This window comes from Pyrus communis, chromosome 11 (assembly GCF_963583255.1).
Source record: "Pyrus communis chromosome 11, drPyrComm1.1, whole genome shotgun sequence".
NCBI lineage: Eukaryota > Viridiplantae > Streptophyta > Magnoliopsida > Rosales > Rosaceae > Pyrus > Pyrus communis.
The window spans coordinates 10,056,284-10,117,231 of NC_084813.1; the positions used below are offsets into that span (position 1 = coordinate 10,056,284).

The 60,948-nt window shown below is 36.1% G+C and overlaps 3 protein-coding genes across 3 annotated transcripts; 1 reads left to right on the forward strand and 2 right to left on the reverse strand.

The window, feature by feature from the left end:
- The first annotated feature begins 24,316 nt into the window (after nucleotides 1-24,316).
- Nucleotides 24,317-31,226, forward strand: LOC137708199 (ATP-dependent 6-phosphofructokinase 6-like). Its single transcript, XM_068447219.1, has 13 exons — nucleotides 24,317-24,657; nucleotides 25,712-25,758; nucleotides 25,858-25,897; nucleotides 26,038-26,100; nucleotides 26,187-26,324; nucleotides 28,398-28,556; nucleotides 28,667-28,720; nucleotides 28,884-28,952; nucleotides 29,055-29,184; nucleotides 29,494-29,750; nucleotides 30,225-30,273; nucleotides 30,406-30,560; nucleotides 30,842-31,226. Exons 1-13 carry the CDS (start codon nucleotides 24,556-24,558, stop codon nucleotides 31,043-31,045), a joined length of 1,467 nt encoding a protein of 488 aa, XP_068303320.1. The 5' UTR covers nucleotides 24,317-24,555; the 3' UTR covers nucleotides 31,046-31,226.
- Nucleotides 31,227-36,835: 5,609 nt separating this feature from the next.
- LOC137708095 (uncharacterized) lies at nucleotides 36,836-45,337 on the reverse strand. The gene is made up of 15 exons (XM_068447086.1): nucleotides 44,338-45,337; nucleotides 44,179-44,234; nucleotides 43,699-43,757; nucleotides 43,464-43,535; nucleotides 42,939-43,022; nucleotides 41,885-41,992; nucleotides 41,505-41,567; nucleotides 41,112-41,192; nucleotides 40,918-40,983; nucleotides 39,952-40,107; nucleotides 39,076-39,153; nucleotides 38,578-38,616; nucleotides 38,067-38,149; nucleotides 37,724-37,796; nucleotides 36,836-37,366 (listed from the first exon to the last, which is right to left on the reverse strand). Exons 1-15 carry the CDS (start codon nucleotides 45,216-45,218, stop codon nucleotides 37,202-37,204), a joined length of 2,064 nt encoding a protein of 687 aa, XP_068303187.1. The 5' UTR covers nucleotides 45,219-45,337; the 3' UTR covers nucleotides 36,836-37,201.
- Nucleotides 45,338-49,868: 4,531 nt separating this feature from the next.
- On the reverse strand, nucleotides 49,869-60,623 carry LOC137708990 (uncharacterized). Its single transcript, XM_068448140.1, has 6 exons — nucleotides 59,411-60,623; nucleotides 58,937-59,179; nucleotides 58,620-58,711; nucleotides 55,450-55,509; nucleotides 53,603-55,300; nucleotides 49,869-49,922 (listed from the first exon to the last, which is right to left on the reverse strand). The coding sequence occupies exons 1-6, from the start codon at nucleotides 60,621-60,623 to the stop codon at nucleotides 49,869-49,871; spliced, it is 3,360 nt and encodes a 1,119-aa protein (XP_068304241.1).
- Nucleotides 60,624-60,948: the final 325 nt, after the last annotated feature.

A 60,948-nucleotide genomic window follows, 5' to 3' on the forward strand; every position in this document is an offset into this window, starting at 1 on the left:
CAATGGAATGACGGGTATCCAGATCACCTGCATAATCTGCGTCGGAGAATGCGTTTAACTGCATTCCTCCATGTTTGTATACAAAACCATAATTGTAAGTTGCTTTCAAGTAACGCAAGATGCGTTTCACTACCATCCAATGAGTATCCTTAGGTGAATGCATAAATTGGCACACTTGATTCACAGCATAGGAGAGATCAAGTCTAGTAATTGTTAAATACTGTAGGGCTCCAACGACACTTCTGCACTGTTCTGGATTTTTGTATGGATCAACAACATAAGCACTCAATTTGTGACCTGCAGGGATTGGAGTAGAAATCGGTTTGGCATCTGTAAACTTTGTGCGTGCTAACAAGTCTAGGGCAGATATTGGTCTGCGTTAGGTGCAAGTGATCACCAACATATGTGGCTTCAACTCCCAAGAAATAACTCAAAGGTGTTGATGTGTGAGTCATAAATCAAGCAGCATTGGAATGTAATTTGGTTTCCTAGATTGAAGGGATTCCTTCCAAGTTTAGGATAAACTCTTTTATTATTATTCCTTGTACCGCAAGGTGTGGATGTATATACATTGCCTCCATATTGGAGAGAAAAAAAATAAGAATCAATCAAAGTTATCTTGGCATCAGAGCCAGGTTTTCAGCCTCGTATCTTTCTCCAATCCTAAGCCTATTATCTGTGTGTGCTGCTGTGCCCTGAGACAAAGGACTCACTTGCAGAACACCCCAAATCAAAAACATAAAAAAGACACTTTGCTGTTGTGATGGCTGCAACCTATGGGGGCTTCGGCTCTTAGTACAAACGAATCTCCAAGTCTGAGTGCCGTACCGTTTGGATTCAAACTCAACGATTCGAACTATAAAATTTGGTTGAAGATGATGGAAGTTCACGCGGAAAGATTAAAAAAGATGGGTTATCTCGTGGCATACTGCGGATGCAATCGTCAGAGGATGGTTGCTAAAAACTATGGAACCACATTTGTTAGGGCTATTCATTGAGTTACCAACGACACATGATATTTGGGAGAGTGTTAGTCAGATGTTCTATGACGGGGCAGACAAGTCCCAATATTATGAGCTACGATGCAAGGCAACAAGAACAAAGCAGAATGGACATCCAGTGAACATCTATTTTGCAGAACTGAAAAGTGTGTGGCAGGAGATGGACAAACGACGTCCCAACAAGATGGTGTCTGCAGCCGACTTGAAAAGCAGGAAGGAAGATCTTCAAAAAGATAGGGTGTACGACTTTCTTGGGGGACTCGATGACTCATTGGATACGGTACGGAGCATGCTTCTTCGATTAAAATCTATCCTTGGAATATAAAAGTGCTTTAACACCATTCAACTTGATGGTACCACCACCAAGGAATAGTATTATCAGGGCAAACGGGTGTATTACGCCGGTTACAGGGGCGGGTTACAAAATTGTTTGCTTGTACCCGCACTCCCCAATAATTTATTATCTGTGAGCCAAGTCATTAAGCAATTAAACTGTGTTGTGCTAATGTTTCCCACTTTCTGTCTACTTCAGGATATTCAGACTCAGACGATCATTGGACATGGTACTAAGAGGAATGGGTTGTCCTATGTGGATGATGTTGCGTCAAGATGTGTTCATCAAGTTCAAAGTTATAGCAGTGGAAGGATGAAAACTGTTCAGTTGTGGCATCGTCGACTAGGTCATGCTTCATTTGGATATTTGAGAAAATTACTTCCGTCGTTATTTAATAATATTTCATACTCTTCCATAAAGTGTAATACTTTCACCTTAGCCAAAAGTCATCATGCTTCTTTTTCTCCAAGTTTTAATAAAACCACAATACCTTTTGAGTTGATTCATTCTGATGTGTGGAGGCCATCTCCAGTTACTACTCAACATGGTATACGTTGGTTTGTGACATTCGTTGATGATTGTACCGGATGACATGGTTGTATCTTATGAAAAATAAAAGTGATGTGAGTGAAATCTTCAAGATGTTCTATTCCATGGTTTGCAACCAATACTCACTTCCTGTGAAGGTTTGGCAAATCTGACAATGGCGATGAATATGTTAATCAAGATCTTTCTCCATTCTTTAAAGAACACGGTATCCTTCATGAAACTACTTGTCCTCAGACTCCACAACAAAAAAGAGTTGCAGAAAGAAAGAATTGTCATATCCTCGAGACTACCCGAGCACTCTTAATCGGTGCATGTGTACCCAAGACATATTAGATAAATGCAGTAACTTATGCCGTTTATCTTATGAATCGCATGCCATCTCGAGTTCTCTATTTTCGAACTCCCTTGAACGTGCTTACAAACCATGTTATGCTTCCCTCCACTCTTCAACTGGAACCACAAGTTTTTGGGTGTGTCGCTTATGTCTATCTCCACAAGAACCAATGAAGCAAGCTTGATCCGTGTGCAGTTCGGTGTGTTTTTGTTTTGCCTTAGTCCACAACAAAATGGCTACCGGTGTTATCATCTGCCTACTCGGCATATGTACATCATTATAGATGTAACTTTCTCCGAGGATGAATTGTTTTTTACTCCCAACCATACTCCTCAAGGGGAGATAGTAACAAGTGAGGACTATGGTTGGTTTGATGTGCCTATCGTAGCAGCACATGAAGAACGCCCAAGTAGGCTGGTTGATGAACAAATAGAAAGCCCAGAAGACCAAGTGGCTGAGAGGTAAGAAAAAGAAAAAAGAGAAAAAAGACTAATGGTCGAGAGCCCAGATGAGCTAGTTATTGGACATAGGGCCGAGATGAACTAATTAATGAGAGCACCAAGGACAACCTAAGTGGGCTAGCGACAACTACTGCATTAGAAAGTGGGCCAACCACTGCCGTATCCTTGAACAACCCTAGTGAGCGTAGGCCAACTGCTGGATCGGTGAAATGTGTATACAATATCCCCTCTCCACTTATTTCTCAAGTACCCATCCAAGATCAACCAAATATTCCTAAGGTAAGTACTAACTCAGAAATAATTAAACCTGTTTATGTGTTGCCTTCTAGAGAAAATCGAGGAAAACGCCCTGACAGGTACTCTCTGGAGGGAAATGAGTGATATTCAATTACACACTATGTTTCTACTCATAGGCTCTCGCTGAGTTACTGTGCATTCGTCCAACAAATGGAAGATATAAAAATACCCACAAGAGTTGAATACGCCTTGAAGGATCCAAAATGGACAAAGGCAGTGCTGGTGGAAATTGAGGCTTTACAGAAGAATAAAATATGGACATTGGTGCCGCTCCCCAAGGGTAAAAAATCGGTAGGGTGTAAATGGGTATTTGCCATTAAACACAAGGCAGATGGAACTATTGATAGATACAAGGCAAGATTGGTGGCACAAGGATATAAATAGACTTTTGGTGTTAATTACCAGGAAACCTTTGCGTCGGTCGCGAAGATGAAAACCATTAGAGTTTTGTTGTCTCTGGCCGCTAACTTTGATTGGCCTCTGAGATAGTCTGACGTAAAAAATGCTTTCTTACATGGAGACTTAGAGGAAGAGGTATACATGGACTTTCCACCAGGGTACAGCATTGCAAACTCTAATGGGAAGGTATGCAGACTTCGGAATGCGCTATACGGTCTTAAGCAGTCACCTAAAGCATTGTTTGGAAAATTCACTCAGGCGATGAAAAAGTATGGATACCGACAGGGAAATTCTAATCACACTTTATTCATCAAGCATAAAGATGGAGGACATAAGAGGACTCATCATATATGTGAATGATATGATTGTCACAAGTAATGATACAAGGGAGATTGAAAGACTACAAAGGTAATTGTCTGCTGAATTCGAGATGAATGACTTAGGAGGACTCAAGTATTTCCTAAGAATTGAAGTGGCTCGGCCTCGTGCAGGGATTTACTTGTCACAATGCAAGTACGTATTAGATTTGTTATCTAAGACAGGTATGTTGGCTTGAAAACCGGCAGATACTCTGATTATGCAAAATCATCACCTCATGCAGGGATTTACTTGTCACAATGCAAGTACGTATTGGATTTGTTATCTAAGACAGGTATGTTGGCTTGTAAACCGGCAGATACTCTGATTATGCAAAATCATCACCTAGCGATCTATCAGGATCAAATTTCGACTAATAAGGAAAGGTATCAAAGGTTAGTAGGAATATTAATTTATATGTCCCTTACCCAGTTGGATATTGCTTATGCAGTGAGTGTAGTCAGTCAGTTCATGCATGCTCCAAGTAAAGACCAAATGGCAACAGTAATGTGAATCTTGAGTTACTTAAAGTGAGCTTCAGGGAAAGGATTGATGTATAAAAAACATGGACACATGGAAGTGAAAGGATACACTGATGCAAAATGTGGTGGCAAGATCTTCAATAGAGGTCGAGTACAGAGGAATAGCTTATGGAATTTGTGAGCTTCTATGGCTGCAAATCCTTCTCACTGAGATAGGGATAAAGCCAGAGGGGTCTATGATGTTGTATTGTGATAATCTAGCAGGGAGAGAAATAGCTAACAACCTAGTGCAACATGATAGAACCAAGCATGTTAAAGTAGACAAACATCTCATCAAAGAAAAGCTAGATGTGAAGTTGATTGATATTCCATACGTGAAGACAAAAGAACAGTCGACAGATATCTTAACACATGTTGTCTCTGCTAGAAGATTTTGTGACTCACTTGACAAGTTGGGCCTAAGAGATATTTACGCACCAACTTGAAGGGAAGTGTTGACGTGGGAGTCATAAATCAATCAGTATTATAATGTAATATGGTTTCCTAGATTAAAAGGATTCCTTCCTAGTTTAGGATAAACTCTTTTATTATTATTCCTTGTACCGCAAGGTGTGGATGTGGATGTGTGTGTGTGTGTGTGTGTGTGTGTGTGTGTGTGTATTGCCTCCATATTGGAGAGATGAGAAAAAGAATCAATCAAAGTTATCTAAAGGACCCAAATCCTACATTGAAAACAAAATGCCCAACTTTTTGATTAACCAAGCCATCTAAGTATTATTGTTCCCTGGTATCAAAATGTCATCCACATAGATTAACAAAATTAAATAAAATCCTGGTTGATTAAAAATGAACAAGGAATAATTACACATGGACTCTTCAAATCCCAACTAAATTAAGAATTCAGAGTGATAGGAGCATATTTATGCTACTTAGTTATGTTGTTTCCTTGCATTTAGTTAGCTAATTACTACTTATTATAGTGTTTTAAGCTATTTTCGTGTGTTTGTAGGTCCCAATGACAAAGTTGGCAAGAAAAGGCAATTTTGAGCCTTTTAGAGCAGTTTTGGGCTTATTATGGATAGCTTGCATATGGAGCAAGGTGGATGGATGAAATTGAAGTCAAGAGAGGCTAGGAATATGCTACAAATCTGGAGAAACAAGTTCAAATACAAAGAAGATAAGGAAAGAGCAAGAAATAAGGAACATTATCCAACCTTATCTTATCCTATCCTAACCAAACTTATCCTTTCCTAAACCTAGCATTATCCTATCTTATCTTATCCAAATCAGTTCGTGCATTAATTCTAGCTATTTGGAAGGGATTAGTTATACATTTAAATACATAACTCAGATTCTAGAGACCTTATCCCTTGTGTGCCGCATATATGCCATTCCTTGGTGGATTGGGAGTTGTAATCCCTCTCCTACATCCTTGCCGCATGTGTGGTGATTTAGAGTCAAAAATATGTTCTAAAACATCCTTTCTAGAAGCCCTATACCTGATCCTAATTGAACGCCGCAGGTTCTTAACCTTTTCCCTTTTGGTTTTTGCCAAACCCTAGTCTTTTTCCCATTGGATTGTGCAATCTTTTTCCTTCAGATATTGTGCAAGACCTAGCCTATAAATACAAGCCTTTGCCGCAGGTTTTAATCATTCATTCACTCGTTCATTCATTCATACATTCAGCCATAATTCACACCACATCACCCTAGTGCCGCAAGCAAGGAAGGAGAAGAGGACTTATGCAATCTGCCATCCAAGGGAGTGTCGTGCATGCCATTGGAGTGGGACGTTCTTGGTTCTTTCTATCCTTAGTTTTAGTTCAATGTTTATGTTAATTTGGTTTTCAATTATGATGAACATGTGGAACTAATTTCTTTTTAGTTAGAGGTGAATTCGAAGCCATGATTATATGTTTTATATGAATTGATTACATCCAGTTATTGTTTCTTGAGTCTTGAATGTGATTTGCTTATTTAAGTTATCAAAACTTGTTTATGTGTGTTAGTTGAGGGTCAACACTTAATTTGCATGCATGAATTTGATGCTAGAGTATAAGGGAGTTTCACGTAATAGTTATTCACTTATATTCACAAGTAGTGGAGGTTGCTAGTCACAATCGTGTTAAGTGAATCCTTGGTATGAGTCTCATGCGTTTCATAGTGATGAATGTCTTGTCAATGCTTATGATTTTCACAAAACTTAATGACTTTTGATATGTATCTTTATTATGCGTTTCATATAGAGAACTTGAGAAAGATAATTTGATTGTAATGCGTATTCATTCAATTCAATAAAATAAGGAAAATCTGATAGTTAGTTGTGTGATGCAACTAACTTGGGGCGTTGTCATTCATAGTTTAAAGGAATAATAACAGGAAATTGGTTTGTATGCATATATCATGTGTGGAGAAGGACCCTCTAACTAGCCTTTCACCCATTTAATTCACCTTAATTTGAAGTCTTTAAAGTTGTTTTGCAATCTGTTAAGTTTAGGTTTAAATTCGTCCAAATAAACCCCCCTTGACATTGAGTTGTGTCCTTTAGTTAGAACTAGATTAAATCTATCTCCATTGTTTATTTTGAGTCTAAGTTAGTTAAATTTTGTCTAAGTATCCCCATAGTGTTAGTTTTGTGTCTATTTGATAGTATTGAGTTGTTTAGAGTCAGTTTAGCTTTTTTTGAGTCAAGTTTTATTTTCGTCAAAATCACTTGTTAGGCCTAGAATTGAGTCTTTTTTTATTGTTTGTTGCTATTTTGAGTGTTTTGAGTTAGTTTTAAGTCTATAGAGTCTAAATTAGTGTTTTTAAGTCTTATTTGTGTTGATTAGCATCCCTAGTTAATCCCCGGTCTAGAACGATCCCTACTTGCATATATACTACAATTGTCATCAATAGGGTTTAATTTGTGTGTCAAGTTAATTTTCACATCAAATTTTGGCGCCGTTGCCGGAGATTAGCAAACTTGCTAATCCCTTTTGTTTGTGTCGTGTTTAAGTGTGTCGTGTGTTTATTTATGTCTTTCTATTTGTGTTTGCCGTGCCCTTTAAGAGTGGTTGCTGATTTGTTTTGTTTCCTTGTTTCAGGTACTAGTTTATGACTCATAGTTCTCAACCTATTCTTCCAAACATCTTGGAGTTTGACAACGATTTTGAACGAACTTTGAGAAGAAAGAGGAAACAACCAGAACCTAATCCACCTAGTTCAAGTTCAGAATCCAAATCTGAATTTGAAGAAGTAGAAAGCATGGATGCGGACAATCAAACAATCAAAGAACTTCTAGCCTCGGGGTTGGACAATGTCGTGCCTTTATGCATTCAATATCCTATGGCAGCTCAAGGCAAGACCGATGAGTTCGAATTGAAGTCTAGCTTGTTGCATCACATTCCGAAATACCATGGGCTATCCATGGAAGATCCAAACAAGCATCTTAAGGAGTTTGAAGTGGTATGTTTAAGCATGACACGCATCAATGTCGATGGGAATATTTTGAAGATGAAGGCCTTTCCATTTTCTCTTTTGGAAAAGGCTAAAGATTGGCTATACGAATTGGCATCCGGAACCGTCACTTCTTGGGAAAGCATGAAGCGAACATTCTTAGAGAAGTTTTTCCCAACTTCGAGAGTCATTCTCTTGAGGAAGAGAATTAATGGCATTCAACAAAGCCAATGAGAGTCCTTTCCAGCGTACTATGAGCATTTCAAGACTCTAGTTGCATCATGCCCTTAACATCAAATGAAGGAAGAACTTTTAATTCAATATTTCTACGAGGGACTCCTTCCAATTGAGAGACAAATACTAGATGCCTCGACAGGGGGTGCTTTAGTTAACAAAACACCAGTGGTTGCCAAGGTCTTAATTGCAAATCGAGCCTTGAATGCACAACAATATGAAGGTGTTGGACAAAGAGACACCCCATGGTAGCAAGTCCATGAGGTAAGTTCAATAGCCAAAATTCAATCTCAATTAGCTAACTTCACTATGCTTGTATCTCAGTTTGCCGAATGATGCAAAGTGCAAGGAATTACACCAAGTGTGTGTGGCGTGTGCTCTATGCAAGGGCACCTCAATGATCAATGTCCTCAATTGATAGAGAATGGAGGATGGGGAAGCACCAATGACATAGGTTTTCAAGGCCAAAATCAGCAAAGGAATGATCCATACTCAAATACATATAATCCGGGATAGAGAGATCACCCAAATTTCAAGCGCAGGGAGCCTCAACAACCTCAACAACAAGGAGGAATTCGACAGCCACCCCCTGGGATATATCAAAGGCCATTCACACAATCTCAACCTCAATCACAAACTGCCCAACAAAACTCAGGTTCGCTAATTGATAATGATCAAACTATTCAATTACTAACTTCTATATCGCAGGGATTACAAAATCAAAATAATAGAATAGCGAACCATGAAAAGGAGATGAGTGACAAAAAAAAGCAAATAGGGCAGATTTCTGAGTTCCTTGGGCAGTTTAGAGAATAAGGCAAACTTCCTAGTTCAACCGTTGTGAATCCAAATGGAGGTTTTGAAACCGCTAAAGCTATTACGTTGAGAAGTGGCAAGGAAGTTGGAATCAACCCCAAACCATCCAAAGCAAGTCAAAAAGAAGATGAAAAGTTGCTACTCGAAGAGGAAGAAGTGGACAAGGCCACATCAAGGGTAGAACAACCCTTGCCACAGCCCCTTAAAGCCCCAAAACCATCCCAAACCACCAAGGTAAGTCCAAATTCAAAATTTTCTAGTTCTAGTCCACTAAATGTGCCATTTCCTAGCAGGTTTATGCAATTTGAGGAGGATGAAAAAGACATTCTGGAGACATATAGGAAGGTGCACGTCAATATCCCGCTCCTTGATGCAATAAAGCAAATATGCTAAGTTTTTGAAGAAGCTTTGTACAACAAGGAAACAGATTTGGGAGAAAGAGGTGGTCCATGTAAGTGAGAATGTCCCTGCAATGTTGCAAAGAAAGTTGCCACCTAAATGCAAAGATCCAGGTAGTTTCACTATCCCTTGTGTAATTGGTAATACAAGGTTTGAACATGCTATGCTAGATTTAGGTGCATCAATTAATGTCATGCCATATTCTGTTTATGCATCTATGAATCTAGGAGAGCTTAAAAATGATGGTGTTATTATTCAATTAGCCGATCGATCTAATGCATACCCGAGAGGAGTTTTGGAAGATGTTTTGGTGCAGGTAGACCACTTGATTTTTCCTGCAGATTTCTATGTGCTTGACATGGAGGATTCAGCTCACTCTCCACCATTGCCAATCTTACTTGGATGACCTTTCATGAAAACAGCCCACACCAAGATTGACGTGGCCAAGGGAGCTTTAACTATGGAGTTTGGTGGTGATATGATTAACTTTAAAGTTTATGAATCTATTGAGAATCCTAATGATGTTCGTTCTTGTTTTACCATTGGTGTAATTAAAAATATAGGGCAGGAACGTTCAACACCAATAAAGAAGGATGCATCTAAAACCACCATCGAGGAAGGAATTGGAGTAGAGCACAAGGAGCACGTCAATACCCTAAAAACACCCAATCTAGGCGTGCCTAATGATAAAATTGGCGAGATGGTGGCTGCCCTAGGGGCATTGCCGCAACATCCTAGTAAGTCTCCAATCCCAATTCCAATTCCCATTTCAACTAATAGGTTGTTACCTTCTTTGGTGCAGGTTCCCAATCAAATCCAAGGTGGTAAGAGAGTTTACATGGACTTTAGGAACCAAAACACCACAATCAGGGAGGATCATTATCCCCTCCCATTCATTGAGCCATACTATGAGCACTTTGAGGAGCATGTAGTGGAGGATATACCCCTCCATGCTGTGGGCTCCAATGAAGCTTAAGTGGAAGTGTCGTCCGGCTAGAAGACGTTAAAGCAAGCGCTTCTTGGGAGGCAACCCATGCATGCAAATAAAGAAGACCTAGGAATCTCCAACACTCCACAACCAAATTTGTGTTCCTAAACCCTACTCTTTATTGCTTTTACTTTGCCATGATTGTCATGTTTGTTAGTTGTGTTATTTGTTTGTTTGTTTGTGAGTCTATGCTTAAAACATTGAGGACAATGTTTGATTTAAGTGTGGGGGGGTAAACAAGCTGTTTTTGCATGATTTTCGTGGGATTTTATCACCTATCACTTCTAATGTTGTTATTCACTATTTTTAAGTGTTTTTAGTGTGTTTTGAAGTGTTTTTATGTGTCTTAAACAGAAAATCCGAAAATTTGAAATAAAAAATCGAAAAAGAGTGTTTTAAAACCCAAAAAGAGTTGTTTTTAGAGTCGTTTTTGTTTTTATGTTCGTTTGTATCTTAGGATACCTTCCAACACAATGATGAGGATTTGGTTTTTAATTGCATGACTGTTAAAGAAAGTTACAAACATGGGTGGAAGTTTGATATGCTCTTTTTTTTATGCTTAGTTGTAGTTGACATTTATGAATTCACATGTAATCACAAAGGAAAAAAATCAGTTTTTGTAACATGCTTGAAGGAAGAAACTCAAACTAACGCTACAACCCTGAAAGACTTAAGCCTAAACTTTGTTTGGAGAGTTATTAATCTTGGTGTTTTTGTTTTCTAAAGTCGTTGCATGATCTCATTATTCTTTGCTTGGTTGCTACTTAGAATGCATTTCATCACTATAGTTCCAAATACTAGAACTCAAGCTCATTTCATTCAAAGCATAAAATTGAGTGCATAACATAAAACAAGATGAAGTTGTTTAGTTAAAACCAGAGCCAAAAAGCCTTACCCTTTGCATATGTATTGTAGGTTTAACCCCGTTGAGCCTTAGTTAACCTATTTTCTTTGTTAGCCACACTATCCTTACTTAGCCTAGAATAAGACTATCCATACCCTTGTTCTAAGTATAGTGAAGCATGACTTAGAGGGAATTCCTTTTGATCTACAATTTGCAGAAAAAACAAGTGTGGGGGAAGGATTTTCGATGGAATCTAGGAGGATGTATGATTTGTGTGCCAAAGAAAGAATTGGGCACGGAAAAAAAAAACGTGAAAAAGAAAGAAAAAAAGAAAGAAAAGAAAGAAAAGGAGTTGAAAATAAGTGAGAATGAAATCACAAGTGTTGATTGTTGAAGAAAGGGTCTAAAAGTTTGAATTTGGCCCTAAGTGTTGTGTGAAGTTTCCCTTGGTGTTTAAAGTTGATTTCTGCATTCAAAAGTGAATTCTAAGTGTTTATTTCATTACTTTGCTTACTATTGCTTTAAGAACTTTTGTTCATCCTTACCTTTCTTTGTTAGCCAATATCTTAGCCCCGTTACAACCCTTAAACTTCGATCTTGATTGTTATGTGTTTCAATATGTCGAGTTTAAAATTGGTTTGATCATATGGTATCCCTGGTTCTCGCGTCTAAGTAGTGGCATCCCGTTCATGAGATCATATACATGTTAATAATTCCAGAAATTGCCTTCTTTGATTATAACTTATGTGAGTGCCAGTCTACATATTTACATCAATCTTCTCACTTATACCTAGTGTAGGGAATGTAGCCAGAAAATCTGTGTGAAAGTAGAGTGTATCCGGTGAGGAATTGAGGGAATTTTCTAAGGCATGTTACTACATTCAAAATCATGTTTTAATTGATTAAATGGGAGCTGGTGAGTGGTGACTATGGTTAAGTATATGCTCGAGGGTAGGGGTAACTAAAATCTATGGGAGTAGTAATCTTTAATATGTCATGTTGCATTGGAAATCCCTGAGGCAATTGTTGGAAGGTCTAGATTGTGTTTTGTTTATTTTGTTTGTTTTGTTTTGCTCGAGGACTAGCAAAAGCTAAGTGTGGGGGAATTTGATAGGAGCATATTTATGCTACTTAGTTATGTTGTTTCCTTGCATTTAGTTAGCTAATTACTACTTATTATAGTGTTTTAAGCTATTTTCGTGTGTTTGTAGGTCCTAATGACAAAGTTGGCAAGATGCAATTTTGAGCCTTTTAGAGCAGTTTTGGGCTTATTATGGATAGCTTGCATATGGAGCAAGGTGGATGGATGAAATTGAAGTCAAGAGAGGCTAGGAATATGCTACAAATCTGGAGAAACAAGTTCAAATACAAAGAAGATAAGGAAAGAGTAAGAAATAAGGAACATTATCTAACCTTATCTTATCCTATCCTAACCAAACTTATCCTTTCCTAAACCTAGCATTATCCTATCTTATCCAAATCAGTTCGTGCCTTAATTCTAGCTATTTAGAAGGGATTAGTTATACATTTAAATACATAACTCAGATTCTAGAGACCTTATCCCTTGTGTGCTGTATATATGTCATTCCTTGGTGGATTGGGAGTTGTAATCCCTCTCCTACATCCTTACCGCGTGTGTGGTGATTTAGAGTCAGAAATATGTTCTAAAACATCCTTTCTAGAAGCCTTATACTTGATCCTAATTGAATGCCGCAGGTTCTTAACCTTTTTCCTCTTGGTTTCTACCAAACCCTAGTTTTTTTCCATTGGATTGTGGCTTTTGTATCCCAGCCTTGGACCTCGTTGTCATTGGATGAACTGGTGGTGGATTGGGAGATGAGGAGTGATCGATGGATGGTGGTGGTAAGGACTGATTCATAGGTTGTTCATGCACCAAAGCTTGCTCATTTAAAATTGGCAGTGGTTCCCTAGGGCTCGGGTTAGGTATTTTGTTTTGGGTGTTAGAGGGTTATGATGTGGATGCCAGGGTGGTTTCAATACTAGAGTTTTCAAAAGTCCTAATTAGATATGTAAGTTGTGTAGTGATAAACTCTAAGGCTGAAGAGATTTTTGGAACACTAGGTAACTCAGGAAAGTGGAAAAAAATATCACGGTTAGGATAATTACCTGTGGTATAGACGGCTTCCTTGGGAGATGTAAGCTCCAACAAATCTATAAAGCAAGAACTATAAAATTTCGTATTTATCTATTTTTGTGAAGTACTGCGTCACTAGTTCAGAATTTTTATTTTATGTTTTGATTTCTTTTTCTTTGCTTACGTTAATTTTCGATTGTTTTTTTTTTTTTTTTTCATTCCATGGTGTTCTGAGTGATGTTGTTGTAGCTTTGAAAACACAAATTTATGGTTTATATTTAGTGACATAAAAGAAATTTTGTTTGGTTAAAAGAGGGGGAAGAATAGAGTTGTTCATCACCAATCGACTCTCCACCAACTTTAGATCAACATTCAAAATCTAATGTAAAAAATTGGTTATGCTTCTTTACAATTCTCTATTTTTATGTTTTTGCAATCGCGATCTCATTTTCAAAGTTTATTCATTAAACATGGATTCTCATATGCATGATTAATTAAAAGGAAAACTAACGAAAAGTCCAAAAAAAAAAAAATTAGTTTTAATGAAAAATGACAAATAAAGGTGTAGTGAATAGTACCAGGGAAAGGTAAAAATGTGGTTTTTCATTAAAAGTGAATGGTACTGGGAGTGTTTTGTTAAAACTCCCTTATTACATGAACAATGATTGCTCACACTTTGACCGCATTTAGTTATGTTGAAATTTTTCTTGCCACTCACAACCATTACATTTTGTCTCTTGGCTAGATAAATTTTTATGTTGCCAGTGAAAAGCACTTGCACCCTTGCAACAGATGCAGACTGCACTCAAGTAAAACTTTTTACTATCAACTCTTTCTTGGTTAGTATTTCTGGTATAACTGATTGTTGTGGTTTGTATTGCTCAGTTTTTGCCTAGTGCAGTGTACTCTAGGGCATCCCTTCATATATATTATTATTCATAGTAAGATATGTGACAACTATTTTTGTTATGTCGAAATTGAGATTTTTTTTTTTTAGGGTTGTAAATAGATTTCCACATATGTACAAATAGTATATATACACATTATAACTTTCTACATATTTGATACAGTTTTAAAACCCACAGCATTGCATAGGCATTTTTGTTAGTGCTTTCTAATCATGAGATTTTAGTTTTTGTCTTTATTATATTATATTTTTGTTATAAATAGGCAAATGTTAGAGAGATAACCTTTGCTAAGGACAGGAATGAAGCAGGTGCAGAATATCACACTGTTTTGTTTCATAGCTCTAACAGAAAAGGATTGCAGATAAAAGAGAAGGGGAGAGATACTGATATTATTGCTCTCGGTAGTTTTCTCTTTCAGTTGTTGTATCTTGATCACTTGCGAAGTGGTCTATTTATAGAGCCACATCCGTAGGTTTATAGTGAATGAAAATTACACCCGTGACTAATCCAACAACATCCGTGATTACTTTACAGAAAGTGGATGATTGCTATACAACAAAGAAAAGGCATGTGGGCATACATTCCCACTATTTACAACACTCTACCTTGGATGCCTACATATCAACATTAGCTGCCTCATTAAAACCTTGCTTGGAAAAACTCAGTGGGAAAAAACCATAACAAAGGAAAAAGAGTACAACTTTACCCGGATTGTTGATATAGTGTTAAGCATGCTTATGTTGCCTCGTTAAAACCTTGATAGGAAAAACCTAGTGAGAAAAATCCTAGTCGAAGGAAAAATAGTACAACAAGCATGTATCATGGATGCTCCCCTTGAATTATATCTCCCTCTGATTCCGCATTCTTCAAATTTAGCTGATTGGTAAGCCGACATAATCCGATTCCCTACACTAGCTTCTGAAACGTGCACTTTGGTAGAGACTTGGTGAACATGTATGCCAGATTTTCATTGGAACGGATTTGTCTGACTTCAATAACTTTAGCCTTCTGAAGATCATGTGCACTGAAAAACTTTGGAAATATGTGTTTAGTCTTATCGCCCTTGATGAATCCTTCCTTTATTTGGGCAACATAGGCTGCATTATGACAGTTGGAGTGTCTGTCTTTGAAGGTAAACCACATGAATTCCAAATATGGTGGATCATTGATCTTAACCAAGAACATTCATGACTTGCTTCATGTAAAGCAAGTATTTCCGAGTGATTGGAAGATGTAACAACTAATGTTTGCTTTGTTGAGCGCCATGAAATTACTGTATCTCCATTAGTGAACACATATCCAGCTTGTGAGCGGGCTTTGTGCGGATCATAAAGAAAACTAGCATCTGCATATCCAACAAGGATCAGGTCATTTGTGGATTTGTCTAAATAAAAAAGACCCATATATGTTGTCCCACGAAGATATCGCAATACATCTTTGACTCCCTTCCAATGACAAATTGTTGGAGTAGAGCTATACCTTGTTAAATAAAATAAAGCACCTATTGTACTCAAATATGGTACTTCTGGACCAAGAACCATTTCATCATCTTCTTTTGAACGTAATGGATCTTTCTTAATGTCCAAAGAACAAATGACCATTGGCGTGCTGAGTGGATAAGCCTTGTCCATGCCAAATCGCTTCAGGAGTTTTTCAATGCAAGTTGATTGATGAACCAAAATTTCATTAGCACAATGCTCGATCTGCAGGCCGAGACAATATTTTGTTTTTCCAAGATCTTTCATTTCAAATTTGTTTTTTAGATATTCAGCAGCTTTATTGAGTTATTCAGGGGTTCCAACTAGATATCATCAACATATACTACCACTATAACAAATCCAAAATTTGATTTCTTAATGAACACACAAGGGCAGATGACATTATTGGTATATCCTTCTTTGATCAAATATTCATTGAGACAATTATACCACATTCGTCCAAATTATTTCAGCCCATACAATGATCGCCTTAATTTGATTGAGAGCATACCTCGTGGTTTGTTAGTCATTTCGAGCAACTTAAGTCCTTCTGGAACTTTCATATATATGTCAGTATCTAATTCTCCATATAGATACACGGTGATGACATCCATATGTCGCATGTCAAGTTTTTCTGAAACCACCAAACTTATTAAGTAACGGAACGTAATTGCGTCCATTATGGGAGAGTATGTCTCCTCATAATCAATTCCAGGTCTTTGTGAAAAACCTTGTGCAACGAGTCATGCTTTATATCTTGCAATCTCACTTTTTTCGTTGCGTTTTCTTGTGAATACCCATTTGTAACCCACGGGGTTTACACCAGGCAGGGTTTGGACTACCGATTCAATAACACTTCACCTTTCCAAGGAATTTAATTATGCTTGGATTGCATCTTTCCACTTAGGCCAATCTTGTCTCTATTTTCATTCATCAACAGAGCGAGGCTCAATATCATCGCTTAATATGATTTCACTGGCTACTGCAAATGCAAACATGTCGTTAATGATTATTTCATATCGATCCCACAATTCGTTAGTACATGCATAATTTATGGAGATTTCTTTGCTTTCATGTACTTCTGTCTCTTTAGAGACATGTGTCTCATCAAAGACATTTTCCTTTTCTGAAAGTTCAAAATCATGAATTGTGGATTTATCATTCATTTTCTTTTCCTAAATGATTTCATTTGGATTCAGATGTGCCCTCATTTTTCTCTTTCGAGCGACTGAATCTTTTGAACCTGGGGGTCTACCACGCTTTACGCGTGCACTGGATGAATCATTCGTTGCCACTTTATTTTGTCCAACAGGGACATCAATTCTTGCAGGTGCATTTGCAGCTGGTATACGTGATTTTGTCATTTTCGAAGTATCATTAAATGCATCTAGCATTTGATTAGCAATACTTTGAAGATGAACGATCCTTTTTGATGTGATATAAACTAACACACAAATTAAACCCTATAATTGTAGTATATGTAAGTAGGGATCGTTCTAGGCCGGGGATTAGAAGGGATACTAATCTACTCAAATTGGACTCAAAAACACTAAACTAGACTCTAATGACTTAAAACAAACTAGAACGACTCAAAATAGAAACTAAGGATTACTTTGGATGAACTCTAACTTAACTTTGACTCAAAACACTAAAAGAAACAAATTAAAATAGGTTCTAACTAAGTAAACACGAAATATTAAAGGGGGGATTGGTTTTGACAAAATTACAGTAAAAACAAATAGAATTAAAGACTCTAAACAACTTGGATGAAATTGGGTGTTTAAATTGGTGAATGGCTAGCTAGAGGGTTCATCTCCACACATGACACATATGCATACAAATCGATTTCCAGTTATTATTTCTATAAACCATGAATGACAATGCCCCAAGTTAACCGTGAACTGCACAAATTAACTCTCAGATTTTACTAATTTCATTGAATTAGACTCAGCGATGCAATCAAATTATTCTTATCAAGTTCCCTATATGAACTGCATAATAGAGATACATATCAAAGATCATTAAGTTCTATGAAAATCATAAGCATTGACATGACATTCGTAACTATGAACTGCATGATACTCTTGTCATGGATTTACTTAACACGATTATGACTAGCAACCTCCACTACTTGTAAATATAAGTTCATAACTATTAGGTGAAATTCCCTTATATTTTAGCATCAAATTCATGCATGCAAACTAAGTATGCATCGTTTATCAACATACAAGAATAAGTTATCAATCAAACAAATAAGTAAATCGCATTTATGTTTTATGAAACAATAACTGGAGGAAATCAATTCATAGCACATATATGTTCATGGCTTCCACCTCTAGCTAAAACGAGTTTAGTTCCTCATGTTCGCACTTAAACAAAGATAACTGAAATTAAACATTGAAAACAAAAGATACAATACACCTAGGACGTTTCAGCAATCCAAGCTTGAATGGCAGGGCACGGCTCCAAGGGTCTCCTCTCCTTTCTCCTTGCAAGCTGCGACACAAAGGGTGATTTCTGTGATTGATGGTTGTGTGGTACGAATTGTGGTGAGAGATGGGTGTTGAATGATTGATGCGGCACAAGGTATTTATAGGGAGAGGGGAAGGCACGACATAGGCTGAAAAGGAGTGGAATTAGGACTCCAAATCAACAAGGAAAAAAGACACTTTCATTCAGATTCCAAGGAGGACAAGGAATAAACAGCAGGAAACATTGCTTCTAGAAGGGGTACATGCGGCATATTTTTAGGGATAGGGATAGGGCTTCTAGAAACCTGATATTTAGGTATCCTAATGTCATTTAGATGTCCTCCTTGCAGCTGGAATTAAGGTAGCAAAAGATTAGGATAGAATAAGATAAGGTATGATTTGATAAGGTTTGGATAAGATAAGGTAATTTGGATAAGGTTTCCTTCTTTATAGCTGATTCCTTATCTTCCAAGTCTTGAATCAATTCTTCCAGATGTTAAGCACATTCCTAGCCTCTTTTGATCTTCAAAAACGTTCATCTACCTTGCTCCATGCATGTGCTATCCAATCCAAGCCCAAAACTGCTCTAAAATGCTCCAAATTGCACTTTCTTGGCAACTTTTTCATTTGAACCTGAAAACACACAAAAATAGTTTTAAACATTCTAATAAGTAGAAATTAGCTATGTAAATGCAAGAAAATAAGCTAACTAAGTCACATAAATATGCTCCTATCACTTTTTACTTCATTCTCACATTAAGTGCTTCGTGGATCAAAATGAGATAAGGTAGGTACAACCCAAGCCAGCTCTTGCTGTTCTTCTGGAACGGTTTTTCTCCCCCTAATAACGAGAAGACTGTCTCATCAAAGTGGCAATCAGCAAAATGAGCTGTAAACATATCACCTGTAAAGGGTTCCAAATATCCAATAATAGATAGTGAATCAAAGCCCACATAAATTCCCAGTCTGCACTGCGGTCCCATTTTAATGTGTTGTGGTGGTGCAATAGGCACATAAACAACACAACCAAAAACTCGTAAATGTGAAATGTTTGGCTAATGCCCAAACACGAGTTGTATTGATGAGTATTGATGGTTGGCTAGTCTTAATCAAACCAATGATGCAGCATGTAAGATGGCATGTCCCCATGCAGAGACTGGCAATTTTGTTTTCATAAGTAAAGTGCGAGCTATTAATTGAAGCTGCTTGATAAATGCTTCTGCTAAACCATTTTGAGTATGGACATGAGAAACAGGGTGTTCAACATCAATGCCCAGTGTTATGCAGTAATCATCAAAGGTTTGAGACGTAAATTCACCAGCGTTATCAAGTCAGATTGACTTAATAGGGTGATCTGGGAACTGTGATCGCCACTTATTTATCTGAGCAAGAAGTCTCGTAAAAGCTACATTTTGAGTAAACAATAGGCAAACATATAACCACCGGGTAGATGCATCAACCAAAACCATAAAATATCAAAATGGTCCATAAGGTGGTTGAATAGGCCCGCAAATATCCCCTTGAATTATTTGCAAAAATGATGGGGATTCAACATCAATCTTTAGTTGTGATGGTCTAATTACCAACTTCCCTTAAGAACAACCCTTGCAAGGGTTATCATTTGGGATAGCAATGTGTCTGCTTAATAATGGATGTCCATTAGAGTTGGTAATAATCCTACGCATCATGGTGGATCCTGAATGACCCAGACGGTCATGCCAAAGCATATAAACTTTTGAATCAATGAACTTCTAGTTCATGACAGTATGTGCTTCAATTGTCTTTATGTATGTATAATACAATCCACTCGATAAACCACGCAACTTCTCCAATATACGCTTCTAGGTATCAGAGGTAATGCATAGATATTTCACATTTTCTGCACTTTTCGTTTCAATGTGGTATCCATTTAAACATGTCTTTAAAACCCAACAAATTTCGAGCATATCGAGTAGCGTACAACGCATTCTGTATGGATAATATTGTTCCATTTGGTAACATGATCTGGGCTTTTCCTGAGTATTCAATTGCATCTGATTGGCCTAATATTGTTGTTACGTTTACATTTGTAAGTATCAAGCTTGAGAAATACTTTCGATCTCGAAGTATTGTATGCGTAGTTACGCTGTTTGCACGACAAATATCTCCGCCATTGCTCATGTTTTGACAACAACCATAGTTTTTATCTATGCTTTCTGAGTAAGGAAATCACAGTTAAAAACAGTTTATTCATTATAAAAGGAAATTGAAATGCCATTTTTATTGAATTGAAAATGCAAGTTTTAAACTACAAATTCAGATAACAAGAGTACATTAAACAGAAATTATTCAATCGGACCGATACGCTTCATTCCCTCTTTCCACAATGAAGTTTGAGAGATCCATGTGGGTTGTGTTCAATTGCCCTAATAAATCGAATACTGGATCAGGTATATCCATCAGTTTAGCTTGGTTGATAAAATTGGTTTCAACACCCTTCTCCTTGAAGGAAGCTTAATACAAATCCACCAGATGTTTTGGGGTACAACAAGTACGCGCCCAGTGTCCATTACCACCACACCTATGGCAAACTCCTTTAGGATTTCTAAGAGTGTTATTGATGTGATATAAAATAGCACTCAAATTAAACTCTCTTGTTGACAATTGTAGTAAAGATGCAAGTAGGGATCGTTCTAGGCCGGGGATTAGGTGGGATTGCTAGTCTACTTAAAACTGACTTTAAAACATAAAACTAGGCTAGAAAACACTTAACTAGACTTATATGACTCAAAACAGCACAAAACAATAAAAAAGACTCAAACTAGACACTAGGACTTACTTTGGACGAATTCTAACTTTAACTTGATTCAAAACACTTAAAAACACAAATAGGACAGATTCTAGCTAATTTGACACAACAAAGTAAAGGGGATTGGGTTTTTGACGAATTTGAAGTAAAAACAAGTAAATTGCAGAAACAAAATAAGTTTAATACAAAATTGGGTGAATTAATGGGTGATGAGCTAGCTAGAGGGTCCTTCTCCACACTTGACACACTTGCATACAAATTGATTTCCAGTTGCTTTTTCAATAAACCATGAACCTCAACACCCCAGATTAACTGTGACATCACGAATTAATCCTCAGATTTTCCTTAAGTCATTAAATTGGATGGACAATGCATCGGCAACCAAATTATTCTTCCCAAGTTCCCTACATGAACTGCATAATAGAAACACAAGCAAAGATCATTAAGTTTCATGAAAATCATAAGCATTGACAAGGCATTCATAACTATGACATCATGATACTCATGCCAGGAATTGAACTTAACACGATCGTGACCAGCGACCTTCACTACTTGTGAATATAAGTTCATAACGATTATGTGAAACTCCCTTATATTTTACAATCAAATTCATGCATGCAAACTAAGCGGGCCCTCTTAATTAACATACAAGAATAAGTTCTTAATCCAACAGTTAAATAAATTGCAGTCACGATTTATGAAATCACAACTGGAAGTAATCAATTCATATTACAAATATAATCATGGTTTCAAAGTCTCCTCTAGCCAAAACGAAATTAGTTCCTCATGTTTACAGCAAAACAAAGAGAATATAAATTAAACATTAAAAACTAAGATAAATTACACCTAGAAATGCTCCAACAATCCAAGCATGAATGGTCAAAACGTCCAAGGCTTCTCCTCTCTTCTTTCTCCTTCTTTGTTGTGGCACAAGAGTGTTTAGGTATGAATTATGGTGATGGATGGATAGGTTGGATGGTGGTAGGGGGTGGATGATGGCTGAATGAATGGAGAGAGTTTTTTGTGCGGCAGATTGTGTATATATAGAGGGAGAAAGGTTAAGACATTAATTAATTAATTTGGGAAGGTTTTAAGACTCCAAATCCTCCAAGAAAAAGGGTAACAAGTTAGAATCCTATGAGGAAAAGGGAAGGGACTTGCGGCATTGACTAGGAGAAAAGGGGAAAGAAGATATGTGGCAAATTTTGGAAGAAAATGATAAGAAAGGTGTGGCTCCATCTTGGACTGGGATTAGAGCTTCTAGAACATATATTTGAGTGTCCTAAATTAATTAGGAACCCTCCTTGCAGCTGGGAAATAAGTAGGAAAAGATGAGGATTGACTAAGTCAAAATAAGGAAGTTTGACTCATGTTTCCTTCTTTGTAGTTGATTCCTTTTCTTCCAAGTCTTGAATTAATTTCTTCCATCTCCTTAGCAGATTCCTAGCCTCCTTTGGTCTTCAATTTCATCCATCCACATTGCTCCTAGCATGTGCTAACCATTCCAAGCCCAAAATTGCTCCAAATTGCACTTTCTTGCCACTTTAGTCAATTGGACCTACAAACACACGAAAATAGCTTAAATCATTATAATAAATAGAAACTAACTCACTAAATGCAAGGAATTAAACTAACAAAGTCACATAAATATGCTCCTATCAGTTATTCATATGAGCTTTGCCTTTCTGGCGATTTGCATTCTTGAAGCTCAAGCCTGAATTATGCCTTAGAACCTAGTTGCGAAAATGGATACCATAGTTCTTGCCTTTCCCGTTCCACTGGCCTCGCTTGTGGCCACGTCCTCGTTTGTAATTATTGCCACGAGAGGATGTGGTGTTCATTGCAAGGGAAGCAACATTCACTTTTGGGAATGGTGCCGATTCAGTAGGTCGGGACTAGTGATTCTTCATTAGAAGCTAATTGTTTTGTTTAGCCACAAGGAGCACAGATATCAGCTGGTTGTACTCAGTAAAGCCTCGCTCTCTATACTGTTGTTGCATGAGGACGTTGGAGGCATGAAAAGTGTTGAAAGTTTTTTCTAGAATATCTTCCTCAGTGATGGTTCCCCCACAGAGCTTCATCTGGGAGCTAATTCTGAACATTGCAGAATTGTACTCAGCCACTGTCTTAAAATCTTGGATCCTTAGTTGAGTCCACTCATAACGAGCCCTTGGAAGAATCACCGTTTTTCGGTGATTGTATCTATTTCTCAGTGCCTTCCAGAGGGCTAATGGATCCTCAATAGTTAGGTGCTCGTTTTTCAGTCCTTTCATCAAGGTGGTGACGAATAAAGTTCATAGCCTTCGTCCGATCTTGAGGGGATGCACTGTTCTCCTCCTTAATGGTTTCTCCAAAATTCCCTACCTCCAGATGGATCTTGACATCCACTACCCAGGTAAGGTAGTTCTTCCTAGTAATATCCAGGGCAACAAAATCAAGTTTTGCCAAGTTCGTCATTTTCTTTTCTAAAAGAAAAATAAGATGTGTAAGAACTTGCAATAATATGTATTCTGAAGAAGTATAGTGTTAGAACTTCTGGTTCTTACAAATTTTTCATTTTGATCTTCAGGCAAAAATGATAAACACTCGAAACTTCCGGCTCGAGATTTACATGATTAATGAGGAGGGTGATTGTACCGCACCACTCTCATTGAAACAATACAGCAGGAAAATTTAAATATGCAAAGCAAGTTGGGCGATTATACTGCACCACCTAAAATTGCAATAAAATTAAATCTGCAGTCTAAGATGGGCGATGATACCGCACCATCTTCGATCGCAGCAAAGATAAATAAACATTGGGTTAGTAATGAGGAACTACACCAAACAAGAAATCAAAGATATAAGTAATTGTTATATGTACAACTAGAAGCAGGCATGGTGCTAGCAGTTCTTCGCAAGGACACACCAGGCAGGTGAGGCAGAGGAAGAAGAAGAACAGTAAAATCTTTGGAGGAAGCATTTTTCGCCGATGTGAACTGTTTAAGGTTAGAGAGTCGTGCTGTAACGTGTTATAAATAGGCAAAAGTTAGAGAGATAACCTTTGCTAAGACAAGAACGAAGCGGGTGCGAAATATCACACTGTTTTTGTTTCATAGCTCTAACACATAAGGATTGCAGATAAAAGAGAAGGGGAGGGATACTGATATTATTGTTTTCAGTAATTTTCTCTTTCAGTTGTTGTATCTTGATCACCTGCAGAGAGGTCTATTTATAGAGCCACGTCCATAGGTTTACAGTGAATGAAAATTACACCCGTGACTAATCCAACAACATCTGTGATTAGTTTACAGAAAATGGATGATTGCTATACAACAAACAAAAACTAAATTATCAGGCATGTGAGAAACTTACTATTGGTATGTGGGCATACATTCCCACTAATTACAACAATTTTGTCATTTTCATTAAATTTCAAGCCGTTTGCATTAACTAAAGTTTAGATGATTTTTTGCTAAGATAAACTTAGTCCAATCCCCCTTCATCAAAACTCCCACTAATAAGTAGACACATAGATGTGAATTGACAAACCCGTCCTTGCCAAACAAGTTTGAAGTTTTGAACGGAGAAATAATTCAACAAATGCTCTAGAATCTTTGAGACTCTTCTAAATTATTTCCCAAGAAACTCACATTAAACAAGCCGTAATCAGAATAAGTAAATTTTCAATTCAACAAGTGGGAGCTGTTTGATAACTTTGATTAATCAAAACCAACGGCTACAAATACTGCGTGCTGTCTCATACCTTTATTGTCTCGAGATATAGCAAGCTCCGCTGCCATTTCCAGTCCCAGTTTCCGCTGCTTCGACCCTGCGACTCCCGATCACCCTCCATATTTCCCGCCGTCTACTACCAGAGAGAACGGCCGTTCCAGTGGCAACATGGCAATTTCCGACAACTGCGAGCCCAAAATGGCCACCGGCCCCTGCGGCTACGTCCTCGAAGATGTTCCTCACTTAGTTGATTACATCCCCGATCTCCCAGTAACTCTCCCTCTCTCCCTCTCTCCCTCTCTCTCTCCTACTATTCTACTTCTCTCTTTCTTAAGGCTCTGTTTGGATGATCAGAAAAAAAACTACTCGGTTTATCAGTGTTACAGTATTATATATGCTACTTGTATATATACTTTGATTTTGTTTTTTGGAGAAAATAATAATCTAATAATTGTAGCTGCCAAAAAAACATTTGATCTTCTTCTTCTTCTTCTTCTGGTTGGTGTTTTGCATGTTCGGTGTTGCGGCGGCGGTTGCTTTTTTTTATCGTAATAGGTGGTGACCGAAACGCAGCGTTTTGGGATGACTGAGTATGTGAATCCAGTACAAAGGGCTTTGATTTGTTTTTTTGTTCTTTCTGGAACTTGTTTAAGGTGTTAAGTTTTAACTGATCTGATTTTTCATGTAATTTGGTTTATTGAGATTTAATTGTTGCTGGGGTGCTGGAGTTTTTTTTATTTTAATTGTTCTAAGACGATTTTTTTTTATACAACAACATATTTACATTTAGGGCAAATTTGAAGTGCTTCTAGAATAGTTAAAAGCTATGGGCTCGTTTGGAAGTGCTTTTAAAATGACTGAAAGTGCTTTAGTGAAAATGTTTTTGGAAGCACTTTCAGAACCAAAAAATATTTTCTTTAACAGCGGTTTTAGTTATATTAAAAACATTGACTAATAGCACTTCTGACTACATATGAAGAAAAACTTAGAAGTGCTTATGGGTCGTATAAATGCTTTATGGAGAAGCGGCATTTCATGAAGCACTTCCAACTGCTTTTCTAGGTAGCATTTGGAGCCAACTGCTTTTCTTGGAAGCAATTGGATTTTTAACGAATATTTACGTGTGTTTCTAAAAATTGTGCTTAACATTAGTTACTATAATTTCTAAGATCAGATTTTTCATTAGTATTTTGCCAAGAGTGCTTTGAGGTGTGGCGACTTGATATGAATGAGTTTTCGATATGATAATCCTATCTTGATTGTTTTGCTGCAAGGGGCAACGAAATCTAACACGCAGTTTCTTATGTTTTATGGCAATTTGCAGACGTATCCCAATCCATTACAAGACAATCCCTCCTATTCGGTTGTTAAGTAAGTTAGGCTCTTTACATTCACAGCAAATGCATTTGGTACCGACTCGTTTTGTTGTGTTCTTTGTGAATTCACAAAATTGATCTTGCTTTTGATCAGGCAGTATTTTGTCAATGTGGATGATACCGTTGCCCAAAAGGTGAGAAATATTCAGTGCTTGGTCTATTATCAATGTATTCATTCTTCTAGTATATATTTTACACAAATTCATAGTGATACGAAAACTTCAACGTTTTACAATTTCGGTTTTCTAATTCTACAATGTTTTTCTTTGTATAGGTTGTTGTCCAAAAGGATGGTCCAAGGGGGACGCACTTTCGACGCTCTGGACCACGTCAGAAGGTTTTAAATTCCTAGTTTTTTCACTCTATTTATTGTCCTTGTATTATATATTCCAGACAAATGACGTGCAATTGGTTATTTCTCAGGTGTATTTTGAGGCAAGTGATGTGCATGCATGTATCGTGACATGTGGTGGTATATGTCCAGGACTGAATACAGTTATTAGAGAAATAGTATGCGGGCTGAACCACATGTATGGTGTCAAAAGAATTCTCGGAATAGAGGTAAGGCATATTTGATAGGATTAAAAGCACACCACAAAGTAGCACACAAACGTTTTATTGATTTTCCTTATTAACACTAAGATTTGTCAATTGTAGCATATGAAAATAAGGGTCTTTCCCGCAGAAGATTGTTTTATCTAACTACTTAAAATGTCACAAAAACTGGGCTGCTGTCCCTACTGACCAGCCACTGAAAAATAATTATTAGAACGACTTACACTTATCTGAAGTCTACGAAATTTTATATGCAGATACTAGACACACAGAGCTACACTCACACAAATTTTTGGGATTTTTGGAGTTGATTTGCTACTTAAATTAAATCAAACAAAAACAGAACAGAAACATATTTTAAGTAGTTCACAAATTAAGAAAAACGAGCTAGGGGAATTGCTATCCACCACCAAATAATCATGCAAACATGTTATGTTTCATTCAAATTTCTTTTATTTCCAGATGAAGATGCTCAAGTTGGCTCAATATTAGAACTCAACCTATTACTCTTTCTTATGTAGTATGTTAAGAGAATGGCATTTTCAACTTAACTTAGTCCCTAGCATGGAACCTAGAATGGCGTTTTCATATATTTAACAAGTAAAAATCATTAAGAACGAAAAGAGTTTGAGTCATCACAAGGCTTCGTAAGTACTAGTGTTGTCTTACTTATCCTAGAAATTGGTTCACATGTCAATCGCAATTAACAAGTACTACTCTAGAACATATGTAGGTCCTCATTCGACAAAGGCAGGCACACACGTATTCATAGCATTAGAATCTTAGATATGCTTACTAAGTATGCATCCGTAGAAAACACATAAAGAATTCATCAATGAGACAAGTAGTGAACCAATTTTCATCCATTCATAAAAGTAATTCAAACGAAATGTCATAACAAACTTGCAATCATATTCGGGACTTCAAAACAGCCCCTAACTACTAAAAATTAGTTACATATAATTATCGAATTAAACCAAAAGAAAGACATGAGTTTGAGAAGATAAAACCGAAAGAAGAGAATGTCAAGATTTCCTCCTTCCTTTTCCTTCCTTCCCCAACGCAGCAGCCTTGCCTTTTTTTTCTTTCTTTCCGCTGCCTTCTCTTTTTTTCTTTCTTTCCGCTGCCTTCTGCAGCCTTCTTTTTTCCTTCTTTTCTATATTTTTTTTTTTAACTTTTCCGCCGGGCATTCTCTTCCTCTCCCATAACTTACCAAACTTAATAGCCACTTTATTGTCATAAAAGAGAAGAAATGGAAATACAATTTTAACTCCTTGCTAGCCTCTTAGTATTTCACCTACCATAGCCTTTATGTCAATTAATCCTCCACTTAATCCTCATCTTTATTTTCAACTTAACTTTGCTAAAACTTCTCTTTCTCTTGATTTGTGTGACCGGCTGACCATGGAAAATGGGAAAGAATTATGTAGCTTTTTCTTCCTTGTCGGTTCAATCACATAAGCTTGTAATTCTACAAATTGTCATGTGCTAGTGACTTCACCAAGTAATTCCAACAAGTTACCTGCAGGCAAGTTAAATGAAAATGATTTAAGCCACATGTAACTTCTATAGTCAAGTAGTCTATACTTCAACCAAAGCCTATGGGCATAAAGATTTAAATTATAAGAAATCACCTGATTAAATTAGAACCAAGGAATTATAACATGATTTTTCTCCAATTCACTAATTTAATTATATAAACACAAAACCATGTAATTCCTTTCATTTAAATCCAAAATTTAACTAGAAAATGTAGCTTTCGGGATAAAAATATATATGAAAATATGCACTCATCAATATTTAACATGTATTCAAATACATTTTCAACCTCCGTTTTCGTACTACAAAATAAGATAATAAAATGTGTATGGGTGCATGAATTAAAAGTTTTACAAACGAGTCATTTTGTTCCCACACTCTCATTCTATATGAGGTAAAAATAACGTACTACAATTTGATTGCAGCATATGGGTGGGTTTCTTTTAGGCCTATTGGTGGAAAATTGGCCATCAATTCATGATAATCTTTTTATCATATGGTTGAACAATGCCATGAACTAGGAAGTAATTCTCCATGTAGGGTGGATACAGAGGGTTTTATGCCAGAAATACAATCCCTTTAACGCCACTGGTTGTGAATGACATCCATAAACGAGGTGGCACCATCCTTGGGACATCACGAGATGGCCGCAATACCTCAAAGATTGTGGACAGCATCCAGTACAGAGGAATTAATCAGGTCGATATTACTTACGTTACTCTAGATTTTTTTCAAATTTCATTTTATGTTGGCTTTGCTTTCACCAAAAAAATTTTGAGCATAGACTTACCTGTGTTTGTGCACGTCAGGTTTATGTACTTGGAGGAGATGGAACACAGAAAGGAGCTTCGGCGATTTTTGAGGTAATTCAGTTTGACGTGGCCCTACTAGCATTGATCTCAAGTGCTACCCGGGAACAAGGATTTTGGAAGATTCACCAATCTTGAGTGTGTTGGGAAACAATATGGGATCGAATTATAAGTTGAGCGCAATATTTTGTTATTTACCTGCCATTATTCTATGCAGGAAATCAGGAGGCGTGGCCTCAAAGTAGCGGTGGCAGGAATTCCAAATACTATTGACAATGACATCCCGGTACTCCCTTATCCCATGCATGACTTGTCTGATGTATTTGATCTAAATATAGCATTCACTCTTGGAAGCAGTCTTAATTTTGGATTCCATGCTTTTATTTAGGTTATAGACAAATCTTTTGGTTTCGACACTGCTGTTGAGGAGGCTCAGCGAGCCATTAATGCAGCCCATGTTGAAGCGGAAAGCTTTGAGAATGGTATTGGCTTCGTCAAGTTAATGGGCCGCTATAGTGGTAAAGTGTCAGTCCTCTGTAATCTTAAAATTATTTATTTTAGAGTAAAACACACAAGATGATGTGAAAATAGGCTTCCAATGTGGTGATATTATGTCACTTGATGCTCTCTTATTTCTCCAATTGAATTGCTTCTCCCTGAACCTGTGCTAGTTGTAACCATGTGTACTAACTGTGCCCTCTGCATATCGACTAGATGTATATATTGGTTTCAATTTCCTCTGCCGGTGACTATGTGCATCCATTGACAAGACTTTGTGTGAACAGTCACTGTTATGTAGATCTTATTCTGATACTCTTGTCACGCAGGATTCATAGCAATGTATGCTACTCTTGCTAGCCGAGACGTAGACTGTTGTCTGATTCCAGAATCGCCTTTCTATCTGGAAGGACCAGGTGGACTTTATGAATATATTGAAAGAATACTGAAGGAGAATGGTCACATGGTTATAGTAATAGCCGAAGGTGCAGGACAAGAGCTTCTTCCTGAAAGCATGAACCAGCGGGATGCTTCCGGAAATAAGCTTCTGCAAAATGTTGGTCTGTGGTTATCGCAAAATATTAGGGTAAGATGCGAGCGTTATTTCTATCCTGATCATAGAGAAGTTGTTCCCTCTCCCTCGTTTCTGTGGTCGTCTGTTTTTTACACTTCCGCTGTTGTAAGCATGTCCATTCTGGAACGGGGTTGGGATGTACAATAACATTTTTCCCTTTGGATATTACCGCCCATTAGAAAACGGGGGGACTCAAGAATACTGTCTAGCAGCCAATTAATTGTCATTTTCCAATGAGTCCCTTTTTCTTTGTCAGCCATAAAGACTGTATAGTATAACCAGAAGGTGGTGCTTTGAGGATTTGCTTGCATCCTTTGTCAAATTTGAAAATTTCAAGGTCTTATACAACATGCGAAGGCAATGTGGCCTACTTGTTTGATGATGTCGACATCATGTGCTATTATTTATTCATAACATTTTTTAGTGACTTGACCGTGGGGATGCCACTTCTTACCATATGTATTGGTTTTGATTATGTTCTTGTAGGATCATTTCTCGAAGCGGAGAAAGATGACTATAAATCTCAAATATATAGGTTCGTCTTACTGAAGCGGTTTTTCTTGGGATTGTTGAGTATTGATTTTTATTTTCTGATTCTACGGATAGTCGTCGTGGAGCCTGGTGGAACAACTTATATAACCTAACAATAGCTATGCACTTCTGGCAGATCCCACTTACATGATCTGTGCGATTCCAAGCAATGCATCTGATAATGTATATTGCACACTCCTTGCTCACAGTGCCATTCATGGTGCGATGGCTGGATACACGGGATTCGCTGTCGGCCCTGTTAACGGAAGGCATGCTTACATTCCGTTTCATGTAAGTTATATAAGTTACTCTTGGTTTAAATAGTTATCTCAGTAAAAGAAGGGAAGCATATGATTCAGAAGTGGGGAAACTCGGCATGTTACATTCCCCTTTAAAAACTCATAGGCCAATATGACAGGAAAAATGAAGCTAGTGATGCAAGAACATAGGCAAAAAGTAGAATTTACATTTATTTGATGTACCCGAGAACTTACCTTGTCTTTTTGGGTACTGCCATAAATTGTCTTTGTGATTTAGTCGTATGCTCAAGTTGATTGTTCTTTCATGCGCAGCGGGTGACCGAGAGGCAGAACAAGGTTGTGATCACTGATAGAATGTGGGCACGGTTATTGTCATCAACCAATCAGCCAAGCTTCTTGGAACTCAAAGAGGTCGAAGCAAAGAAGAAAGAGGAAACAAAAGAGGAAACAAAAGCCCAACTGATAGTTGGGGAAAACCATACTAAAGCGACTTCAGCGTCTAGACCGAAGGAATAGGAAAATGGTTCAACAAGCAGCTTGTTTCCTAACTCTAAAGATCCGTTGTGTTCATGGCACTCTTTGTTTTCGCTCCCTATCTGTCTTTATGTGTGATGTATTTCTTTAGAAGTGTTTCGGGTTTTACTATCGATATCTTTATAAGGATTAAGGAGTCGTTGTATATATGAAACAAATGAGAACCTATGAGTTGTGGGCAGATATGATTCCTCTCCACTCTTTTTCCCAACTAAGCATTCCATTCTCTTTTCAGAAAGATTTATTAGAGGATTTGGCCCACCTTGAGGTTCAACAATGTGGCGTGAAAGCTGGGTGACTATGAGCTAACTACGTTTTGTGAATGTGGGCGTGCCAACTCACGATTAAACTCGGTCGGACGAGTAGAATAAACATCGTGAAGGTGATGTAGAATGTGTTGTTGACTTCTTCAAGCGATTACAGTCGAGGAAGGAATGGGTCTTGACCTTATATAAGGTTGCTTAATCACCGTGAAGTTCACTAAATGGTTCGGTTTTCAATGTGTCGGAACACAAAGTAATATGGTAACATCTCACTTTTGCTGGGAAGCTAATACAGTGACCTTTATAGGCGAAAGAATTGGAATTCGTCTATCATAGATAACCAACCGTCCAAAATCAATGTTGTTTACTCGTCCAAATTAAAGGTGTTGCTGAATTGAATGGTCTACAACGCTGCTGAATTGAATGGTCTACAACTCCAATTCTATTTATTTATCCAAACCGAAAATGTCGTTGGTTGTCAACACAGTGTTGTTTACGTGTCAAAATGAAGGTGTGTTGTCTGAGGGGGGTTAGTAGGTCTGGCAATTCTTGACACGACCCGATAACCCGACACGACACGACACGAAATTAACAGGTGTTCGGTTCAACACGATAACAAATCAGGTCGTTATCGAGTAACCCGATAAGCACATGTTAAGATAACGGATTGATTTGGGTATACACGTGGGTAACACAATACACGATAAGCAGAATATTATTTTTATAATTTTATAACCCTAAAAAAATACTGTAATAATTATATATATTAATTTAACAATTTTATACCCCTAAAAACTATAATATATATATATATATTAAATTTACTATAATAATTATACCCCCAAAATATTAACTATCTATAATAATTATATATATATATATATATATATATATATATTAAATTTTGAATTAAATTTTATAAAAATTATAATAATTATTAATTAATATGCATTCATTGATTTGACTCCATAATTGATAATTTCATTCCATTCCCAGTGCCGCCCTTTTTGAAGAAAAAGGGAGGGAAAATGAAAGTGATAAGAAAAGTTGAAAAGGAAACAAAAAAGAGAGGGAATTAGGGAAAGAAGGGTAGGCACCGTAGGCTGTCAAAGGGAAAAATGAAAATTATAAGAAAAGTTGAAAAGGAAACAAAAAAGAGAGGGAAAAATGAAAATTAATAGAAGTGGTGAGAATTTTTTTTTTTTTTTAAGTTATTAACTTTTTATCACATATATGACATATCTCACTATTTTTATAATGACTCACGTGATGTACTACTCTGTATACCAATCAATTATATGTACAAAATAAATAGATTTAAATCTACTAAATAAATAAATATATATATACACACACACACCATTGAACTTGATAGGATACGAATTCTCCGAAACTAATTTCAACGATCCCAACCGTCAAACTTGTTTGTATATGCTTCAAGATCACATCAGCAAAAATTGCAAAAACACAAACATTCAGATATTAAGTAACGGGACAAAGCCTTTCGACAGTTATAAACGAAAAATCACGATTTAACGGTTATTTTAACTTCGATTTTGATGATTTTTTACAACTACACTCATTGACCCTATATGAATACAATGAATGAATTTGATCTTCAATTTAAAATATTTACACAAGTGGATACCACAAAATATTATGTTATACTTGATGAAAGTATAAATAAACTCTAAGTGTTAGTCAATCTATTGTTTTTATGGGATACGAATTCTCCGAAACTAATTTCAACGATCCCAACCGTCAAACTTGTTTGTATATGCTTGGAGATCACATCAGCAAAAAATCACAAAAAACAAACATTCAGAGATCAAGTAACAGGACAAAGCTTTTTTACGGTTATAAACGAAAAATCACGATTTAACGGTTATTTTAACTCCGATTTTGATGATTTTTTACAACTACACTCTTTGACCCTATATGAATACAATGAATGAATTTGATCTTCAATTTAAAATATTTACACTAGTGGATACCACAAATCTTATATTATACTGAATGAAAGTATAAATAAACTCTAAGTGTTAGTCAATCTATCGTTTTGATGGTATACAAATTCTCCGAAACTAATTTCAACGATCATAACCATTAAACTTGTTTGTATATGCTTCGAGATCACATCAGCAAAAAATCACAAAAAACAAACATTCAGAGATCAAGTAACGGGACAAAACTTTTCCACGGTTATAAACGAAAAAATCACGATTTAACGGTTATTTTAACTCCGATTTTGATGATTTTTTACAGCTACACTCCTTGACCCTATATGAATATAATGAATGAACTCGATCTTCAATTTAAAATATTTACACTAGTGGATACCACAAAATCTTATGTTATACTTAATGAAAGTATAAATAAAATCTAAGTGTTAGTGAATCTATTGTTTTGATAGGATACGCATTCTATGAAACTAGTTTCAACAATCCAACCATCAAACATGTTTGTATATGCTTCGAGATCGCATACGTCAAAAATTTCAAAAAACAAACATTCAGAGATCAAGTAACAGCCAAAACTTTTCGACGGTTATCAACGAAAAATCACGATTTAACCGTTATTTTAACTCCGATTTTGATGATTTTTTACAATTACACTCCTTGACCCTATATGAATACAATGAATGAATTTGATCTTCAATTTAAAATATTTACACAAGTGGATACCACAAAATCTTATGTTATGTTTAATAAAGTATAAATAAACTCTAAGTGTTAGTGAATCTATTGTTTTGATAGGATATGCATTCTACGAAACTAGTTTCAACGATCCAACCGTCAAACATGTTTGTATATGTTTCGAGATCGCATACGCCAAAAATTTCAAAAAATAAACATTCAGAGATCAAGTAACGAGACAAAACTTTTCGATGGTTATCAACGAAAAATCACGATTTAACGGTTATTTTAACTCCGATTTTAATGATTTTTTACAGCTACACTCCTTGACCCTATATGAATATCATGAATGAACTCGATCTTCAATTTAAAATATTTAAACTAGTGGATACCACAAAATCTTATATTATACTTAATGAAAGTATGAATAAACTTTTAAGTGTTAGTGAATTTATCATTTTAATGGGATACACATTCTACGAAACTAATTTCAACAATCCAACCATCAAACATGTTTGTATATACTTCGAGATCACATAAACCAAAAATTGAAAAAAACAAACATTCAGATATCAAGTAACAGGACAAAAGTTTTCGACGGTTATCATTGAAAAATCATGATTTAACGGATATTTTAACTCCGATTTTGATGATTTTTTACAGCCACACTCCTTGACCCTATGTGAATACAATGAATGAATTCGATCTTCAATTTAAAATATTTACACTAGTGGATACTATAAAATCTTATGTTATACTTAATGAAAGTATAAATAAACTCTTAAGTGTTAGTGAATCTATCATTTTGATGGGATACGCATTCTACAAAATTAATTTCAACGATCCAACCGTCAAAGTTGTTTGTATATGCTTCAAGATCGTATATGCTAAAAATCGCAAAAAAGAAACATTCAGAGATCAAGTAAAGGGACAAAACATTTCGACAGTTATCAATGAAAAATCACGATTTAACGGTTATTTTAACTCCGATTTTGATGATTTTTTTACAGCTACACTCCTTGACCCTATACAAATACAATGACTAAACTCGATCTTCAATTTAAAATATTTACACAAGTGGATACCACAAAATCTTATGTTATGTTTAATGAAAGTATGAATAAATTCTTAAGTGTTAGTGAATCTATTGTTTTGATGGGATACGCATTCTATGAAATTAGTTTCAACGATCCAACCGTCAAACATGTTTGTATATACTTTGAGATCGCATACGCCAAAAATTTCAAAAAACAAACATTCAAAGATCAAGTAATGGGACAAAACTTTTCGACGGTTATCAACGAAAAATCACGATTTAACGGTTATTTTAACTCCGATTTTGATGATTTTTTTATAGCTACAGTCCTTGACCCTATAAGAATACAATGAATGAATTTGATCTTCAATTTAAAATATTTACCCCTAGTAGATACCACAAAATCTTATGTTATACTTAATTAAAGTATAAATAAACTCCAAGTGTTAGTGAATCTATCATTTTGATGGGATACGCATTCTACGAAAATAATTTCAATGATTCAACCGTCAAACTTGTTTGTATATGCTTCAAGATCGCATACGCCAAAAATCGCAAAAACCAAACATTCAGAGATGAATTCGATCTTCAATTTAAAATATTTACACTATTAATACCACAAAATCTTATATCATGATGATCGATGAAAATTGAGGATTTTGTAAAAAGAATAACATGCAAACTCAGAGTTCCATTGGCAAGGTTTAAACTTTTGAGAAAGGCTTCACAACCTTGAAAACAAAAACTTTTTCATTTTGCATATCCTTGCACATTTAATATTTTGTAATAGATTAGTAGTGTATGGATGTTTGTTTATTAGGCTCTTATTTTCAAGTGTAGATGTAGTACTTAAACGACAAATGTGTTTTAACTTAAACGACAAATATGTTTTAATGTTTTGAAGTAATATTTATGTGGTAATGTGTGGTATGTGCAAATTTAAGAAAAAAAAACATTTTTCTTAACGGGTCATAACGGGTCGGGTCACTTTACCTGTTGGGTAAAGTGACCCGACCTGTTAAGGACCCGTTAAGATAACGGGTATGACACGACACGACCCGTTAAGATAATAGGTGTTACACAAAAACGACACGAACACGACAGACACGACCCGTTTGCCAGGCCTAGGGGTTAGGATGGTATTTTTCTCGAGGGTGTGAGAAGGGCTTTGCATAGAGCAAGGGTTTTCACGTAAAGCATGTTGAGTTGTTTGTTAAGTTGAAGGGTATTTCATGTTGTAGAGCCTCTTCTATTTATAGGGATTGACGTTGTGATAATCAGGCTTACCGAGGTAGCCTTGATAGGACTGTGTCACTTCGACATTTACCTGAATATTCTCTCTTTATTTCTTTAATCCCCTTCTTAGCTAAAACTCATCTTTATCCAATCTCGACTTTTTTTATTGGCCAAATTAGATTAATGGTTCCCGTAGTGATAAGGTACTCGGATGATAGCCCATGTGGTAAAAAAATTAGGCTTTAAACCCCTATGGTGGAGATTATTAGCAAATTCAACCCAAAAAAGAAATTTATGTTAAATCTCAATTAAATGTAGGGATAAAAATTCCCGCTTCTTTCTCTGTAATTGTACCTCCTCAGCTCTCTCCAGGCTTTCACACAAAACAAAAACGGAGTTAGACTCATTATAACTCCGATTACCATATGATGAGAAGAAAAGAAGATTTTGTTCATGCATACAGAAATACCCGAAAAAATGAAAGCCAATTCAGCATTCAAACGAGGAATGTACCAAAATTTCCAATTAAGTATTTAAACGAAGAATTTCGGACTTCAAGCCCTATAATTTAACTCTAAAAATGCAATAACAGAAGCGATTAAAAGCAATGACAAAGCTCATTCTGATTCTTGACATTTTCAGTTTAGTGATGACTCGACCGAGCACATCTGAACTTAATCCTTTCACAGTCGTACTTCCATAAGGACTCAATCAAATCAGTCATGTTTTGGGCTAAAAGCCCACTAACCTGAGGAATGATTACTAGGACGAGGGCCATGGCTTTACAGCCCGGGTTAATCCACTTTCAGCCCAAGCAACCTCTTGGATAAATGTCTAGTAAGCTACATCCTTTGTAACACAAAATTACACAAGCCCTTGGTAGGAAGAGCAATTTCCACGATAGATAACACAAAATTACATACAATTTCATATGCACAAAGTTGAAACCGTTGGCTCCATATCAGCATCATTCGAACACATTGCTGATGACCTCCTTTAGATCCTTGCAGCCAATGATTTCGATAGCCTCTAAACCTGGAGTTCCTTGATATGTCTCGGATGATTTTGGAACGACACACATCTTGTAGCCCAGTTTCGCCACTGTGTGTATCCTTTTATCCATTCGAGTGACCTAACATGATACAATTAATTGCCATCAATGATATATTGCTTGAAAGAAAACAAAGAAAACGATTAACTGCCATCACTGATTGGGGATCAGATGGCCAACCAGTGAACAAGTTCAACAAACTGAGTTCAGATAGCCAAGCAAGCGCTAAGATTAGGTCTTATTAGTATTATGTCAAATTCAAATCAAGCTAATAGAAAGAACTAATCATACGTAAGTGCCCAACATATCCTAAATACAAAGCCAAGCTTCTCATATTTCAACTGAAAAACATCACTATTCAGGACCCAATAGTAAAATCCGCCGACAGTATCCCAATACTACGAAAATATGATAGGAATGCTGAAATAATTTGCTTACCGGCCGAAGCTCGCCAGCAAGTCCAATTTCACCAATGAATGCTATACTATTGGGAATAGGGAACTCCAAGAAACTGAAGACAATGAGGAAAAGAAACAAATGTGGTTTAAAAAACATTGAAAGGAATTAGGTGCTACATGAAATACAAAAAATAGTTATTTATTTCTTCTTTTCTTGTCTTGATATAACCGCACATAATGCAGATAAAACACTGAAGCATGAAAAAATATTACCATACTAAATGTCAAAAGTAAAAAAATGTATAGGGGCGTAAACAAAATGGTAAATGGCATCCTCAGTTAAAGAAACAAGATTTGATTAGTAGAAAGGGTAAGTAGCATGCCTGCTGCAAATTGCTACTGCTATTGCAAGATCTCCAGCAGTTTCTTTCAGCGTCACCCCACTAACAACATTTAAGAAGATGGCCTAACATGAAAGCAACTTTGTTTATTAACAGGACAATAATCCAAGAGAAAACTAACCAACAATAAATAAGAAGGTCTAGCATTCGTTTAATTAAACTAAAGAATTTAGATTTACTTGGTATCGTAAAAATTCATTAAACACATAGATAGAAAAAAGACCGGCGAATAGCCTCCTATGATTCAACTCGAAGCAAAAGTTTTATGTTTGTGTAAGTTTATAAAAACTTCATGTGCCATATTTGACATTAATCCTATCAGTATGAGAGGTTAGGTTTATATTCTTTACTAGTTATGATACGACTATAAATGTTCTCAATCTTTTCATCATGTATAAATAGTTCAAACCTGGAGAGAAACTTCAGAGACTGTTAAGGTCAATGAGAGGAAATCAATTTATAAATGAAAGAATTATTATAACATTTTACTTACATTCTCCTGGAGCTTTAGACCAGCTTGCTTCGTTAGTACCTAAAATATGCAAGACATCAAATGACAACAGACTTTCATCAAAATAGATGAGAGTTTAGCATAAATAAATGATGCGATAACACTGTTCTTTTCTTTTTTTCTCCTGACTCAAACTCTAAATATATTGAAACTGTAATCTCAAATTCAATATTCACTAACATGAGCCTTAGCACACTGTCTTCATCGAAGGAATGTCAAAAGAAAAATAGTAAGCAATCTTGGTAATGCTATCATGAGTCTCAAAGCATATGAATATGTGGCACTCATGGTAATGCTATCATGGGTCTATTAATAATGCCAGTTCCATGAAAAATAGCAAATGATATTGCTAATTGCTTGTAACCGAATATAATAAATTGCGAATCGCTATTGTACCACTGATGCTTATTGTGTATTTATGTATATGATACAAATATAAATCCAAAATATACACAAAAACTAAATGTAAAAGCTACTCACAGATTTAATCATGTCAGCTCTACTTGCCGAAACCCCATTAACTTGTCGTAAAACTGTTGACTCAGATACACATAATGCCTACAATAAGCTTATGAAAGTTAGTTAGATGTCATACTTTGTTTGAAAATCTGAAAACAAGTTACACAAAACAAAAAGGAAATATGCCGCTAATGGACATCTAGTTACTTGGTCCAATACCAGGAAAAGCCGAGATATGGGTCCAACCCGATTATTATATTTAGTATATACAATATATCTAACCTATCCCACTGCCTCTAGAAAATGCTGAGGAACACTCTTGATTGAGTATAGTAGTCGGCTATGATGGCAGTATAAGAATGTTGAGAATAAACATCTGACATCAAGATTGTAAGTCTTGCATCTTAGTATAAGAATAGTGAGGCTCTACACATTGCCAATTGATTTAGGGTGGATGGTCCAACTTTAACAGAGTGGGCAAAACATCCATGTGTCAGCCATCGTTGGGCACACATGTTCCATGTGTGAGGCTCCCCATGTGTTTGCTCAATCCAGCCACCAGTGAAGAACATATTAAGAATATAAAATCCCAAGTTAGACATTCTAAGCCTTGAATCCGAGTTTAAGAATCATAAAGCGTCTCCAACTGTTGCCAATTGGTTTCAGGTTAAGATCTAACTTCAAAGAAAAAAGCATCAACTACTACCCCTGGCACCAAGCAACAAACCATACATAAGTACACCATCATGATTATCATCAAGTTCGTTCAAAACATTTCTATGATGGACAAGAAAATTTACTGATTTAATCTAGTCCATAAAATGACAAAGTTGTTAATTAAAAAGTTAAAATAACTCAAACGGAAAGATCACAAGTATAAAAGCAGTGGAGAATAACCTGAATCTCAATGAGAAAAGTTCGAGATCCATCCATTATTACAGCAACAGCTAAACCAGCTAAACAAGGTGAGTCTGAGTATTTCTCAGATAGAAACATCTCACTGGGGTTTGAAAGAGCTTGAAGTCCTGATTGTGTCATTTCAAATACTCCAAGCTGAGAGCAAGTTAAAATAATCCAATCAGTAAGATAGACTAAGAGGTGATTCTCTACACATTTATACACCTAAAGCAACACAGACACAATTCTAATTACATAGGTTTATCTAGTTGAAAATTAGTTTCATTCACTTCACATAGAAGATACAATAATATGCAATTTTTTGTCCCTACTTAAGCTCTTCAGCATTCAGAAGACTCAGAAGAGTCAGAACTAATACAAAATCTGCAACAATCAAGGTACAATGACCTTGAACAGTATATTTCCTTCTCTCAATAGTTAAGAATTGAACTCAGGACTGCCACACATCATCCAGCTACACATTGGATGGTCCGACAAAAAATAGAAGAAAAAACCAAAAACATATTATTTTGCAATTAAGAGAAAAAGACATCAGTCACCTCAAAGGAAGAGTTACTACAAAAATAGAACAGTACACAATATATAGAGCCAAAATGTTTCACCATTTCCCCTTGATCTCCTAGTCGCTCATCTCCTAACTACGGCCAAATAGTTTGAATAAAAACTTTCAGTTATAAAAGAAGAGGAAAGTACTCTTGCTTGGGAAATTTGGAAAACGAAAGAAAAGTAAAACAATAACAAGAACCCTTACTAGGAAAAATAGGTTAGATAAGTTGGCAAGATAGATGTACCTAAGGAACCCAAACAAAATAAAAAATGCACAATGAAAGAAGTTAAAGTGATAACACAAATCAACAATACAAATAGGTCAATACTTATGTGGCTAATAAGGGAATAATGAATGTATGGGTAAAGAATGCTATAGCCCTGACTGCCATTGCATACCTCATCAGTGGATCCATAGCGATTCTTCACAGATCGAAGTAAACGATGGGATAAATTCTCCTCCCCCTGAGAAGATATATATCGATTAGTCAATACCACTTTACAGGAATTGATTAAAAAATAGGAAGCGGGCCATAATAAGCTCCCTCCAAACTACCAACAAACCAGTAAAAACAATGTAAGAAGGTACCAACTTCCATATATAGCACAACATCAACAATATGCTCCAAGACACGAGGTCCAGCTATATCTCCAGATTTTGTTACATGCCCAATCTGGATATAAACACAAAGAAAAGAGTAAGAACAGAAGGTCATGATATTACATAAGCTTCAATAACAATCAAAAGATTCTATTCTCTTTTATAGCCCCATCTAAAGTTCTAGAAAAGGGAAGTTCCTGATCTTTACAGGTTATCCCCTTCTTAAAACAGAAAACTATATCTAGAATCAAGCTTTTGTTAAAGCTACAAATCGGTAACTAAGATAAGTCCTAGTCATCACTAACCTACTCCATTATATGAGTTCTAAACTAATAAATTGAAAGTAAATACATGAACAATCGGAGTTTGGACAGTGTATACTCACCAAGAGCACAGGGACATTTGTCTTCTTTGCAAAACGCAGCAAGGCTGATGTGCATTCCTTCACCTGACACAGAAAGTGTAAGAACTCACCAATTACAATCCTGAAACTATCACATGATAAAACGAGTAAATTAAGTGCCCTTTGATAATGTTATTCCAGTAGGGTTGGATCTTTTTTATGTTACAACAGCATAAAAGTGCCTCAAAAAGCAACTCTACGAAACCTGATACCTTAGTGGGAGTTGTTACGATACAAACATAAATATCTACAAAGGGTTGCCAAGAAACAACTTATTCACTACATAATTTGCTTCAAACAACGTAGATCAGATATGAATAAGCTTCATCTTATGGTTGGCATATTATTATCAAAATTCTAACCTGTTGGATCGCTCCTGCACTTCCAGCAACTCCTTTTAAATAAACTGTTTGAATTGAATCAATGATTAAAGCCCGAGGGTTGAGAGGTTGAATTTTTTCTAATATATCCTGAAAAATATACATTTATTAATCATTCCAGCATTCAGATCATGATACAGTTTGTTTGAAATATGGATGTGCACATGAGTGCATTATTACATTTAACATAATTATTTCTAATAACGTCATAAAATAAGGACATGTTTATCAGCCATTAGATCATATATGGACGAGGGTGACTGAATTGTACTAAGATGCATCTCATCCCTGACACATGTCAACAGTTCATATCTGATGTAATAGTTGATAAACAGATCCTCATCTAAGGATTGTATCAAACTACTCACATTTAATATACATATGAGAGAGAGAAACGAATTTACTTATAGGACATTTAAGCAATTGATTTAATTAATACATGATATACATCTGAGTAGTTACAGGGGAATGGTATTGTATATTTTCCTGCACTAAGTGAATTGGTTTTATATAGTTTCCCACTAAAATTAAGGCTGTACTTAATTTAATCCCTTTCAGGGTTATGATTAATGCATCTTTTTCCCCCTATTTCTGCCACATGATATCAGGAAGTCCTTACAATTCCAACCTCCCAGTTTATGATGAATTCCACGAGTTGGGCCATCCAATGATGGAGAGACTCACATTTTCTAATGCTTAACCATTTGGAAATAGTGATACGCCAATAAACTGTATCAGTTTTATTCTACTACATGCTTAATTTAAAAACATAAAAAAAAAAAGTTGGTAGGTGCATGCACCAGACTTTGACCATCGAGAAAAGTTGCAAAACTTGCATCACTTCACATGAGACTAATTAAAATCGATAGTAAGCAAACAAACAAAATCTTCCACATCTCCCAAGGATTTCTCGACAGTAAGCCGGATTAATATAAAATAAAATAAAAAGTAACAACATCCTGGTCTTAGTTATCTCTAGCTGAATAAAAGTAACAGAAAATACAAGATTTAGTCAGCAGAAGCCCAGAATGTGCACCTCAATATCGGTACTTGAGTACAAGAAAAGATCCTCTGTTTCAATCTTCATACGATCAGCTCTGCTTCCAATTTGCTCAACACTCTGCCACCAGACATCAATGTTAATTAACCTACATGCAATAGCCTAAAGTTATAAGAAAAATGATGCATCATGGTGAAACCAAAATTATACAGCACTAAAATTGGAGATTAACATTTCCAGAAACCCCAGCTGTTTTAGGCTTCTCAACTACCGAAACTAAAATCACTTCAGCGCCAAAGCCTTTTAGCCATATGTTCAATCTAAATGGGATAACAGCAGGCGTTTTCAATTGAAAAAGAATTATCGTACAGTTAATTAAGTTACCTTATTTCAGATAAGAATTCAATAATTCTTTACCTAATTTCATATAAGAATTCAATAAATCTTTCAAGTGGCACATAGACCTTTAAAAAAAAAAAGTACCTAAAAAAACATATAAGACTAGAATGCACTCATAGTTTCATGATGATCTACCAAAACCAGGCTTAAGAAAATGCTAACCTCTTCACCTGATACATACACAACAGCAGCTGCTTTACCAAGCCCTTGCCCTTCAGCTATTAGTGAAGCCATCTTCCAATTCAAATGTATGGTTTTACATGAAAACAGAACCACAAACAGAGAAGAAGATCACCGTAGTCAACATTGAGAAATAAAAGAATATTCAGAGCAACACAAAATTTATATGTAAACTGCAAAAGTAAAGCTCCATAATTAAATCCTAACTACTTACTACCTGCAACACGAGTGTACTCTTGCCAACTCCTGGATCACCGCCAATCAAAATTAATGAACCTTCACAGACAGAAATAAGTACATTAAAAATGTTAATGTATCCACTTCAAACACTGGAAATAAATATTAAAGCTTCCCTCCATCACCAGGTCCCCGACCCACCAAGAGAAATAATGAAAAAAAATCCAAAAAGGGAGACAAGAAAAACCACCTAACCATTGAACAGTCTATAAATTAATACAATTTCATCACTGTCTTCAGTAATATCAAGTGAAGATAATAAGACTGCCTACCCACAACATCTAGACTACATCCAAATATGACTTGTTTTGATTACCATGGACATTTTCTCCACTTTACCTTGAAGCCGAAAAAGAGTATCACTTCAAAATTTGAAGACAATCGAGTCAGGGGCCAAACAATTAGCTTTCAGAAGTTATTGCTGAAAAAAAAAAAAAAAACATGCATAATGTTATCAAACCTTGCACAACACCACCACCAAGCACCCTTGCAACTTCACTTCCAAAGAGTCCAGGCCTAAATATCAACCAGACCAACATATGCAATTTCAAAAACCATTTCCCAGCTCATCAAGAGTTCAAACACAGAGTAAATAGAAATACCAAAATGATAAACTTACAAAGGAATACGCCTTTCTGTCCAATTAATGCCCCGGTTCACATCTGTCAACCGCGTTGGCCCAACCTCGCCCGCCTCCAGTGGCATCCACGACCGCATCACCTTCTCTGAAACCTCAAACCCACTAACCTTACCATCATCGTTTGTCTCCGAAAACTGCTTCAACGTACCCATTTCATTACAAGACCGGCATTCACCCCACCACTGCCCAAATGACTCCCCACAATTAGAGCAAACCCAGCTAGTTTTGACCTTCCCCTTCTTCTTACTCCTCGCTATTCCCCCAAAAAGCTTAGTCCCTGCATTCGCGTTCTTAACACTCCTAACACCCTCACCTCTCTCAAACTCGCCAACCCCATTTTGTAAACTCGATAAACCCACACGGGCTTCACTTTTAACACTCCTATGAGCTTCATCTTTCTCAATCTCATCGACCCCATTTCCGAAATTTGACGAACCCAATTGGGTTTCACTTTTACCACTCCGTTGAACCCTATCCTTCTCAATCTCGTCGACCCCATTTCCCAAACTCGATAAACCCAATTGGGTTTGGCTTTCACTTTCGCTTCTTGGTTCTTGTCCATCGCCACTGTTATTTGGGACCCTTTGAGTCGCCAATGTGTGCGAGACAGGGCGAAAGACAGACCAACCGCGACGGGTTTCTCCCTTGCAGCTCGAACTGTTGTGCATTTTCAGGGAATCGGCGGCGGAGCCGGGTTCTTCGGCATGGTGGAGACGGCTTGTGGAGTGGAAATGGCGGGAAAAGTTAGGGTTTTGGAGGGATTGGAAGGAGGCGAGGGAAGGTATGGAGAGGGTGGGTTTGAGGAGGTGTTTGTGGGTGGAGATTGATCGGAGAGCTCTCATGTCTGATGCTACTAGCATCAAAGAGTCGAAGGTAGGTAGAAGAGAACTCTGTGTACAGTGAAGGGTCGATTTTGCAGCTTTTGAGTTGAAATGCAAACAACCCGCGAAGTTGAAAAGACTGGAGTTGTTTGGGCATGTTTAACCACATAACCCTGGGTTTAATGGTTCAAATTTCAAAAGGGTCTATAAGCTAATCCCAAAAACTCTAAATAATGAGAAAAATCATAGACTTTTTATATTAGCATCTCACAAAATGTTAAATGCACCACACATTAAAATTTAATATTAAATGATTTATTTACCCTACTATACAATAGCAATTTTGACCTTACTAAGTTTGTATTTTTATTTTAATCTAAATACACCCCAAATCACCTTTAATGTATTATTTATCTTCTTCAACTATAAAAATCTCTTTGACCCTCCATTGTTGAACAAAACCCTAACCTATGAAACTACAAACATGTTGATTAAGAAAAATTATTTTTGACTAATGAAACACGAAATCAATGTTTCGGAAACTTCACATGAGGTAAGACTTCATATTCTTTATTGTTTTAGTGATTTTGATGACATTGATAATTATTTAATCTTGCTTTTGCTGCGTTATTCAAGCTTTTATGTTCGTATTCCTAGGGATCACATGGATTATATGAAGAATTAAACACCTAAAATTACCACCAAATATTAAAAACAGACGACATGGGTTTTAATGGTAGAATTGAAAACAACCCACATATGCCTTAAATCCTAGGCGGCATCTTTTGTCAGAATTCTAGTCGACATTTTTTGTCCAAATTAAAAGCTTTAAAATATTTGAGAGAATGTGGGGTGTATAAAAAATATGGGGTGCATGGAGAAAATATAAGGTGTATATTGAAAATGTGAGGTGCGAGGATATTATGGGGAAGTAAGTGGGGAGTATTAAGATAATTTTTCATTGAAAAAGCAAATATGAGGTGCATTAAATATGTGGGGTTTATTCAACAATTTGTGGGGGTGTTAATATAATAAGCCAAATCATATTAGTCTTTTCGTTTTAAAAAAATGTTAGGCAAATCACTTTTTTTTTTTTTTTTGTCGAACAATAAATTTGTTAGATTAAAGAATCACGCGGTTCAAACTCACTCCGTGGTGCAAGGATAACACTTCTCTCCATCTGATAGAGGGCCACTTGTGAGGGATCACATTTTGTGATTTACTCAAAAAAATCTCTCTAATTAATGTGGGACTTGCTTGTATTGTGAAGTCTACCTCTCTAAACTTTTATTTTGACAAATTTTACCTTGTCATGTTCTATTCATATTCTATCTAATTTTTCATCCATAAGAGTCACCGGCCGCTAAAGTTATATTATAAAGAATTTGTCGATTTTCTTTTCAAACTTGTAAGTAGCAGCTAATTTTCACATGAACTTTAACTTTAGCCAATTACCCCTTAACATTTATAATTGGTCAATTTCCTCCATGAACTTTAATTTTAGCCAATTATCCCCTTGAACTTTTATAATTGGCCTATTTCCTCCCTAACGTTAGATTTTGAACAAATTTACTAAGAAAAGTAGTTCTCATCTCAACAAATTTGGCCATTTCAAGACCCAAATTCAAATAAAAAATATATATAATTACTCATCTCAACAAATTCATTATTAGAATATAAAATAAAAGTTCAAGGAATAAAAGTTAAGAGAGCTAATAGGCTAAATTTAAAGTTCGAGGAGGGGGAATTAATACCTCTATATTATATTGTTCTTTTGCTTTTCTAATGTCTTCTTACTTTTCCTTTTCTTGAAATGTCAAGTTAAACGAACTGTAAAGAAGTGTGATTGTGTAAAATTTAGAGTTATATAGTCCAGGTTCGAACTTCGAAGTGTATGTGCAACCTAGTGAACGGCAATGCCAATATTGTTAAACTGAAAGAGACAAACATACAACCTACGACCAACAAATTATAAAACCACATCATATAATTCCACGATACAACATGAATTAAAGCTATAAACTTTTTTCTTTTTCTGATAAATCTTTTCTATTACAAAAGTTAATTACAAGACAAAGACCCACAAATAAACATTAATAAGACAAAAAGGGGCCACCCAAACTATCTTAAAAAAGGCCCACCTAAAGGCCAAATTTTGATACAGAGCTCCAGAACGTTCCAGATTGCTCCCACTGCCGCAACAGTTCTTCCCGATCAACCAAAATCAATTTTCCAAATCAACGCCACAACTCCCACCAAGTAGCACCGTAGAGATGAAATGAAGTGATACCCTATTTCCCAGCCACAAACGCCACACTGGTCTCGGTCAGAAATTGAAAGAAGCACGTGGGATTACCACGAACAACACTGCCAACAAAGGCAGACAGAGAGAAGGAGGTGGTGTTGTAAACACTCGAGTCGGCGTAACCGAAACTCTACACATCTTCTCAAATGAGCGCATCAAAATGCGTTGAAAGCTGATTGCAGACTGGCTTTTAAAGTTATCTCCAAGAAGGGTCGTCGCTCCATTCATACGCCGGATCGAAAAAGATTGAAGAAGATGGATGCCCATAAAGCATAACAGACTAGTTAAAACGATAAAGATAGATGGGAAGAGAGGAAGCAAAAGGAACGAAATGAGGAAGTAGAAAGAAAGCGCCCAAATCTTTCATTGACCTTCACCACGGCAAAGGTGAATTAAAAATGGCAAAAAAATTATACTCTGTGAATGAGTCCGACACTGCACTAAACGCTTCACTAAGTTAGTACAGCTTAATCTAGTCTAATCTAGTCCAACTTAGTCCCTGAAGTTTGTCCAGTCCAAGATAGTCCGGTGAAATAAATGCACCCATAGGGAATTAAAAAAATGATCACTTTTGACATTTGTTTGCAAAAATGAGTAGGTGTTGTATGGTCGTTATATCATCGTTATTATAAAAATTGATCATTTTTACAATCCCGACGCTTTTGTTTTGTATATGACTCACTCCTACATATATAAAGAACAGACAAATATGGGAATCGATAAAGAGTAATGCTATGCCTACAACCTAGTAATATCATTATTTGTATCATCTTTCTAATACAGACAGGCCCGCCAACGCATGTGGATGCCATCTCTATTAGAAAGATGGTACAAATGATGATACAACTAGATAGTAAAAGTAGAATTTTTATCGATAAAAGGCATGTGTAAAAAGTTTCTTGGATATGCAACCCATAAGCCACAAGAAGTTAAAAGCTACATATTTCAACCTTCAAAAAAATGAACTGCCGTTACGAAATCAAGAATTAACCTTCTTTAAAAAAATAAAAAATAAAAATAAAAACCGGATATTTGATCGATGGATGATGCTTTAGACTTTGGTTAGGTGGCATGCATTGCATGCGTTTCACGCTTCCAATTAACATCACATGTTAAAAAAGTTTCAATTAATAATTGGGTAAATTACACTTTCATACCTCAAGTTTTGGATTTATTTCAATTCTTTACAACATATTCAAAACATTTCACTTTCATACCTTAAGTACTATTTTATTTCAAAATAATACATCCATTACATTTTTCATCCATTGATCTGTTAAGCGTTGACCATGGCCACCACGTGGCTGGCAAATGTGTGCCCCGTGGTAAAAATAATAATTTTTTTTTTTTTTTTTAAAAAAAAAAACCCTAAATCTTCTAAATATATTAATTAAAAAAAAAAAAACTGAAGTTAACCTTCCCGTCATCTCCACCCCCCCCCCCCCCCCCCCAAAAAAAATCCCCGTTGTCCCCTCAAAACCAAAAACCCAGAATAATCCCCCCCACCCCACCCCACCCACATCCTCCCGGCCGCCGCCTGCGTCTCCCCCACCCGTGACCTTCCCTCCCTCCGCACCCATTCTCTTCCCTTCTCTACACACCCCCCCCCCCCCACTCCTTAAATCCACATCCATTCCACGAACCCGGCGATGGCGAGACGGGATCTGGGTTTTTTTTTTTTTTTTTTTTTCATGGGGGGAAGACGGGTTTTTTTTTTTTTTCTCCTTCTTCTTCTTCTTCTTTCTAGGTTGCAGGGAAGAAGATGAAGATGGGGGAGATGGGTTTGGGGGTTGTGGGGAGAAGACAGGTTTCGGTTTTTTTTTTTTTTTTTTTTTTTTTTTTTTTTGTTTCTAGGTTGCAGGTAGGGGGTCAAGGGAAGAAGATGAAGATGGGGGAGAAGAGGGGGGGAGACGGGTTTTTTTTTTTTTCTTCTTCTTCTTCTTCTTCTTTCTGGTTTGCAGGGAAAAAGATGAAGGTGGGGGAGATGGGTTTGGGGGTTGCGGGGAGAAGACAGGTTTCAGTTTATTTTATTTTTTATTTTTGAGAAAATTCAAGTTTTTTTAAAAAAAAAATTATGATTTTTGCACGTGGCAGACATTTGGCAGCCACATGATATATAAGTGGCAGCCACATCAGCACTTAACGGATCAATTGATGGAAAATGTAACAGAGGTATTATTTTGAAATAAAATAGTACTTAAGGTATGAAAGTGAAATGTTTTGAAAATGTTGTAAGGAATTGAAATAAACTCCAAACCTGAGGTATAAAAGTGTAATTTACCCTTAATAATTTGTTCACACAAATATTTAATTTATTTGTTCTCCCAAAAGAAAATTATTGATTTATTTTCCATTCAAAGCTTGGGAGCTCAAATCTACAGTAGTTAAGGAATCAATGCAAACTTGAGACCCTCGTCAATTGGCTCTCCCTCCTCCATCTGTAAAAACAAAAGGAAAATATGGAAAATAATACATTTGTTCGAGAGACAAATCTTATCTTCATTTTTTTTTAAAGTGAGAATTAGTTGTCACTTCACATCAAACTTCAACGATCCGAACTGTTTATTTTGTAAGTCTCGATTCATAGATCATCCTTACAAAAATTCAATTCAATCCAAAATCGTTGCCTATTTAATTATCACGATGAATTTTCAATGTTTTATAGAGAACAATTGTCAATTTCTTTGAACTCAATTAGATGCCTTAAATATTTCCGATTTGGCTAATATTTTGCAAGAATGATCTATGAAGTGCAACTTAAAAAATAAACAGCTCGGATCGTTAAAGTTTGATGCGGTGTAGACCGAACAACTAATTCCCATTTTGATAAATTAAAAAAAAAAAAAAAAAGAATTCATTCCCTTAAAAACTTTCCTTAAACGTTAGCTATGAAAAATGTGATAGGAGCTTCTTGTAATTTTGTTGTTACATCTACCAAAGAGCTTGTAGCTCAATTACGTATTGTCTTGCTTTTTCTTTGCTTGGCTGCTCATTGTACTCCAAAGAACAAACTAAACTCTTAAGCTCCTTTAGAGGAACAGAACTTTACCTGTAAAAAAGCATTCTTTTAGCTAGCATGGTTAATTGTTTTTGTCCTCATTATTATTCTTTTGTTTGAATCGTAATTTATAAATGCGTTATTATTAGCATTTTCAAAAACTATTTACACATCTCCACAAGTTTCTCCTTCAAGCTTTTTATCGAGAAGGAATTTATGAAATATTTGGTATGTTTATAACAATTCTCTTTTAAAAATGATATTGAGCATAAAAAGGAAATTTATGTTGTAGTTAGAATTATCGCACATATGTGATTGCTTAAATTTTAGTGGATTACATAGGAAATCCAATGAGATCTAAAATATCTTTTCTATTAGTGTTTGTATTACTATTAATTGGTGAGCAAGTTTCCCTTATCCCTTTACTAGTATAAATAAAGACACAAAACATGAAGAATAACAGAAACATAATTCGTCAAGCCCATTCTCTCCTCTCTCTGTGCCCGATCTCTCTCTCTTCCCTCTCTCTAAGTTTATGCCACAACAATTTAATAATAGAAACCAATTATATTTGAGAACAAACAAACAATTTAATCATGAATCTTAATAACGTTATTCATAAAAAATCTTAATAATATAATGAAGTTAATAGTGTTAAATATCTAAAGATTTCACGAATATGTTTGCTTTTTGAAACTTAATAATTTTTTTCTTTTTTTTCTTTTTAATATGGATAGGCTAATTGGCCACAGTTGTATGCCTGCAAATTAGAGTATTTTACGTATAAAATAAAAGCTTTCAATAATTTCATCATTAATGTATTTTAGTAGTATCTAAGTACCTATTGATGAATTAAAAACATGTTTGGTAATAATTAGAAAATAAGAAATATGTTACATAACAACTCCTCTAACAAGGAAGAAAAACTAAAGTAAGGAAAAAAAAAATCTTAATTTTTTCTTCTTGGTCAATAGATAAATCTAAAGCATTAAAGTAAATGTAAACTTACCTTTCTTTTCTCACTTAAAAAAAGAAAAAGAAATCCTAATGATATTCAATATTGCGGTATGATGGTATTCTTCTTCACTCATAAGTGAGACGTCTTGAGTTTGATTTTCAGCACAGGCGAATTTGAATCACATTATTGCTAGCTCATTGTAAGGTTGGACACACTCATTTATCTTAATGTAGATAATATTGTTTGCAAAAAAAAAAAAAAAAAAAAAAAAAAACCCCAATTAATAATATAATTCCAATTTTCCACATCTTGTCACCCACCCCAATATATAGTTTGTAAATGGAGGGAAAAGAAAAAAAACTGCAAAAACAACAGGCTTAAATATAGCCCATTCATTAGGCCATCTCCAACCGAAGGGTCCAGAGGGCTAGGGGACTGAAAATAGCCCAAAAACCATCTCCAACAGAGGGCTAGGCCAGAGGGCTCGTGGGCCCCACGGAATCTGAAAGGGCTGGCCAAAATTTTTTCTTAAAACTGTTGGATTTCCTGTCTGATTTTGTTTCATATTTTTTTTAAATTCAATTTTTTTCCAATAACTTCTATTTTACAAAATTTGTTCATATTTTTTTTCCTATAGCTTCCTATGTGAAACAACATTAAACAATATGAAACAACCTTAAATAACATTAACCAACATAAAAATTATACAATATAAATTTAAGTTGTAGTTTTTTAAATTTAAGTTATTGTACTTTTTAAGTTTAAGTTGTTGGAGTTTTTAAATTTAAATAATAAATTATATTTGGCCCTATGACCCTTTAGCCCTCAGTTGGAGACGGTTTTTTGTGACAGGGTTAAAACGAGCCCTATGGCCTTTTGGCCCTTGATTGGAGATGGAGACAAATATGTTCTTATATTGTTCATTAAAATATTATTATCTTGAAAGGCCAGATGACTAAAAAGAACCTCCTGGCTAACCCTCGGTTAGAGATGGCCTTCCTTTCTATGTCCCAAACCTTCCTTAATTATTGGTTAATCTAATTATCTTCCCCTTCTCCTTATCCATTGAAAGTGTTCAAACCTGTTCACCTTTGTTTTTGTTTTGAAAGTGTTCAGAATCTCATTCCCCCTCACTCCCTCTCTACTCTTTCTCTCTCTAACTTTTCTCTTGCCAATCACATCCAACATGACATAAGACACATTAGAGGAACATTTGTATTAAAAAGATTTTGTTCTATATTACCAACTGTTTCATCATCCCAAGAGAGAGAGAGAGAGAGAGAGAGAGAGAGAGAGAGATACAATTACAAACAAACAAATCCTCAACTGAAACTTAAATCAAATGCCAAATCAAAACGTTTTTACTATCCTTTTGATCCTTGCTGATTCAGTGCCTCCCAGAAAACGCGCCATTAAATACTAGTAAGTTTCTCGTTTCGTTTTTGAATCATCAAAAATTCAAAAGAGTCTTGCTTATTTTTGCTAAATGATGTTTAAATTTGCCAATCTGAGCTATGTGAAATTTTCTCCTTCTGGGTATGCATTAAGCTTTCAAATTTGAGCTGGGTTTTGCTTATTTTTAATCATTTTTGGCTTAATTTGTAACGGGTTGTGTGTTTCTTCTGTTTATTGGCATAAACTTTTAATCTGCATAAATCCAAAGGGGTCTTCATTATTTTTGGTAAATTATGATTAATTTTTTTTTTTTTTTTGACCTGGGTGTGTAAAGCTTATAAATTGAACTGGATTTTATTAACCTATGAAACTATGATACCCTAAGAGTATAGAACAATGGCAGAAAGAACAAAGAGAAAGAGGAGAAGGGAGCTCTGTATATTTCGAAGAGTAAAAGAAAATACAATCCAATCCCAAATGACTGATACATCAGCTATTTATACTAGCTAATATCTCATTACACAATGACTCAATTACCCTTTCTAACAATTCATCCTAACTAACTCAATCCAATTGACTAACCAATGACATACTGCCATATGGCTTAGTTTACATGAATCAGCATGACTATATGGTTATTACTCCCCCCACAAACTAAGCTGAGCTACGGAAGCTAAGTTTGCTGCAGAACTAACTCCCAAGCCAAGTGATCTGCAATGTTTTTGAAAAATTGGACTATGCAATCCCTTTGTAAAGACATCGGCTACCTGATCATCTGTTGGAATATAGTGAACCATAAGATCTCCTTTTTGAACCTTCTCACGCACAAAGTGATAATCCGTGTCAAGGTGTTTGATCTTGGAGTGGAAAACCGGATTTGTACTTAAAGCCAATGCGGAGAGGTTATCACAGTATAAGGATGGTGGGACTGATATGGATTGATGAATATCCTTAAACACTGAACGGATCCAAAAAACATCAGCTGCACAGTGAGCTAATGCCTTGTATTCTGCCTTTGTAGAGCTTCTAGAGACTGTGGATTGCTTTTTAGACTGCCAAGAAACTGGATTGTTCCCAAGATATACAACAAAACCTGTAATTGATCTTCTGGTGTTGATATTTGCTGCCCAATTTGAGTCAGAATAGGCAGTGATATTGAATTCCTTGCTTTTTGTATATTGTAAGCCATAGCTAATAGTACCTTGTATATATCGCAAGATTCTTTTGACCAAAAACATGTGTAAATCAGTTGGTTGTGCCATGAATTGACAAACCATGTTCACTGAATAGGCTATATCAGGTCTAGCAAAGGTGAGGTATTGAAGAGCCCCAACTATGCTTCTATAGTGACTAGGATCTGATAATAATGTTCCTTCACCAATAATAATTTGAGTATGAGGCTTAGATGGTGTTGACGTAGATTTGCAGGTATCCATGCCTGCCTTTTGTAACACATCTTTGGCATATTTAGCTTGTGATATAAACAAAGAACCATAATCTCCATATTGTATATGCAACCCCAAAAAATATGTTAATCTCCCCATATCTTTGAGATCAAATACACCAGCAAGATCATCAATTACATATTGTATTTTAACTGAGTTTGAACCAGTGAGAATTATGTCATCAACACACAACAAGAGAAGGATTATGTCTCCACCATTAACTTTGACAAAGAGACTAGAATCTAGGAGAGATGATTGAAATCTAATAGCTGGAAGATAGCTTATGAACTTCGAGTTCCAAGCTCGAGGAGCCTGTTTTAACCCATAAAGTGATTTGACCAATTTGCAAACATGACCAGGACATGTAGCATCCACAAACCCTTGTGGTTGTTTCATATAGACATCCTCTACCAAGTCTCCATGAAGAAAGGCATTTTTGATATCGAGTTGTCTTAATTGCCAATTGAACTGAGTAGCTAAAGCTAAGATGAGTCTTACAGTGGTATGTCTAACCACTGGACTGAATGTCTCTGAGTAATCCAAGCCTTGTTCCTGAGTATAGCCATGTGCTACCAACCGAGCTTTGAACCTAGATATGCTACCATCTGGATTTTTCTTGACCTTATACACCCACTTACTTCCAATAACAGACCAATTTGATGGTGGTGGAACAAGTATCCAAGTGCCTTGAGTTTTCAATGCATTGAACTCCTCTTGCATGGCAATTTGCCATTCTGGTTTCAATGAAGCAGCTTTAAATGTCCTAGGTTCTTCACAGTTTGTGATGTCAGCAAGAAATGAAAAACCCCCAGACACATGCGCACTCAAGTTGGTAGAAAAATCAGCAGCAGAGAAATCATCAAGATGTAAAGAATGCAACTGAGGTAGAGAGGCAAGACACCCCACATAACTCTTCCTAGTAATGGTACCAGTTTTTAACCTGGTTTGGATACAATTCTGATCGACATCTGTGATGACTGAATTATTATTATTTGGAGGTGAGGTAAAAGGAAAGACTACCTGAAGTTGTACAAGATCAATGACAGGAAGCAAATGAGTAGTGTTTGGTGAAGAAGAATGAGCATGAGATGTTCCAGACCCCTGATTCTCTGACTCTGTTGATACATGGTCTTCTAATGGATTAGTATTTGGAGAGAATAATTATGTACCTGACTGAGATAAAGAGCTTTGAGAGCCTGCATGATTTGTATTTCTCTGTATATGGGACACTGGTATAGATACAATAACAGGTACAGTCCTCGGTTGTTCCTGTTCCTCATGTCTATATAATCTTGCAAGACTTGTGTGTTGAACCATTTTGGCAGGGAATAGAGATTCATCAAAATAGACATGTCTGGAAATGATAAACTTCTTGGTTTGCAAGTTATAACAAATCATTCCTTTGTACCTTTGGGAATAGCCCAAAAATGCACACATCACTGATCGTGGTTGTAATTTGTTAAGATTGTATGGTCTCAGCCAAGGGAATACAGCAAAACCAAAATCTTAAGAAATTGTATATCAGGTACATTCTTATATAAAGCCAAGTATGGAGAACTGAAAGACAAGCTTTTGCAAGGCATGTTATTGATTAACAGAACTGAATGAGCACAAGCAAAATACCATAACACAAAGGGTAAACCAGAAGTATTGAGAAGAGTGATTGCAGTTTCCAAGATATGTCTATGTTTCCTTTCTGCAACTTCATTCTGTTGAGGAGTATAAGGGCAAGATATTAGTTGCAAGATACCTTTGTCAGCAAGAAAAGAAGTAAAACTCTTGCTTGTATATTCACCTCCCCCATCTGTTTGCCGTGACTTAATTGTAGTTCCAAATTGATTCAGGACAAACTTGTAGAACTTAACAAAAAGTGTAAACACATCAGATTTATTGCTCATAGGGAATATCCAAACAAATCTTGTATATTCATCAACAAATGTTACATAATTGATAGGAGCATATTCATGCGACTTAAATGGCTTGTTCTCGTGCATTTACGTTATGTTTCTTTAGTTATTTTAGTACTTTAAGCTATTTTCGTGTGTTTGTAGGTCCAAAGGGCTAAAGGAGCAAAAAGATGCATTTTGGAGACTTTTGGAGCACTTTTGGGCTTAGGATGGATAGCTTATGCTTGGAGCCAAAGTGTTGGACGAAATTGAAGACCTAATTGAAGACCAAAGTGTTGGAACCTTGTTCCCTTTAGTTTTAGGACATTTAAACCTTTCCTATATCCTGCCGTGCATAACATTCCAACATTCCACTTCTTCATTTCAGCCACACTCCCACATATCATTACATATCATTCACCACTTATCATTCACCACTTATCATATCATCCACTTATCTTATCATTCACTTATCATATCATTCACTTATCATATCATACACTTATCACTTATCACAACAACAACCTTGCACATGCACATTCATCCACATGCACCCATAATCATTCACTCATCTTTAATCCACATGCATCTTCCATAAATCAAATCAGCCACATCCACATGCACTTATTCCACTTCATCATTACACCACATTCTCTCTCTTTAATCCACATGCATTCATCATCATTCACTCTAGTTTTAATTCCACATGCATTTCTAGCTTTGCACATGCATTCCCACATGCATTTCCACCCACATGCAACCATAATCATTCATACCTATCAGCCACATGCATTCAATCATTCACTCCACACTCATTGCACATGCATTCCCTTTCATTTCTGTCAAAGCACATGCATTCCCACCCTTTAATCACATGCATAAATCAGCCACATGCATCTCCCATCACCATTTCAGATTTCCACCAAGTTCCTAGCTGTCATGTTCCCTCTCTTTCTCCCTATAAATACCATACACACTTCACACAACATTCAGACATTCTCATTCATTCTTCCACATTTCAGAAAATCATCCATTCACACCAAGAAACATCCCCTTGGCCGTGAGTTTCCCTATTAATCCAAACACCACCAGAAATTCAGCCATTCCACCACTCCCCAAACCATTCACACCATCAAACTATCCTTAGACCTTGTGCTACAACGAAGAGGAAGAGAAGAGTGCCTAAACGTTCATACAATTCAAGTTTGAGTTGTTGGAATGTTTAGGTGTTTCTTTGATTTCAATGTTTAATTTCAATACTCTTTGTTTTGTACGAATGAGGAATGGAAGAGAAGAGTGCCTAAACGTTCATACAATTCAAGTTTGAGTTGTTGGAATGTTTAGGTGTTTCTTTGATTCTCTTTATTTTGTACGTATGAGGAACTAAACCCCCCCTTGGCTAGGGGGGGATTCGAAATATATGTTTATGCTTGCATTTTGATTTGATTACTTCTAATTGCGTTTCATAAGTTGTGGATTCAATTTGTTTAACTGTTTGATTGATAACTTATTTATGTATGTTTATTGAGAGTGCACGCTTAATTTTCATGCATGAATATGACGCTAGAATATAAGTGAGTTTCACCTAATAGTTACGAACTTATATTCACAAGTAGTGGAGGTTGCTTATAAACAATTGCGTTAAATGAATTCTTGGCATAAGTTTCATGCGTATTCCATAGTAACGAATGCCTCGTCGATGTTTATGATTTCCGTTGAACTTAATGATCTTTGTTGAATGTCTCTATCATGCGTATTCCATAGTTAGGGACTTTGATTAGGAATAATTTGGTTGTAATGCGTATTCCATTCAATCCAATGAATCTAGGGAAATCTGAAAGTTAATTTAAGCGGACCTAATTAACTTGGAGCATTGAGAATTCATGGTTTATTGAAATGCAATTGGAAATCTTTTTATTATGCAAGTGTAACATGTGTGGAGATGAACCCCTTGGCTAGCATCCATTCATTCCATTTCATCAATTTCATATTTACATTCTGTTTTAATTCACAATCTGTACATTTAGTTTAAATTCGTCAAAACCTTAATCCCCCTTTACTTTAGTGTCCAACTTAGTTAGAAAGTGTTTTAGTTTGTGTTCATAAGTGTTTTGATTCAATTTGTTGTACAAATTCGTCCAAATTCACCAAAGTGCTCAAAACTGCCCAGAAAGTGTTTTTAAGGCAGTTTTGAGTGTTTTGGGTGATGTTTGAGTATTTTGGTTTGTTTTAGTGTTTTAAAGTTTAGTTTTGCATTCTTTGAGTTTAGTTTAGTGTTCTAAATATTGTTTTTACGTTTTTGAGTCAATTCCAAGTGATTTTGCAATCCCTCCTAATCCCCGGTTAAGAACGATCCCTACTTATACTTATACTACAATTGACAAAAAGAGGGTTTAATTTGTGTGCGTATAATTCTCGCATCAATAATACCTATAGCCCTCTATAGATCTTACAGGTGATGGACCCCAGATATCAGTATGCACTTTTTGAAAATGAGATGTCCACCTATCAGTTCTAACAGGAAATGGAATCCTAGACATCTTGCCTTGAATACAAGAGATACAAGTATTATGATTATCATCTGTTTGAACTGGAATATTTGATTGTTTCAACATTGTAGTCATCACATCTTGAGCTAGATGTCCTAATCTCTGATGCCAGACATTATTCTTCACTATTTTGCCCAAATAAGCTATTGGATACTTTGTTATGTATTGAGAACCCTATGCACTTGTGACCACAGGGATCTGGAACAATTCCTCAGACATACTCTTTCCCTGGTACACTATCTCCTTTGTCTTCTTGTCATGCACAAAAAATTCAGAGTCATCACAGATAAACCAGCTTTTGTTATCTGCACATAACTGTTTCACAGAGAGTAAACTCCTAGCAATATTAGGCACATGTAAAACTTTATTAAGAACTAGAGAATGTGTAAGAGTCTGAAGCGTGGTTGAACCAATATTTTTAATTGGTAGACTTGTACCATTCCTAATTGTTATCTTCTTAGATCCTTCAAAAGGTGTTACTTGAGAAAGAGCACGAATATCAGAAGTTATATGATGTGACGCACCAGAATCAACAATCTAAGTATCTTGAGGAATAAGTTGTGTAGACTGTTGTGCATTCATTGTAGACAGTGATGGATGTGGAAGATGCCCTTGATAAGCATAGTTTCCCCTTTGATAGCAATCCAAAGCTGAGTGACCTATCTTCCCACATATTTGACACTCAACTGCAATACCTGTGATTGGTATATTTGTATTCCTGTGAAAACAGTTAACTGCAGTGTGTCCTCTTTTGTTGCAAATCTGACATTCAATCACTACTGTAGTTCTAGTATCAACAATGCCTGACCAGTTATTATTTCCATTCCCAAGTTGTCTTGATCCCCTCGAATTTCTTAAGTTATGCCCTCTTCCTCTAAAGCCAGTATTATTTCTGTAATTGTTTCCACCTCTGTAGTTGTTATTACCTCTGTAGTGATTCCCAAAAGATCCAGATTGTGCATTTGAGGACTGTGATTTAGATGCATGTTGACCACTAGAATGTGCAGAGAAACCATATCCATAGGAATCATTTGAAAACAAAGGTGGTGGTGGGAAATAATATGGCTTTTGAAATTGAAGTTGAAGTTGTGGAGAATAATATGACTGTTGAACTTGAGGTGGTGGTGGTAGGGATGATTGTGAATCATAAGGTACAACAGTGATGGTACCAGCAGTGATAGCTGGAATATGAGCATAACTGTGAGAATTTGAAGATGATGCAAAAGAGCTAGACCCAATGTTTGAACTAGAACCTGTGTTTGAACTAGAACTTGACCCTTGAATATACAAAGCAGACAGATTCTGAGTAATTGTATTCATTTCACCCTCAATTTCCCTCTCAGTACCGAGTAACAGTGCTCTGAACTCCTTCAAAGTGAGTGTAGACTCCCTGTCCAATATAATAGTACGAATAACACCATACTCCTTAGGTAAACCAGCAAGACCAGCAATCATAACGTCATTATCTGAAATAGATTCACCTGCAGCACTGAGTTGTTCTCTAATATGCTTGAGCCTCAACAAATATCTATCAATTGTATCGGACCCTTTTTGAATTATGTGTAATTCAGTTTTCAAATTATTGATTCTGGATTTAGACACAGTGGCATATTGATCAACAAGATTAATCCAAGCCTCATACGCAGTTCGACATCCAATCACATATTCCATAGCCTCATCAGTAAGAGTGGCAAGCAATAAACTCAATAACGCCATATCAATGGTTTCCCATTCAGTATATGCAACTGTGACCTCCCTTGTAACCCCATTATCTGAATCAACAACAAACTTTAATGGACAAAGAGTTGTACCATCAAAGTGACCAAACAGCTTATACCCCCTTAGCACCGACTGAAACTGAAATGCCCATTTGGCAAAATTATCATCCCTAAGCTTAATAGTAAGCATTCCCAAAATACCTTCAACTTTAAACGAAGACGCATCTATGAATAAAAGATTGACACTTCCAAAGATCAAGACAACTATATGATTAAAAGATTGATTCTAGAGAATGACACTCTAGACAAATCAAGAAAGATTGACACTTTCTTGCAACTGTTATACCAATTCACAATATCGCAATCAACACTTCAATTAACGAACAATCTCACAACCCATACACCAGAATTCATTCACCAATTAAGGAGAAAACATAACAGAATCCCCAATTCACGAGAATCATGACAGAATCTCAAACTCCATTATTTTACAGAACGAAATCAACATTCAAGAA

Bases quoted from the DNA above. Each gene is read 5' to 3' on its own strand.
- LOC137708095 (XM_068447086.1), bottom strand. From the start codon at position 45,218: ATGCTAGTAGCATCAGACATGAGAGCTCTCCGATCAATCTCCACCCAC. The intron at 41,568-41,884 runs GTTAGAATTTTG...TTTCTGTGTCAG, and splicing joins GTGCAGGAGCGATCCAACAG to GTGAAGGAATGCACATCAGC. The intron at 38,617-39,075 runs GTGAGTAGCTTT...TGCATATTTTAG, and splicing joins GAGCTGACATGATTAAATCT to GTACTAACGAAGCAAGCTGG.
- LOC137708990 (XM_068448140.1), bottom strand. From the start codon at position 60,623: ATGCTTACTATTAAGCTTAGGGATGATAATTTTGCCAAATGGGCATTT. The intron at 58,712-58,936 runs GTATGTCTGAGG...CTTGTATTCAAG, and splicing joins GATAGTGTACCAGGGAAAGA to GCAAGATGTCTAGGATTCCA. The intron at 55,510-58,619 runs GTAAGATCTATA...TATCTATACCAG, and splicing joins ATATCTGGGGTCCATCACCT to TGTCCCATATACAGAGAAAT.
- LOC137708199 (XM_068447219.1), top strand. From the start codon at position 24,556: ATGGCAATTTCCGACAACTGCGAGCCCAAAATGGCCACCGGCCCCTGC. The intron at 24,658-25,711 runs GTAACTCTCCCT...GGCAATTTGCAG, and splicing joins ATTACATCCCCGATCTCCCA to ACGTATCCCAATCCATTACA. The intron at 26,101-26,186 runs GTTTTAAATTCC...GTTATTTCTCAG, and splicing joins GCTCTGGACCACGTCAGAAG to GTGTATTTTGAGGCAAGTGA.